Below are 68,497 nucleotides of genomic sequence, written 5' to 3' on the forward strand. Positions count from 1 at the left end.
TTCATGTCTTTCTTCTTAGCTTAGATTCCTTAAGCTTGGTACCCATCTTGTAGTTGTCCTTTGTACTTTTCCAATCTTATCAATGTGTTTTTTGAGATGAGGATTCCAGACTATGAATGCATACTCCAAGATTGGTCTGATGAATGATGTTAACTTTCTCAGCATGTCTTCATTTATATATGTGAATGCTGGTGTATACATGTTGCTTACCTACTCACTACTATGGTCAGCCGGAGGTAGTCAGTTATTGATAAATCACTCTTAGGTCCTTCTCGCTTTATGATACGTGTAGGGTTGATCTTCCCAACTTATAATCCCAATCTGGTCTTTTTTCACCTTTACCAAACCAAATTACATGACATTTGTCTACATTAAATTCCATTTGCCATTTATTGCTCCAGTCATGAAGTTTAAGTCTTCTTGTAGCTTTGTGCAAGAATTTGTGGTAGTAATTTTATTTTTTATTTTTGCATCATCCGGACACATATTTAGATAGCTTACATTTCCAGTGTTACTGTGTGTGTGTGTGTGTGTGTGTGTGTGTGTGTGTGTGTGTGTGTGTGTGTGTGTGTGTGTTTAACAAAGTAATTCAGAGTTGACCCGATTTTAACCAAACTATGTTGAAGGTCCGCCAAGTGCTTGACGTATTGATTTGCTAACATTAGTTACATGGCAGGCACATTTTATCCGATTTAGATCATACTTTGTGGAAATAATATGGGTTAGCTTAGTATGACGGGATTCGATTTTGAAAACAATCAAAGGTCAGAGTCACAGGGTGAGGTCAAAGGTTGATCTCTGTGTCGTGTACTAGTATTTACTTTATATTGGTCAGCATCTGTTGTGGTTTCCTGCAAATAATTTTGACCGTAAGAGGATTACAACATATCATGGGGAATTTTATCCACGGGGATATTACTGTGTTTGGGGCTCGGTGGTTGCCCTTTCGGATTTTGTCCAAGAGAATATTATCGGGAGAGGAAGGGGTTTCCTTTGGGGATTTTGTTTTATAATCATATGAAATGCCTATCTCCCTTTTCCTCCCCTTCGAAAGGAGGATGGTGGACTACAGGAGATGGACAGCTTACCTAGGGCCACAGTAGCAGCTACGTTTGCTTCACATTTCACAGAAAATTCTTTAGTCGAGAACATTATGATATCGACGCAGCACATTTACTACAGTATTGTTGATCAGAATACAGTTAATGGATATTTGATGACAAATGATATTCAAATTTCCCGCTGTTGTTGTTCTCCCGGGAGTTTGCAATCCTCTGCGCAGTTTGTGGAAGATGCCTTTCAATACATAATTTTCGGATTTTTTAAAATGAGTAAACAGAAGTAAAATAACTTAATATCTAATCTGTTATGAACAATGTTAATATAATTATATTAAAAGCAATGTTGAATGCTTGTGCGATCAGCTGATTCAAAGGTTAGTGATGTGTAGGCTGTTTTAGGTAATGGATTACATGTTTCTGACATAAGCAGCTTAGTATTAAAGGTTGAGGCGTAAGTTGTTTAAGCTGTTTGTATGTGCTTAGAAACCACGATTAGATAAAGCTTGGCTAGATCTGAAAGAAATCAGTGGTGTAGATGATAAAGATAGTGCTTATCGCGTAGGTAGTGAAGCACAGATTAGTTGTCAGCTCACTGCCTTATGTTGTACTCGCAGGCTTTTCAAGGCCAAGTGGAAATTAGGTAAAAAGCTCTTCACATTGTAAAAAAAAGGAAAAAAATCAAGGTAAGTTGAAAGGTTAGATATGCCTCTTTAAGTTTTGCGTCATTTCAGACATGATCATCCGAAATTATAATCAGTATTAGGCCAGTTTGGTAGCATATATATATGCAATGACTGATGCTGTGTACAGTTACAGGTCGTAAGTAATAGTCCAGATGGGGTCTCAGTTTTTATATTTGGTACAGCTGTATTTCATTATTTTAATCATATTTTGTTAACAGCACTTCTGTTTCAGATTCATCATAAGGGAATTTATGTGGGAAGCCACAGCCTGTGACTTTAAGATAATTTCAGAAATATGTATTTAAGCTACCTATGAAATGGCAGCATAGGTTTTATAGCACAGTTGGAGTTATAACTACAGAGTTTAGTTTTCCTAGTAAGGTTAGGTCCCGTTAGTGTTGAAGGTACTGAGCCACCGAAACACTACCGCACCATATTTTCCACCTATTTGCATGGTGTGTTGGGTGACTAAATTAAGCTCGAGAAAAATGATTGCCCGAGTTGAAAATTGAAAAGTTGACAAATTAATGCCGGTAAGCAACGTTGGGTCTGGTTAGTACTTGGATGGGTGACCGCCTGGGAACACCAGATGCTGTTGGCATCCCTACGTGTCATGTGGGGTTGGTGTAGGATTAGTGCCCCTCCCTGTAAAACAATTAACTCTAAGCCCTTGGCCACCCTGTCTGGGATACATGGCATCTGGCAATGAATGAATGAAAAAAAAAAAAAAATTCCCTAGGACTGGGATACACAAATGAACCTATGATCAATTCCCGACCATTTATACATATATATATATATATATATATATATATATATATATATATATATATATTTTTTTTTTCAGGTTGGACAAGTATATAAGCTGTTGAATCATCCACTTTGTTGTGTTCAAACTTCTTCAATTAGTCTTAAGTTATGACATGAAAACTACAGCAAGACATAACTGTTTTCAGCTGGAAGATCAAGGAAAGGAGTGCAGAATCTTCCCATATCTAGTTTTTTGTGTAAAACCATATCTGAGATACAACAGGGAATTGATTGTAAATATATCTGAGAATCCCACCCAGGTTTAACCACCCATGCACGTATTTTCTTCCCTCAGGCAAGATGTCATCGATACCTCCAGAGCCAACTAAAAGTGAAATTGATCAGCTCCGAAGTAGTGCAGTGCAGAAGATTGAGACAGAAGGTGGTACTTATGATCCCATAGATGTGAAGAGGATAAAGACAGACGACAAATACATCCGTCGGTTTTTGATGCATCATGATAATGACCAGAAATTGGCTTTAGAGATGGTGATGGACACACTGAAATGGAGACATGAAAACCAGTGCAATCGTAGGTAGCTTCTCGTACAGGTAGCTATGCATTTTTAACTTTTTTCAGGAGATCTATAATTAATTATTTGTCGTGGATTAACTCAACTCCTAATGCTTCTTGTGATTGCAACTTATTTTAGTGAAATACCCTTGCAGAACATGGTGCATTTTTTACATGTCATTTTCTTGTCAGTCCACTATTTTTCTTGCAGCACTTCATTCTCTTGAATAAATATTTTTCTCTTCAGACATCACCAAGGAAAGCGTGCCACAGGAGTTCTTTGATAAGGGAGCAATGCTGAGCCACAACCGAGACAAGGATGGCTGCAAGATCTTGCTGTTTTCCGTCCGTTTTCACCAGAAAGGAGTTAATGATATGGATTTGATGAGAAAGTTTTTCATATACTGGCTAGAAAGACTAGAAAGGTATGAACTTTTCATCTTGCAAAAGCAGCGAAATTAGTTGCATACATATATAATACTGCAACTGTACGGGTATATGTAATTTTTATTCTGATAAGATAGTTATGTTCATTCTCTGTGTGCTTTCAGAGAGGAGAAAGGGGAATGGATCACTGTGTTCTTTGACATGTGTGACACAGGCATGAAGAACATGGACATGGAGTTTATTCAGTATATGATTAACCTCTTCAAGTGTTATTACCCATGGATCCTGAACTACATCATAGTTTTTGAGATGCCATGGCTGCTGAATGGTGAGATATTTATAAAAAATTGCAATTAAAAAATAAACATTTATGTTAAGCTAAGAAATACATGCTACCTGATTCAGTTAGTTCTGTTCTACATAGTTACCAGGTACTGTAATTTGGATACTGCTGGAGTGTCCTGGATAGAACTCTCCACAACTGTCAGTTATAACGTTCTTATTCACAGCAAGAGGCATTTTGGCTGGTACAGTGTATCCATTATGGTGGAGTTTGAACCAGATGTTTGTCCCATTTAACAAGGCACTTTGTTGATAACTAATATATATTTTATTCCTTTTTCGTGTTTCTGGATCTACCCTCCTCATTTATGTTATGGGAATGGATTAGAATAGTGATAATGGTACTGAAATTCCAGTTTATTGCATGTGGCAGAAATTTTCAAATGTGATAATCATGTGTCTCTCCTTTTAAGCTATGTGGAAGATCATCAAGACATGGTTACCTCCTAAATCAGTTGAGAAGATTAAGTTTGTTGACAAGAAGTCCCTGAAGGAGTACGTGGCCCCTGATCAGGCCCTTGTTGCATGGGGTGGCACTGATCATTTTGACTACGTGTTTGAGCCTGAGACAACTGTTGCCAGTCAGCACATTCCTAATGGAGATATTGAACTTCGCAAGGTGATTCCAGTTTTACCTGTTGAGTTTTTGGCTCTTGAAGTAAGACGTAAAAACTCGTATTTGTTTGCCATGGGACTGAAATTTAAGTTTTAATTTTTCCTGTGTACTTCACTAGAGACAGCTGTAGGAGGACGCTTGCATTGTTCTAAGATACTGTAATTTCAGTGGGAAGGAAGCTTTGTGCATCTTTCCTGTATAAAAAGTTATAAAAGTTCCACTCTGATGTCATTTTGTATTGGTATGACTTCATGGTGTCCCTCTCCAGCATCTGCCGATGATTAGGTCCTTGAGGAAAGGCTGGGAGTCTGGGGGCTTGAATAGTGTGTGTATAAATGTCAGGCTCATTTCACTGGACATGCTTTTGATAGTTTCCCTGCTTTCTGGGTTCCATCTCGTGCCATCCTCAGATGGGAAGAAAGAGTTCTGGGTGGTGGTGATAAAGATTTTCTGAAAGTATATTAATAGTTATCATATGAACTGTATATCAGTAATGAAGTCTGAATTTTTGTCTTACTGATTTGATTTGTAAGGTATTATTTTCTATTATTTTCATAGACAGACTGGACTTCGGTTTGTAATCTTGACCATTATTAAAATCTCAGTGTTGTGGTTTTAAGATAGATTAAGTACAGTATGTAGTTAATGTCTGTGCACAGCCAACACATTATACTGTGTAAGTATTTAATGACACAGGTTCACTTTGCGGAGGGCAGTGGTCATCCAGCCTCACCATTGCGTACCCGACCTCAGGTGCGGCGGGCAACATCTGCCAGTGGAGGTATGAACCAATGCTTATCTCTTCTTGTACCATAACCCCTTCTATCCATGTGATTGTTCTCAGCTTAGGAAAGACTTCTTGTAACATACTGAAGGTGTTGATGAAGGCTTTATCTTACCCATCTACTGTGAAAATGTTCCATGAATTGCCTCCTTGTTTTACTTTAGTACCTCCCAGGATAGATGAAAAGGATAAATATTAGTTTATTAGGCATTGTAGCTTGAACAAATGTAAGAAAGATATTACAAACTCAGTACACCAGGCTTGGTTGTATATTGAGTGATCTTTCAGGTATACTTAACTTAATTTTACTTACAGATGTAATTGTAGAAATTGAACCTAGTGAAGAACTGGTGTTTAGAAACTGCAGCATTGGAGCTACTGCCTGCATCACTCTCACCAACCCTACAAACATTGCCATTGCTTTCAAGGTATAATTATCTTTCTTGATGATAATCAGCATGTACAAGACTTTGTATATCATCAAATGACATTCTTGACCGTACTGCCCCTAGTAGACAGAATATGTCACCCTGTATCAGAGTAAAGCATGTAGCAGTATATATATATATACATACTGTATATATATATATATATATATATATATATATATATAATATTTTTTTGGTAAGATCAAGACCACATCACCGGAGAAGTACCGAGTGCGGCCATCAGTGGGTGTGATGGAGCCAGGTGGAGGACTAGATGTTGGGGTGAGCGTCAGTGAGCAGCTGGCTCCAGCAACTCTGGTCAGGGACAAATTTCTGGTGATGGTTGCACCAGCATCATCCACAGACCTCAATTCGCAAGAAATATCACAACTCTTTAAGGTGTGTGCTTCCGGACTGTGGTAAGGGCATCATCATGATCTCTATTGGTTTGCATCCTCCTTGGAACCCCATGACAGGACTGCCTCCAGGCTGCTTCTTTGTCACACACATTGCATCCATTTTGTGTATACATTTGCAGTGTTTTGTACAGCCCGTGGGGAGTCGATAGTTTATGTCTGACCTTGGGTACACAATATCTCAATAAAACACTTTCTGATGGTCAGAAGTGGGTCAAACCCAGGATTTTTGCTGAGTAAAAGGTTCTCCCTTGTACAGCATGGATCTCATGGTGGGCACTTCTGTGAACTTTTTAAATGGTACCTACAGTATATATACGGTGTATATTATCATCATCCGGACCTTCTTTCCCACCTTAGGGCACGGTGAGGAGTAGCAATGTCCAGACAGCCCAAATTTGCCCAATCCAATGGGCTACGCTTCCATTTGCTCACCATTCAAGCCCCCAGAATCCTGGCTCTATCTGATACACCAAAAACATTCACCAAGTTCTGTAGCTTCACATAAACATATCCAATAGAGTCAGTCTGGATGCTGTCACATTACAAAGGGGTGCCAGATCCCTAATTATGTGGTCCTTCTCACAGTATTCATCCAACCAGCTCGATCTCTTGTCAGTCCCCTAGCCTCACCGACTTCCAAACCTCTTTTCCTCACACACTCATCCACCATATCCCTCCACCTTCTCCTTGGCCTACCTCACCTCGTCACTCCTTCAGATTCACTCAGATATACCTTTTTCACCACTGTTATCCGTTCTCTTCACATAACCATACCATCTCAGTACACTCTCTTCGATTCTTGTGTTCACAGACTTTCTCACTCCACATCTTTCATGAATCACATTATTTCATATCCTATCCACTCTCTGTACTCCACATACATTCCTCAGCAGTCCTATCCCCACTGCTGTCACTCTTGGCTTTTCATTTTCATGCCACACCATACCATACCATATGGTGTGTGTGTGTGTGTGTGTGTGTGTGTGTGTATGTATATATATATATATATATATATATATATATATATCATCATCATCATCATCATCTAATCCTGTGTTGCCCGGGGAGCTTAGGAGCCCGGGGCTAGGCATGTTAGTCCTGACATTTAAGATGAGAGTGACCGGCTGCACTCATCCCTGAGTGGCATTACATGAGCAATAAACCCCAACCACCCCTTGGATACAAACCTTCACAGGCTTAGTCTGATTGGAGCGCCTGATTTATCCACTAAACCACCAGTCGCCTTTTGGTTATACGGTTACCACCCAGCATCGTAAATGGTTCCCTGGTATACAGGAAACCATTTGGCTTGTCACTTGGTGTAGTGTCACCCATAAGCAGAAGGAAGAGGAAAGAATGAAGGAAAGAAAGACAGAAGAGGGAGTGTAAAGCCATCACCTGTAGGCAGAAGGAAGAGGAAAGAATGAAGAAAAAAAAGACAGAGAGAAAGGAAAGGGCAGACACCCAAAGCAGCACTACATCGAGTTAGTGGATGGTGAGCGCTCCCACCTACCTTGGCCTTCTGGGGGCAATTCTGATACATATATTAGTAATAGGGTTAGTGGCATCAAAGAACCTTGCCAGTGCTTCATCTTGCAGTGAATGTGTTACAAAAGAAAAAAAACACAAGGCAAAGGGAGTGAAAGTGTTAAGAAGAGAAAGATAACAAGTCAGAGTTAGAATCTTTTTCTGTAAGACCCACTCCTCCAACTAATAATGACTGTAATGGCCGATATGCCTTTGGATATTTTGTCTTGGTGATATCAGTCTGAATATTCAGAGTAAGTTGTCTGTTTAAATTAACATTAATATATTAATGTTGAGTGGTAGGTGGGGGCATTCACCAGCCACTCACTCAATGTAGTGATGCTCTTGTGTGACTGGCTTTTCCTCTCTTCCTTCCTTCTTTCCCTCCATCCTCTTCTGTCTTTCTTTCCTTCATACTCTCCTCTTCCTTCTGCCTATGGGTAACTCTGCACTCCCTGTTCTGTCTTTTTTTTCCTTCATTCTTTCCTCTTCCTTCTGCCTATGGGTGACTCTACACTGAGTGCCAAGCCAAATGGTTTCCTGTACACTGGGAAACCATTTACTATGCTGGGTGGTAACCATATAAACAAATTATGGCTCCTGGTGGTTTAGTGGGTAATTAAGGCACTCCAATTGGATTGAGCTTGTGCAGGTTTCCATATTGAAGGGGTGGTTGTTTGGGGTTTATTGCTCACATATTGCCACCCAGGGATTAGTGAGGCTGGTCACCCTCATCTTAAATGTCAGAACCAACTTGCCTAGCCCCAGACTCCTACACTCCTCATGGGGCAGCACAGGATTAGATGATGATGATGGTGATGATGATATGAATGTTACTATGTACTTTACCGCACTGTGTTCTCTTTGCTAGGTTGTTAGCAAAGATGAGTTGTTTGAGGCACGACTGAGAGTTGGAGTGTCAGCAGCAGACAACACCCCTGAAGGTAGCACTTCCTCAGCTGTACAAGCTTCTCTCACCCCACAACTCCTTTCCAAGGTAAGCGTTTGCATCATAGTCATTGGTAGAAACTGTATATATCCCATGTACAGCTGTATTCCCCTCAGCTGCATCACCAGTTGACTCATGCTTTTGCATTCTGAACCTCTGTAGTCTGTTTTTTTTCCCTGCTGCTGCTGCTACCAGCCAGTTTTGTCTAGCTTCAGGAAAAAAATTAAAGTTGTGAAGTTAGAACTGTTTCTAACACCATCACAGTGAATTATTTCTCCATATTTAACAAAGATGTCAGGGAGTACCAAGAATAAACTAAGAAAATACAGGTACATCTTCCAATTTAAGAGTTACATTCACTCTTAGGCCTTCTACTTTCACTTTATCCATCCATGCTATGAATTTACCCTTTACCCAGTACCTCATCCATATTATCTGCTATAAGCACAAGATCCATTGCATACAGGAACTCCCAGGATAAACTTCGTTTGAAATCGTATAAAGGCCTCTGATATAGTAATAAAAAGTAGACACAGAACTGGCTGCCATTGTCCCCAGAACTTTTACATAGGATTAAAACTACGTCTTTAACCCTCTCATTTATTTTCATGCATGAACCTGATACTAGATATTTTTCAGTTATGAGAATTCCCTCGGTCTCAAAAGGTTTTAGAGTCATAACTTTGTTTTTATTTACTCCTGTATATTATTGAGAGTGATAATCTTCTACAAGTTCTCAAATTTTTGTATAACACCTACAGATTGACCAGCTGCTGTTGCGTCAAGCTGGTGTGGAGGAGCAGCTGAGATCAGCCAAAAAACTTGTGTTTGTGATGCTGATGGTAATGGTAGTAGTGCTGGTGTTTTTAGTGGTAGCTACGAACAACATGACCTCCAGCCTCATCATGCACTCAGCCACGACCATGCAAGCTGCCAGTGCACGGGCTGGAGCAGGACTCCCAGCAGGCACCAACTACCAAGAATTATAGCTCCTTCAGTCACTGAATTCATACCCTTCTGATGACTGTGACTTCACCTATAGTCCTTGTAAGTATAATACCGGACTTTTTTTCCCCCCACAAAGAAACACTATATTTGATGTAAGGTGTTGGTAATATTGCACTCCTGATTGCTTAACATTTCTCAAATTTAACAGAATATTCTTTAGTTATTTGAAGAAAGTAAACAAGAATGCTGGAGTGTACAAGCATATACAGTAGTAACTGCTTATGAATGGTTACCGGTATGTTATGTTCAAAATTTGTAGTAAAACATCAGCACAGGTTTGCAACACAGTTATCTCAGGTTGGACAACACTGTTTATATTTTCAGTATTAATGAACAAATCACTGCTTGTTTTGTTTCAGCGTAGGTCTATTTTATTTAGGGTTCACCAAGGTTACTATTAACTTACTAGTCATGTCTGAATTATGGATGGAGCTGTCCTGTTTGTATGTTATAGTATATGTAGAGGACATATATATTATGTACTTATGATTTTCCTTTGTGATTCATTTGGGTGCAGTTATATCACTGATACAATACTACATAACATTTATATAGGAAGAGATTGAGTTTTGAAATGTGTACTCATAGACTATTATCTGTGTCTTAGTGTGAGCTTCTTTCAGGGTGAAATTATATTTCTTGTTTATAGTTTTCAAATATTGTGATAAAAAATACCATACAGGTAACTTTTTCACAAGGTTAACATTCATGAAAGAGCCATATCTTAATTTAGTGGTCACTGCATTTCATATTATGCCGCACTTATTTTAATACTGCATGAGTAAGCATTACTTATATATTTAGAAGTTAATCACTGCCAAAGTAGCATGAACTCAGCTAGTTTCTATCTACTTATCCTTTCTGTGCGTGGTGCCATATTTCCACTGTTATCCTCTGCACAGCAACAAAAGATTTCCATTTAAGTTTAGCCAAGCTTAATTGCCATTTTGTATTCCATCCTAGACCACCACCTTGCATATACTACTTACCCAGTCCATTCATGGTATTCATGGTCTAACTCTCATCATCGTATCTGGTTCATTACACCACTGTACTGTACTGACATGTTCTTCTCTTTTGGTGTTTTGATGTTCCCCATATGCTCAGCTTGACCAAACCACCATACTGTATATCACATGATAGTTCCTGTACCTTTTCATTCATTCAAATTTCCATCATCCCCCAAATGACTTTCACGGACACGATAGTACAGTACGTTTGTTTTTCATAACCTTTACTTGCAGCCATCAAGTACCATAGTACAGGAATGCAATAGCTTTATAAACAGTGTTGATTTATTTACACTGTAAAGGGCATTAAAGCGAAACTAGAACCATTACAGTAAGTTCTTTACCTTTTTAAAACACTCAGTTTTTTGTGACGTACAAAGTCATCACTTCTCATCATGTCCTTTTTTTGCTTTGGCATGCTCTAAACCCCTTCACTCCAGTGATATAATGCTTTATCTGTTTAAATTTTGCAGTCTCTTAATAATTTTATTCACCGTAGGAGAGACTTGTCACGCTGGACAGATTTCATATAGCCTTCATTAACCTGCTCACTACTAGGGGGCTCTCCCAGGTTGATGAAATTGTCTGATATATATAATACATCATAATACATCATAGGTGTCAAGGGGTTGAAGTCAGATACTCTGCTGGATAAACATAACTGGATCATGTAAAATATACAATACTTGTATACTGTACATAGTCTGATTTATCCAGTGATAGAATGTTCTTTATTTACCTTAACCTCTTCAGGCAAGATGGGTTCTGTATTCCTTAACCCCTCAGGTGGATTGTGGCATTTTTAAATTTTTATTATTGTTTTTATGACAGTATACACTCAATATACAGAACCCTCTTTTAATGAATTTCAGTTTTAATGGCCACCTTGAACTGGCTGAACATAATGTTCATTTAACGAATTTTATTTGGTAAAAGAATGGATGCGTGGGAAACACTGACCAGCGTGGCATGACAAACAAACATAGATTTATCCAAGGCTTACTTGCAGTCTTTATTTGCAGTGCAATTACTTCCTGAAAGGTAAGGAAAATAAGGTAATATTAATAAGAGCATTTATTGAGAAAAATAGCCATGTAGACCCAGCTGTATATTTTTGTACATGAGTTTATGGCCAAACAATGCTGTGTAAAAATCTTTGTTCAGTAAAAGCCAGGACGTCTGAGAAATTACTGAACTGCATGGTGTTCAGCTGTAACAAGCTATCGGCTTTAACATCACGTCTGATACTATTTACTGTAGTTTGTTATATCGAGTGTACTGTTGTTATTATTATTATTATTATTATTATTATACTATAATCATATAAAGCAACGTTGGGTCCGGTTAGTACTTGGATGGGTGACCGCCTGGGAACACCAGATGCAGTTGGCATCCCTACGTGTGAAGTGGGGATGGTGGAGGATTAGTGCCCCTCCTTGTAAAACAATTAACTCTAAGCCCTTGGCCACCCCGTTTGGGATACATGGCGTCTGGCAATGAATGAATGAATGAATAATGATAATACTGTATATACATACATCACCTAATCCTGTGGTGCCCCATGAGGAGTGTAGGAGCCTGGGGCTAGGCAAGTTGGTCCTGACATTTAAGATGAGAGTGACCAGCCTCACTCATCCCTGAGTGGCATTACCTGAACAATAAACCCTAACCACCCCTTGGATAAGAACCGACACATGCTAAATCTGGTTGGAGCGCTTTAATTACCCACTGAACCTCCGGGTGCCATAGTTTGGTTATATGGTTACTACCCAGTAGTAAATGGTTTCCTGGTGTATAGGAAACCATTTGGCTTGTCACTCAGTGTATAGTCACTCGTTGACAGAAGGAAGAGGGAAGAAAGAATGGAAAGGACACAAGAAGAAGGAAGGAAAGAAGAGAGGAAAGGCTAGCCTCCTGAGAGCAGCATTGCATTGAGTGAGTGGATGGTGAGTGCCCCCACCCTCCACCAGGTATTATCATTATTATTAATTATTATTATTGTAATTATTATTATTAATATTATTGTTTTTATTATTTTAGGTATTATTGTCAAATGACATATAGAAAATGGAAAAGTATATAAAGAGGAAAAATTTTGGAGGCTGGGATTTCCTTTTGTCAACAAAATACTCTGCTCAACCAGAATGAAATACAGTACTGTATATAAAGGATATTTAGGCATCTGTAGAGAGAGTTGGCTACTAAGATATATTTTGCCCTTTGATTTAGAAGGCCATGTTTTCAGCTCAACAAGTAAAGTGTTTTCAGCCTTGCTACTTTTTAAAATTACTCTGTTTAATTAAATCTCTAATTTGTAATATTAGGTATGAAACTTGTGATAGCAGTCTTCACTTATGACAGTTTTAATGGTTGCCAGGAAGGGTTTATACAGATTGACACTCTGAGACAGTATTTTTAATATTGGCAGATTGTTGAGACAGTTTATACTTTTAATATTGACACATTGAGACAGCTAAGCACTTTTAATATACAGGCATACCTTGATATCCGGTGATGTGTACCAGTGGGAGTGTTCAGACAGTGAGCTGCCAGATATTGAAGCAGTTTTCCCATAAGATACTGAAAAAAAGCCAGATATGCATTCCAGGCCCAGGCCCAAACTCTCATATACCTTACTCAGTCAATAGAGACTGACACAGAAACACCATAGGTAGTCTTATTATCCGCATGAACAGTACTATTGCTAAAAAATGGGACATCAAACAGATATGCAGGAAGGTAAGGTGGTGGGAGATGCAGTGCTGAGATGTGTTGAGGGCATCAGACACAGTGAGAGGATGAGCACAGGCCAAGCAGCCAGCGCACTAGCGGGAATGGGGGAGGGTGGGGGGATGAGGAGGGAGACCTGCACGGCAGCGCTGACTCCGTTTCTACCGGCTGGCCTGGCAGCTTTGACCATTCAGTAGGGAGGTGGACGGCCATTTTTGCTCAGCTAGTGGGTTAGGTTCTATCACCAGCTCGTGGCTCGTGAGGCCGTCTGGGTAATTTTGACCATTCGGTTGGGAGGTGGACAGCCATTTTGTTGGGAGGTGGACAGCCATTTTTGCTCAGCTTGTGGGGGGGTTGGGAACTGTGGGAGTAGTAAGGGGGGGAGGGAGGACAGGGAGAGCTGCGTGCACCTCCATATCCATGTCTGGACACGCGATTTCAAACCTAGGGAGCAGCAGAGTGTTTGGACTAGCAAATCAACAGCCATTTGGATTGTGGGAGTGTTCCCCAATTTCTTTTGTTCAATGTAGCGAGTGTTATTTGTTTGGGCACCGGATATCAGAGTATTCCTGCAGAGTAAGAACTTATTGTACAGTCTGTTACCCACGTTGGTTTGCTTTGGACGGACATATACAGTATAGATAAAATTCATTAAGGCCAGCTTCTAGATTGTTAAACATGACTGTTAGCACAAAACATATTTAGAAGGGACCTGTTGCCCCTCAAACTGGTGCTTCTGTATTTATTCCATTTTTACCTTCATAGCAAGCAGTTAAAATACAAACACAGAAGGAAGAGCCAAAAGTGGCAGACCAATGATGGAAAGACCGTAAGTTTATGTTATAGAATATACTGTAGGTATATTTTTTTATGGGATGATTATACTTATATAGTAAATGATTTTTTTTGTGTGTGTGTATGCATGATGTATATTTCTAATGTGTAAATATATACTGCAATTATTGCTGCTGCCTCTACAGTGGTAAACAGTACAGTACAGGACAGCCATGACTGTAGATACTAAGATTGTACAGTAATATTATCGCTGAAGCTGTGATACAGAGGGAAAAAGGGAGTTATGTTTTGCTCATGCCTTATAGCTAAATGTATATAATGGTACAACTAAAATGTGAAATTAAAATATGAAGATGTTATTGAGAAATGTACAACATTTTAAATAAAATAACAGTACAGTGGAGCACTACAAGTTTCCTTGAGTTAGAATATTGGTGTTACTGAAAGCTTACTATGTCTGAAGTTTCACTATTGTACTCTCCTTGATCTTTTAGGTGTTCTTTTCTACTTTTATTATCTTAGGAATAATAATGAAAATGCTTGTGTGATCTATTGCTTTAACACCTGTAGCAGTGGGATGCATGGCTAAAGTTGAATCAGTTCATATATCATTGCCCAGAATAAGATTAAAAAGGTGTCCCTGGGCAGAAAAGGGACCCAGGGAGCTAATAAAGCTTATCTTTTTATTGTCTTGCACACAACACTGTACTGAGATAGCTGGAGATTGAGATGCAAGGTTTTGTATCTGTATTCATGTGTCACTTGTCTGTAACAGTATCACACAATTTGCAAAGTAGTACAGTTTTGTAATTTACCTTACCTTGCATGTAGTCACCTTACAGGTACTTGCACTGGTATATATCATAACTCCATCCATCCACTGAGTACAAATGGCTCTGATTAATACTGTCACACTACTAAAACTAAACTCAGTCCTCATTCTGTAAAATAGCAGAAAGGAAAAAGAGAACTTGTGGTGCTCTACTGTATTTTTGTGGATTTAGATACAAAATTGTTTTTCATTTTTATGTTCTGTTTTGATTATCAACAAGCATTGTACTGTAGGATTTAAACTTTGTTCATTATGTGCTTTATACCTAATGAAGCTTTATGACAGAGATTGTTGGATGTACTCATTTTCTGCAGGCATGAATGGAGTCTCAAAGTTAAAGAAATTTTGAGCATGTATAAATTATTATTATAGTACTGGAACTAATTTAGATGTGCAATAATGTTTAGGAAAATGCATAATTTGATATCTATTTATATAAAATCATTGTGGCCATAGTAGGCAGAGATGATGGTTAGCCAGTAGACAATATTCAATCTGGACTGAGAAAACAGCCTATCCACTGTATAAAATATATATGTAGGTAAATGAAACTTCATGCCAGTTTGTCTGTTCCAGATATGCATTTTGCTGTTCAAGTAAGTTTTTATCAGCAGCGTGTACACAGTTTATAAATGGGCATTATGAAAGTGTAATATTGCTAGCAGTCTGCCTACCCATGGTATACTAGGTAGATGTTATTTGACGTAGCTAAAGAACATATCACAAGTTACTATTGCACAGAAATTACCTCCACATTGGTTTTTGACATTCTGTATACATAATATTCTTTCAGGTCTTCATGTATCTCCTGTTACTTCAGAACAAGAGCCTCACTTATGCACACTCATTGTTATCTACAGTGAATGTTGTATATTATACTTGTATACCATATATTAACTTGTATTTTAAGATGGTTTTACTTTTTGTATATTGAAACTTAAATGTATGAGGTGAGTGTCTGTTTAGGAATGTACACTTATTGATGGTTTCCAATTATCATTATTATCATGTGCTCAGAGCACTATATTACCCTAGTCAACTGTACAGTACACTTACCACTAGCAGTTAGGCAGTTCTGTGTGGAATTGTTACCTGTAACTTAAACAGTTATCTTTTGCCAAGATTCTGTATGAATCTTAACATATAAAGTAAAAAAAAGAGTTGGCATGTGTATGTTGGAAGAAATAGCATACTGTATGTTGGGATTAAGTTACTTTTATGTAGTTTTGATACACTTCATGTTATAGTAAATGTGACAGCCAGTAATGAGTTTGATTTTTCTTTAGGGAAGGTAAGGCAACTACTGTCAGGTAGGTAATCTTTTGCTGCCACAGTGACCTGGTAAACTTTTCATTCATGCTCTGGCACATGCCATTAGTGGGTGATCTAGGGAAATTTTTCAGGTGCTTCCTGCCACTTTGGCTTCATCTGCATCCCATTTGCCCTTCTGTATTGACTTGTTCTAAATCCATAGTCTCCTCGCTTATTATCCACTCATAATTTTATGATCATCTGTCTGAACACACATTTGCTGTCCCCATGCACACAGATGGGGCCAAAACCTTGGATGATACTGGGTTTGTTGTTTCATTTCCTGACTCCTCTATTCCATAATGACTTTCCTTGTGTGCTAGTATTTTAGCGGTGGAGCTGTATGTCATTTACTTTGCATTGTGGCATATCAGTCTCATCTTCTTTGTTTGTGGCATTTTCTGACTCTTGGTGCTGTATTTCACCTCCAATCACCTTCCAGCCCTCATCCTCTAGTTCTGTACATCCTGGAATGGCTGTTTTGTATATCTATTTGCCATTAATTAGTACAGCTTGGTTTGTTACTCAGTCATGTTGGTATCCAGGTAATGAACAAGTCAATCTTCTAGCTTGCTCTGCTGTTACACTGAATGTCTCTGCTTCTCATTTGTCTTCCAGCCTCTGATTTCTTTTCTGCTTTGTTTTCTTTTCTTATGTGCAGATAACAGTTTCATTAGTCTTCCATTGCAGCCAATAAACTTTGTAAAATTAAACCTTTTCTTCCGGGGTGGCTTCTTGTCACCGCAGTAGGAGGCGGGGGACTGCCCTGACTAATCTTTGGATTTGTTGCTTCAGACTTACCCACTCCTATATGATGTCAAGAGGGCCACAGCCTGACTGTTCCCAACCCTGATAGGCATTAAAAGTGGATGCTTTTGTATGTCCTTTTTATATTTTTGCATATCTCTGCATCATCTTGGTCATCATCATCATCCAGACCTCCTTTCCCACCCTTGGGCGGGGTGAGGAATAACAGGGTCCAGACAACCAAATTTTGCCCAGTTCAATGGGCCACGCTTCCATTCACTCATCATTCGAGCCCACGGAATCCTGGCTCCATCTGATAGGCCAAAAGGTCTCACCACGTACTATAGTTTCACATATACAGTACCTAATCTGATAGGGTCAGTCTGAATGCTGTTGCATTAAAAAGGGGTGCCAAATCCCTGGTCATTTGCTTATCCGCACAAAATTCATCCAGCCAGCTCGATCTCTTGTCAGTCCCTTAGCCTCACTAACTTCATTACCTCTCCTCCTCACGCAGTCATCTACCATATCTCTCCGCCTTTTTGGTCTACCTCACCTCCTCCCTCCTGCAGATTTGCTCAGATATACCGTATATACCTTTTTCACCACTCTGTTGTCATCCATTCTCACCACATGACCATATTATCTCAATACACTCTCCTCATTTCTGGTGTCCACAGGCTTCCTCATTCCACATCTTTCACGAATCTCATTATTCCGTATCCTATCCACTCTCTGTACTCCAAATACATTCGTCAACAGTCCCATCTCCACTGCCGTCACTCTTGACTTCATTTTCATGCCACACCATAGTGGAGAGGATGGAGGGTGAAAGACTGACGAAGAGAGTGTATGAGAGTGAGGTGGAGGGGGGAAGAGGGAGGGGGAGGCCGAGGATGAGATGGAGGGATGGGGTGGAGAGGTATATGAGAGAGGGGTGTGTGAGTTGGGAGCAGGGCAGTGAAATGGCGGGGGACAGGGCGACGTGGAGGCGATTTGTTTGTGGCCACCCCAAACGGGATTGAGGCGTCTGGCAATAGATAGATAGATAGACCATAGTCTCACACCTATATATTAAAGTTGGCACTATGACTCCATCATGTAAGCCTCCAATAATATACTGTATACAGACTCTGATGCACACATGTATAGCCATTATAACATCTTGACTTCCTCATGCATCACTCACCAACAGACAGCCCTTCCCCATTTGAACTTTTCCATTATGGAAAAGATTAAAGTCTGGCAACCACTCTTCCTCTGCTGAGTAGGTTCAGTGCCCTGCAGTGGACCATATAGGAACTAATAGTATCGGACTAATATGATATCTTGAATAAGCATAGTTTTCATTGCCTAGGTAGTACAGTTCCAAGTGTGTCAGAAGTAGGATATTTTTCATGCAAAGATCTAGGTTTCTGATTGGGTAACCTTGCTACCCTGCACCAGTTACAGTACTTTATTTTCCTGACCGTGATCAGTTATATTTCACCCTTCATTTGTCCATGCAGAAACCTTTTAAGTTATTGTTGTTGAGTAACTGCAGCCCCTCTGGCTGAGCAGACCTGTCAACCATGGGCATGCAACTGCCCTGTACAGTGAATAGAGATTCCCTTGCAGCAGACAGCACCATGCCACAGCAGGACACGGGGATGAGAATGGAAGTTTAGTTCCTGGATGGATGCCACATTCTTTTGTGTCCACCCATTTAATGGGGACACCATAGTAGGCTTCACATCAGCCTGTTATTTGGTTATGTGGTTACCACCTAATGCTGCAAATTGTTTCCTGGGTTACAGGAAACGATTATAGGCTTGTCACCCAAAATAGAATCTCTTTAAATGAAAAGCATGATAAAAAGTGACAGGAAGTACGGGAGATTCCCTTGCAGCAGACAGCATCATGCCACAGCAGGACACAAGGATGAGAATGGTAGTTCCTGGATGCATGCCACATTTGTGTGTGCCCTCCCATTTAATGGGGACACCATAGTAGGTTTCACATCAGTCAGTTATTTGGCTGTATGGTTACCACCCAGTGCTGCAAATTGTTTCCTGGGTTATAGGAAACCATTATAGGTTTGTCTCGCATAGCAGAACCTCACGAAATGGAAAGCATGATAAAAAGCGACAGGACGTACGGGAGGAATGGAACGTAAGGAGAGCAGACACAAACAGACTAAAAAAGGCAAAGGAAGAAATAATCAGAATTTGTACATCAAGCGAGTTGATGATGATTGCCAGCATCTACCACTCATCTTTTATTAAGTAGGCTAATGTAATACTTAAAAGATATTTACCTCAAACTAACTTTAACAACAAACGGTTTAATATACTGTTTTGTTTTTTCATGTGCTGCATACTCTGGGAGTGGCAAGACCTCGGGAATGTTAGTTAGTCCCTTACGTAATTTGTATCAAGCGCTTTAAAGCTTAGTTGGGCCGCGTTCAGGTCCATCACATTCAAGGTCGGCCAATCAGGAAACACTTGTGTTTGTTTACTTCGGAAATCGGATGTAAATGTGACAGATGCAACAGAAATTCAGTGATATTATGCTTTTACATCATTCTTAGCTTTGATTAAATGTAATGTAACAAATATGCCGATAATACTCCGGCTAAGAATTGTGCGGATGTAATCTTTTGGAACTTCGAACTTTCAATAGAGCCTTTGCATACTTCTAAAAGCCAGCTTCATTTAGTTGTGTTTTCTTGGCGTGCATATTAATTACGTAAGTGTTTTATATGAAAAAATATATATATCAACAAAACAACTGGATATCATAAAGAGAAGTCAGCCACACCCTATCCATAAGTCAAGAATAAAAGGATAACAAAAATCGAGCCAATCATCAGAAGGGAATACAGTTGGTGGAGTAAACGCGGCCAGACGGGATATGACAACAAAAGCCGATGCCTATGATAACCTAACGCCAAACTTATTCCTGTTTTGTTGACAATGAAGCTTGTAGACCACGTCGTTAGGTCTTTCCGAGTGGCAAAACTTTTCCGTGACAACACAGAGCGTATTAATAACATTGATTTCTCTTCTGGTGGCGATCTTCTGGTATCTTCTAGTGATGATGACCAGATCGTAATATATGACTGTGAGAAGGGCACGTAAGTATGGACAGCATAAGTGTAGTATTCAGCATTTGACTTGCCTGATCGTGAATTGCTTGATGAGTCTCTTCTCCAGTCATTATAACCAAAATAAAACGATGGTTCCTTTGTAATCTAACTAGGGTGGTTTGGATCCGCTTCAAGGCAAAGTTAGAGTTTGGCATATTCTCTAGACATGAATACTGTAGTAGGTATTTGTGAATACTCATTTCGATCACACTTTTTTATGTTATACAGAAGTAAGGTGTAATTAAGGTGGTATGTGAGCAGGAAAGGTATACCAAGGAAAGATCAGTTCAGGTTTCAGTTGAAATTTTATTTCCTGTTGGTAAATGGGGGCAGGGTGGCACAGTGGTAGAATGTCGGACTCGGGACCAGGGTGTTGTGAGTTCGAGCCGTGCCCAGTAGCTGCTATGCCAGGAGGGATAGCACCCTCCTGTCAACTAGCAGGGCTATATGATCTAATAAGGTTTAGCTCTGGGGAACATTTCCCTTTTCCTGTTGGTAATGTTTTTAGTTTGCCCATAGGCCTACTTGTTTTTGGTATTTTTTTTTTTTTTTTTTATGCGAGGAAGAAGGAACCAAAGGCCATGAGCCCGCAGTAACAGTTCCCTCCAAGAGAAAAACAAAATACAATAGAGAGCCAAATTCAAGATCCGATCATTTTGAGATGCCTGGACACACTGCGTTTGAAAGACTGGAGATCATAGGCAGGAGGAAATACAGACAGAGGGAGACAGTTCCAGAGCTGACCTGTTGCATGAATGAAAGACTGGGAGTAACGGTTAACTCTTGCATTAGAGAGTCGGACAGAAAAGGGATGAGAGTTTGCTGCCAGACGGGTGCTACGCGCCCGTCGTAGAGGTGGAGGAATGCAAGCAGACAGTTCAGAGGAGCAGTGACCATTAAAGTAGCGATAGAAAAGAGATAAAGATGCAACAGTGCGGTGAAGAGACAGAGGTTGAAGGGAGTCAGTAAGAGGAGGAGAGTTAATGAGACGAAAAGCCTTTGACTCCACCCTATTGAGAAGAGCTGTATGTGGGGAGCCTCCCCACACATGAGAGTTGTACTCCACACAGGGGCGGATAAAACCCCTGTATAGAGTCAACAATTGTGCAGGGGTAAAGAAAGAGCGGAGTCGGCTTAGCACACCCAATCTCTTGGAAGCAGATTTTACAAGAGATGCAATATGATCTTTCCAAGATAAGTCCCGAGTAAATGAAACCCCAAGCATGTTCAAGGATGATGCAGGATTAATCTGAATATTATTAAACAGTGGGTATACCTGTGGAAGATTTTGTCGGGTTGATAGGTGTAAGAACTGAGTCTTAGAAGCATTAAAGACAACCATATTATTTTTACCCCAGTCAGAGATATGAGCCAAGTCAGACATTAGGTGTGCCATAGCCTCATCCCTTGTTTCTTGAAGTAAGAAACCTAAGTATTCCTAATTTTTTAAAGTGGTTATGTGCACCGTTCCAACTTTCATATTTAACAGAAATGACCATTTTATTTAATATATCCCTTCCCATTCCAACTGAAACTGCTGAGGATAAAGCGTACTATATGAGTTAGACAATTGGGAAAAACCTATATTTTTTTGTGAAACCTGATCAAGCCTACACTAGCCTAACTTAACTGTACATGAGCCAACCAAACCAAACCTAACCAGGCTACCCCGGGTTTATATATAGGTTATTTTGTCATTGCACAGTGGTACCACATGATTATTTATTTATTTTTTTTTTTTTCCTCAGTCAAACCAATATTCACACAGTTCTGAGATTGAACTCCACCAGAAAATCAAGGCTGGCATTGTGAAAGTGACCCAGAACATGGCTAATGTTAGGAGGCTAGTTCCCAGTGTCTACTGGTACTGGTAGTTCTTTTACACTAACAGCCCAGATTTTCATAGTTTTGCAGCCTATCTGTCATAGCTCGATGGCAAAATGAAACTACTGGTATACCATGAGTTTGCACTTTTTGCATGACACCACTTCATGACTGGCATCACTTTCAAATGTTAATTTGTTGTTATAAGTCTCTATTCAAGATGCACAGATCGCAGTTATGAAGGTTCCAATGTGCTTGCATGTGTCGGCGATTGTCACCTAATGGCAGCTGTCTTTGCTCTTTGAACTCTAGCACCCTTTCTGTTCGGTCCCACATCCCTGAGGTCACACTCTATGACCTCGTCTCAGGTCTTTTTCAGTCTGCTTCTTGCAAGCCCCTTGCAACCCTACCTTCAATATTCACACCTCTCACCCTCCCTGTCTGTTAAGGATGGTCTGTTGCCTCCACCGTGCCCAATCCTCAGCCATTTGGTTGACCTCATTCCAGCACACACTTGTCTTATAGATACACTATATATTGCCACTCCATCCTTCCATATTATCCTTGATCTTCCCTTCCTCCTCTGTTTCCCACTGTTCTGAATTGAACCTGCAGCCATGCAATCCCCTGACTACTACCATTGACCACTGTTACTTGTTCTGTATTTGTCATATTTAATTAAGAGATTTGTCATGTACTTGGCTGTTTTTTTCTTTCAGATCAAAGAGAACATTGAACAGCAAGAAATATGGAGTTGACCTCATACATTTCACACATGCAAAAAACTCTGCAATTTATAGTTCAACCAAAATTGATGGTATGTGTAGTGAATGTTGTTTTCTAGTTGTGACCATACAATTCATATACTTTGGCTGTGAACAGATGTGTACCATACCTTTATGTTCATTCTCCAAATTATGGTTATCAGATCATTGTTATTGAGTTTTGTGAATTAAGCAGCAACCGTACCATAATTTTATGAATGTGTATATTTTTTTTCCAGATACCATCAGGTACTTATCTTTACATGATAATAAGTACATCAGATACTTCCCAGGGCACACAAAAAAGTAAGTGATTTTTTTTTTTTTTTCTAGATCTTTTGATCAGGCTTGGAAACCTTGTTTGGTCGTGAATATCCTAGTAACCCGACAATATAGCATGGGCTTTTATTGAAATTGATGAGTTCCCATGCAGAACATGTCTAGAATGTTCCTTTAAAGTGTAAGTATAAACTGTTATTACCTTGACATGAGTCAGCCAACTGCTGATTCATAAAATTGAATTTTGATGTCAGAATGCCATGTTGGTAGCCTACTGAATTTTTAAGTACAGTTAACTCTCAATTATCTGGCATCATTCAGCCAAGCCCTACGCAGGTTAAAGTAAAATGCCGGATATTGTGTAGTAATCCCCATCGTCTCATTATTTGACATCAAGCCATATATTGTGTTACTATCAGTCTTGAACCTCTATCCTGAAAACTTTCCCATGAGTAAAAGATGAAAATTAAGCATAAAATACAATAAAGTAATAATACAATACAGTATTACAGGGCTGGTTGGCTACCGCTTTTGAGCGGTTGATACACCCCAATGCTGGATATTGCATAGAACCACTGGTTATGTCCCGTTTTGGCACTGGTTAATGCTTTAATACTGTATATCCAAGCCAGCAGCAGCAGATATTTTGTTGGGCTGGATATTGCGATGATGGATAATTGAGAGTTTACTGTAATCTGTAAGTTTTCAATTTTGTTGTTGGTTAGTCTAGTATATGCTCGACCGGAAAGACGGGTTGCTCGACAACAACTTATATGAAGAGATTTGTTGGATCATAGCATTCATTACAGCTGAAGTTCAGTAAAAGAAGATTCATTTTAATGAAGGTTTATCTTGTGTAAAAGACAGGGATGTGTCATGTCCCCATGGTTGTTCAAGCAGTACATTATGGATGGGGTAATAAAAGTGATACCGTACGAGGTAGGGCAGTGGATGTTGGAGCAACCCTAATGAGAGAGGGCAGTGTTTGGAAACTGCCTGTACTGTTGTTTACAGATGATACAGTGTTGTTAAGTAATGACAAATGGGAACAGCAAGGCTTGATGAACGAGTTTAGGAGTGTGTCTAAGAAACGGAATCTAAAGGTGAATGTAGGGAAGAGTAAATTTATGGTCTTTGAGAGAAATGAGATCACTGGATGTACAGTGAGGCTGGATGAGGAGGATGTGGAAAATATGGGTGTGTTTCAGTTCTTGGGTAGTGTGATGAGTGAGGGTGAAGTATGAAAGGGTACAACAAGGAGGAAAGGTTGTTGGGTCTTTGAAAGCAGTGATAAGGAACTGGGAAGTGAGCATGGAAGTAAAAAAGTCGATGCATGACAGCATTTTGATTCCTCCTGTAATTTATTGACATGCAGCTTGGACCTTGTTGGAAGGACATCAGTCTAAATTGAGAGTAGTGAAAATGAGTTATTTGAGAAGAGCATGAGGAGTCACATGGAGAGACAGACTGACAAATGAGGAAGTGAAGGAGTGCAGAGGTGTGGGTGTGGATGTGATAGAAAGCATTAGGAGAAATACATTGAGGTGGTTTGGCCATGTGGAGAGGATGGAGAGTGAGAGACTAACGAGGAAAGCGTATGTGAGTGAGGAGGAAGGGGGGAGAGGGAGGGGGAAGCCGAGGATGAGATTGAGGGATGGAGTGGAGAGGTATATGAGTGAGGGGAGTGTGAGCTGGGAGCAAGGCAGTGAAGTGGCATTGGACAGGATGACATGGAGGTGATTTGTTTGTGGCCACCTCTTATGGGATTGAGGCGTCTGGCAATAGATAGATAGATAGATAGATGGAGATTTTTGCAGCATATTGAACAATTTTGTTGGTATTGTAAGACATGAATTTATTTGTTGCAGAGTGGTAACACTGAGTATGAGTCCCATTGATGACACATTCATCTCTGGTTCATTGGACAAGACTCTAAGACTATGGGACCTTCGCTCACCAAACTGCCAGGGGATGATGCATGTTGGGGGGCGTCCAGTTGCTGCATTTGATCCTGAAGGTCTCATCTTTGCTGCTGGAATAAGCTCAGAGCAAATTAAGTTGTATGATTTAAGGTAAGATGAAAGTGAGAAGTAGTGTTACTCACCCATCCACTAATATTATGATAATGACAGCATTAAATGTCAGTCAATGAAAACATTAAAATGGGTGATTCAGACTAATTCACATAGCTTCTAGGGTTTTTCATTTGTCATAAGTCAGGTCAGGTCAGGTCAGGCATGGATCTGCTATGGTACTGGTACCATGTAGCCTAGCCTAATCCAGTACTACCTGTTTCATGGTTGGGTTGTCAGCAACTAAATTGACATCCCCATTGGTCTTGACCAGTGAGGAGGGTTACAGTACTAGACACCTAGCAGGATGAACAATAAGATTTTTCAGAGACAAATCAGCTTCACAAGCTGATGTTCATCTAGTAGGGTAGGGTAGGTGGAACTTGTTAGTCATGGTTGACAATGCACCTGGATAGCCAGACTCAGTGCCCACAGAACTCACACCCCAATCTGTAAACTAGCAGTTAGTTCTCCTTTTACTAGGGAGGTTGGGGGAATGGGTTGCAACTTATCCCCATTAAAATTTCTGCTGTCAAAAAATTTAAGATGAGGGAGAGGGATCAGGGTCAGCCAGTCTTGTTTGACCGTGATCCAGGATTTTTGCTGGGGGTCCTTCCTTATGCTGTATGTTGCTAAGTCATGGCCCTTGTCCCAGCCCAGTCAGAGATCCTGTTAGGCTGACATGAATCATGAAGGTTGCTGGGTACAGCTCAAGGAACCCCCCAAGCTGGTTGTAGGTGATTTAGTTCCTACCCCCATCCTGTTTGTAATAGGTTCCAGAGGAATTACAGAGGACAGATGAACCTGAAGTGTTACTTGTGAGTATAGCCTTTGGAAAGTATTTTGTGTGGGGATTTAGAACATCCTAGGCCTCTTAGGGGATGACCAGCTGCCTTTGTTATCACAAGAGGTGGGATAACGGGTTGGCATAGCTGCATTTGCTCAGGTGTGATGGCCAGGTCATGGGGAGATCTGCAGTGAAGGTTGAAGATGCTGCTGGTGTGGCTGTGACAATGGTGCCCTTTTTATGGGTGATGCTTTGGCAATTTCTACTTGCTTTTCTTTCTTTGTTGACAGCGTTATTTCAATTGATGACTATATAATGCCAGTGGGGTTGAAACATATTTTGGGTTTCCTGTCTCTTACCGCAGAGAATGTTCCTACGATGGTGAGTGACCTTGAAGCAAAGGAGCATTTCTTCGTCAAATTTGACTGTGTTGTGGAACAGTGCACCTCACAGGATACTCTGTTGGTCATGTGTGGCCAGTGCAGTTGCCTGCAATACCTTCATGTGTCATTGTAGTCTTCTTTCATGCATGACTGGTCATTATTAATATATAATACATGATGAACTGAGTCACTGCATTCTTGAATGTTAGATGGAATACTGTACAATATTTGATTGCTGGAAAAGTATGACCGAATTATTTGTTTGCCAGCTGTATTTATTGTCACTTAAATATCTGCTAGTATTTTCATCCATATAGGCTGTTTATTCATTACAGATCTTTTGACAAGGGCCCATTCAGCACTTTTCAATTGTCGATGGAAAAGGAGTGTGACTGGACTGGTATTAAGTTTAGCCCGGATGGCAAGACTATCCTCACCTCTACCAATGGCTCAGTCATCAGATTAGTTGATGCCTTTCAGGGAACACCTCTGAAGACATTTGCTGTGAGTCTTTGTTATGCTTTTGTAAGAGAATGCAAATTCTGTAGATAGTATACATTATCTGTAATAATTAGCTGATTATCTACTCTGTACTTACAAAAAATAAAAAAAAAGCATCTTTACACTTTACTGTTTTTACGTTTCAAACCCATGGACAAGCCATTTGAAAATGTTCTCCATTCGCCTTTTATTTATATGTATACCTCTTATTACTTTCAATGCTAAGCAAAGTATGGAATGCATACAATGTATATTAAAAGCTGCAATCAGAACTGTTTGCCTTAGGAAGAAAACGCCAACAGGAACAATGTTAATTGTGAAACCATCAATCACCGGAGTAGATACTTTGTATTTACCTATTTGTAGTATACAGGAATTGAGCAATGCTCGTGTTGTCCTGTCTCCATATCCACATTTATCAAATCTACCTTTACACGCATGAATGTTTTTCTCATGCACCACCTCTTTGTCTAAGTCGTTCCAAATATTTAAGTATTTATCTAATATACCTAATTGTGATATACACGGAATGTACTATGCTCGTGGGCTTCCCTCGCTGTTTCTCAATAAGTCAAATTTAGCTTTAAACTCGTTTAAGTTTTTAGACTGGACGATCTCTTTGTCCAGGCTATTCCATAAGTCTATACTTCTGTAAGGAAAGCTATATTTCTTGATATCCTTCAAGCAGCTTGACTTTTTCAATTTCATTCCATGTCCTCTTGTTGCTCTCTTATCCCATACAAACAGATCTTCTTTGTCAATTTTATCTACTCCCACCATGGTCCTGAACACCGCAATCATGTCTCCCCTCTTTCTCCTTTCCTCTAACGAAGGCAAATCCAGTTTTTCCAGCCTCTCTCTGTATGACAGGTCTGTCAGACTGGGGACCATCTTGGTTGCTGTTCTTTGTATTCTCTCAATCTTGTTTATATCTTTCTTTTTGTGTGGGGACCACACTACCGCTGCATATTCTAACCTGGGGCGGATCATGGCCACTATCAATTTTTTCATCATTTCCTCATCCATATAATGAAATGCTACTCTTATGTTAGTCAAGAGTTTATAAGTCTCTCCAACTATCTTGTTAATGTGCTTTTCTGGTGACAAACTATCTTGGACCAGCACTCCCAAATCTTTCTCTTCTCTCCTTTTTGTGATTAATTCATTACCCAAAAAATAATTCAGTGATGGTCTCCTGGTACTTTTACCCATTTCCAATATTTTACATTTCTTTACATTAAATTTCATTTCCCACGTCCGGCTCCAATTGTGTATCCTATCCAAATCCTCCTGCAGTATTTTACAATCCTCCTCAACCTCTATCATCCTCAAGATCTTTACATCATCAGCAAACAGACTTGCATAACTGTTCTCTCCATCTACCATATCATTTACGTAAATCAGGAACATTACTGGCACCAACACTGAGCCTTGAGGGACTCCACTTGTTACTTCCCTCCATCCAGACATCTTTTCCTTTATTACTGTTTTCATTTGTCTGTCTCTCAAAAAGTCTCTCATCCATTCCAGAAGTTTCCCCTTTAGTCCTCCTATATATTCTAGTTTCCACATTAGTCTCTTATGAGGTACCTTGTCAAAGGCCTTCTCTAAGTCTAAGTACACACAATCCACCCAACCATCTCCCTCCTGTACCACATCAATCGCTCTTGAGTAAAAGCTCAACAAGTTTGAAACACATGACCTTCCACTTCTGAATCCAAACTGACATTCAGCCAAAATATTCATCTCTTCCAGATATTTTATCCATCTGTCTTTCAGGATTCTCTCACACAATTTTGCGACCATGCTGGTTAGAGACACTGGTCTATAATTCAGGGGTTCTTCCCTGTTTCCTCCCTTGTAAATTGGTACCACATTTGCCCTCTTCCATTCTTTTGGCACTTTCCCCTCTTCCAGTGAGCATACAATTAAGCTGTGAATTTTATCCGCCAGTTGTTCTCTGCATTCCTTCAGTACCCAATTAGAAATTCCTTCAGGTCCTGGGGCTTTCCTTACATCTTGAGTTTCCAGTAATTTATACACTTCCTGTACCTCCACTTTTATATCTTTCATCACCGGAACATTTCTAATCACTCCCTCCCCTTCCACAAGCTCCTTTTCTTTAGTGAAAACTGATTGGAAACGTTTGTTCATTATTTCTGCTTGCATTGCCGCATCCTTAAAGACCTCTCCTTCTACTCTCAGCTTGGTGATTCCTTCCTTTTGTTTCAGTTTGCCATTAACAAATCTATAAAACAGTTTGAGTTCATCCTTGCATTTGTCAATTATACCTTTTTCAAAATTCCTTTCTCCTTCTCTACGTATTCTTGTGTACAGTAATCACTCTAATATCCGGACGCCCAATATCCGAACATCCCCACTATCCGGACATAAGAATGTTTCATACTGTACTTTTTTCCATACTATACTTACCTCATTTCACTCTTTAATGTCCTTTATTGGTGTGAATAGGGTGTTAGGAGCTATGCATGTGCAGTAGGAAGGTGTTTTTCTGAGTTAGGCTAGGTTAGGGTCCATAAGTACCAGTCCAGGAGCCAGTCACCAGAATGTTTATTACTGTATGAACCTACTTCTAAACCCTCATTTTATGTTTCTTTTGCATTTATTTCAGTCATTTATGTGCCTTATTGGTGTGATTTGGGTCTTAAATAGGTGCTATGCATGTCCAGAGGGAGTTGTATAGGTGTTTCTCTGAGTTAGGGTCCATAAGTACAAGTCCATAAGCTGGGGCCCAATATCTGGACAGAACCAATATCCGGACCTACCTATGGCTCTATTAATCCGGATATTGGAGTGATTACTGTATTCATTTCTTGTTCTTTTATATTCTTCCTTTGTTCTGTCGTTACCTCTCTTTCTCCAATTGTTCCACGCCTTATCTCTCTCTTTTTTTGCTATCATACACCTTCTATTAAACCACTCCTTTTTCCTGTTTTCTTTCCCTCTTACTCTTGGTACAAATTTTTCCACTCCCAAATTATAGAGGTCTAGAAAGATATCCCACTTCCTCTGTATCTCTCTTGTTTCTCTGAATTTTCTCCAATCCGCATTTTCAAAAAAGTTTCTCAATCCTGTAAAATTTGCTTTCCCAAAGTTTTATCTTCCCTGTCTATGAAGCTCGTCTCTTGGCTCGACGTTTCCTATTAACATCTGGAACTCAATGACCACGTGATCACTTTTTCCCAAAGGACAGAGATATTCCAATGATTCTATTACATCAGGTTCTTTGGTGAACAGTAAATCTAACCTTGCTGGTGTGTCCTCACCTCGAAACCGTGTCTCTTCTTTGACCCATTGCATCATCACATTATTCATTATTATATTTAATAACATAGTGCCCCACGAATCCTCGCCACCTCCCGAGTACCATTCCTCCCAGTTCACCTCTTTACAATTAAAGTCACCCACCAAAATTATATTATTGCTTTTCTCAATTATTTTTTGCAAGTAGCTAGCCATATCTGACAGCATCTCATGGTATTCGTCATCCTTCCATGCTTTCGTCTTTGGGGGAACATACACTACCGCCATATCTCTCTTAACATTCTCTCCAGTTTCTAATTTCATATATATCACTTCAGCCCTGCCTTCTCCCATTTCCACAGTGTGTGTGTGTGTGTGTGTGTGTGTGTGTGTGTGTAAGTCAGTAAATGGTGGTTAAGTTGTCTTCAGACTTAAATGTCTTTAAGGATTTAATTTGATACCAGTAATATGTATGTGTTATTACAGGGTCACCTTAATAACAAGGGCATCCCACTTGAAGCATCTTTCAGTCCAGACTCCCAGTTTATCTTCAGTGGCTCAACAGATGGTAGAGTACATGTTTGGAATGCAGAGACAGGCTATAAGGTATGTGTAGCAACATTGCCTTGGGAAAACTAGTCATCCAGACAGCTGTTGATATTTGTGGTAATGCTGTCCATAACTTTCAAATGACAGATGTAATGTTTTATTGCTGTTTCAGGTTTGGTCAAAAGAGATGAAAGTAATTCTAAGTGTAAATGCCCATATGCTAATATTTAGTACTGTACAGTGGGACTTTGGACTTATTTGATTAGAGAGTATGATTCTTTTGTTGTTGTCTCTGACAACCAGCATTTGAGCCTGCGGAGGTTGGTGTCGTTCACCTGGGTAGGAGGGTTTTAAAAACCTCCAAGGACAACTAATGTTTTACCCTGGCTGCTGCCAAACAGTTTTACTTACCGTACCAAGGAGAAACTTCCCAAGGTCTGAGGGTCAGTAGTATGTGCATTTCTGTTTTTCTTCAGAATCTAGCATTCTCAGTGGCAAAGAACACTGAACGTTTACATCATAATATTGGTGTCTGCTGTTTAACATTTGTGTATCAGCTTTTTATTAACCAGTGTCCTTATTGATGTGGTGTTGCAGGTGTGTGTGCTGAATGCAGACCACACGGGTCCTGTGCAGTGTGTCCAGTTCAACCCTAAGTACATGATGTTGGCATCTGGCTGCACCAATATGGTAAGGCCCAATTCCTTCCCCCTCCCCTTTATATATACTATATATATATATATATATACTGTACAGTATATATATATATATATTAGTTTAGGGTGAGGTGTTCTTGCTGGTAAGTTATATTAACAGTGTCTGTAATCAGAGAGTATATTGTACATTGTTTGATCATCAAGTAGTTCCATGTCAGAAAATTTCAAATAACTGGAGGATCTTCATGCAGTTTTTTTTTTTTTTTTTTTTTTCCCCATCAACCAGTTACATCCCATGGTCTTTCCATTTTAAGCCGTAAAGCTTGATGATCATCTTGCTGTATCCAGATTATTATGTTTAAGTGAGATTTTTGCAACCAAACAGGTTAGATACAGCCACCATTAGCCCTCTGTGGTAAGATGGACTTGTAATGAGTCACAGTAAATGTACATTGTAGCATCATCTAATCCCTTTTTGCCCTATATAAGCAAGGTAGGGGCTAAGGACTACACGGCTCAGTTAAAACATTTAAGTTATGTCCAGCCAGACTTGCCCCTGAGTGGCATTTTATGAGCAGTTAACCCCAACCATCCCTCAGTAGAAAACCCTACAGGCTCCATCCTGTCAGAGCACTTTAATCCACCAGACCACACGGTTTCATTTGGTTTATAGTCATGCTGTCGTGTATCTGGCTCAGGGCAGTGGACACCCCTGCCCTGTACAGTATAATCCCTCGGGTCACCCTTGGTCGAGGTGTAGCACTTGTTATCCCACCAAAAGGTAGACGGTGGTTGATTACTATCATCGTGGGAGGTACTGCCATAGGTGACATGGGACCTAGGCCAAATAGCTGGCCCAGCATAACACTCCCAGGTGAGGAATTCAACCACATCAAGCAATTAAAATCTGGGCTGAGACTATGATTCATATATACCTTCTATACAGAGCTCATCCTCTTGGAGCCATGCCTTCTTTTTTCTTGCACCTTGCCATGTGGAAAGGTCCTGTTCCACCTGGCAAGGTGCCGTGTGCCACAAGAAGGCAGCTGCTTGCTTGTGGTTGATGGGTTTTCTCAGCTAGGCAGACCCAAGTAGAGCAACAGTAATCCTTAGTTTTCATTAGTGTCCCTGTTTAATCATTGATACGTAGTGAGGTGTTCAGTGTATTGAATTTTAGTTATATATTGTGCAGGTTTATATCCAAGGGGTGGTTGGGTTCATTGCTCACATAATGCCACTCAGGGATGAGTGAGGCTTGTCACTCTCATCCTAAATATCAGGACCAACTTGCCTAGCCTTGGGCTCCTACACTCCTCATAGGGCAACACAGGATTAGATGATGATGATTGGATATGCATTAAGCAGCCACTGTTTATCAACAGGCATTTTGGTTACCAGCACTAGAAGACATGTGAGGAAAGAAGAACCATTATCGTGATCCCTGAAGATGTGCAACTTCATTTGTCACTATAGCAGTAAGCTTCTTAAAGATGCTTTTTTGTATTACTAATTCCAGCATACCAAGTTCATTATATTAGAGATCTGACACAAAGTTTTTTTGTGAACCAGCTCTTCATCCATGCAAGTTATTACTTTATCATAGCAGATGTAATTATGTGTTATTATTTAAGACTGGATTTTCTGTATCTGAGACATTAGTAAGTTGTTGATAGAAAGAGAGTCCTTACTTGAACAAAAATAGAAGGAGACCTTGAAGTGATTAAACTTTAGTGTGATTATTTTTTTATATCTCATTTGGACAAGTTGAATATTGATAGATATGGTTTATAATAATATATTTTGAGCTACAATGAACACCCAGCACTCAGCTATGATATAGCAGTCAGGTACTGCATTGCTGCAATACAGAGTATGATTATAACCATGTAAGGTGTGTGAAGTTAAAGTACCTAATGTTCAGGGGTTCTCAGGAAAGAGCAAGACGTCAGAGATGATGATGACCTTGAACTACAGTATCCATTTTCTGTTCACAGTACCTAGTTTTGTTTAAGTGGTTAATATAAGGGTACGGTTTGGCATTTTCCTCTTTAAAAAAAAAAAAAAAAAAAAAAAGTTTTGATGGAGAAATGCGAAAATTGATACTTGGTGAGGTTGATGTAGCAGTTGCTTTAGCAAGGTAGATACTGTATTGCTAAGTAACTTGAATGGTTGGTGTGTCATGTAGTAACAGGAGAGGTAAAGAATAGTATGGGACTATTTTTATTTGTCTTGGAAATATTAACAAGTCTCTCACACGGAACGAGTATAAGTCCCGGGTAGCTACCTCCCTGTCTCGCTATCTGTCTCTCTCTCTCAAATCGCTAAGCCCTTCTCCCGTGACCTGTCTCTAGGATCGCTTGTCCCCTTCTCAACTCTCTTTCCTAAAATCTGGTGTAGCAGGGGTGTGTCACGTGTGTTCCTCGTGGATGGAAAGCTTAAGGAGCCTGTGTGTGAGTATGTGTGTATATGTGTGTGTATGGTTACTAGGTCTTTGTTCATGAGAGGACTGCTGACAGCTAACTGCATCATCTCCTTACTGGCCGCTGTCGTCAGCTTTCCTCAGTGTTAAGAGTGTGTAAGCATGTTTAGCACTGCTCGATTCTCGCAGACACAACACCTTCTCATCATCTGACTCCCTGCTTCTATCTATCTATTTATCTATCTATCTATTATGATTTGTAAATATAATATGGGGTCCTACCCAGTTCATGAGCTACGTCAGATAGTTAGTCAAGGCATACATAAACATAAATTGAAGCCACTGTTCCGTAGTAGGGAATTTATGCAATATTACCCGTACTTAGAAGCAACACTAACACCAACATCAGTGATAGTTCATGTACCATTCATCACTGAAGACCTGTTCACAGTATACCAAATACACCCTTTTCCCTATAAAAATAACAACACTTTGGTCATCATCAACATCAACACAGACACCGAACTCATCATGGTCTCCAAGAGACGAGACACTGTCACTTTCGCAAGTGAGTCAACGATTGAGCGAAAGTGCCGCACATCCTTACATGCTGTTCATCTTTGTCCTGCGTACATTTTCACGTTTCAGCCTACTGATACGGTCCCTTGTGAAATGGCTATCATCAGCAATAACAATATTCATCATCATTGCAACTTCACTTTTGCTCCAGATAAACTTGTACACCATCAACGCATTGGACACTCACAGTTTTTTTATTTCCCTCATAACACATCAGTTTACATAGTCTGTCCAGATATACCACCATCTCATACATCAGCCTCAGGATTATACATAGCACCAGACTACTGTGCGGTATTTACACCATCCATATCTACTTTATCCACCATCAGTCACTACGCCATTATCAACCATACTCACAAACATTTCCACCCACTGCCTAATATGAACTTAAACATGAGCACAAGTATTAAGCTGACTTCACCTAAGGTTGAAACTATGCAGCTGATCAATGAAACAATGAAGCCCTGGGAAGATTTGAGTTTGAGTATGTTCAACCCATATTATGTGTATAGCCCAGCACCTACTGTCTTTATAATCGTCTGCATTGTAGTTGCAGTACTGCTGTTCGCAATGCACAGAATGCATGCAAGAATTGCTAATTTGGAGTCATTATTTAGTGGGGGGAGAGTTAACATCACAGTTAACCACCCTGAATGAAGTGTATATATTTTGTATATAGTATTAATTATATATATAAAAAAAAAAAGATAAAAAAAAAATAATAATAATACAAAGAAGAATGAACCTTATATGGCAGACCAGTACCATTATCTTTAAATGAAATATTAATAACTCTTACAATAATCTTAATTTTAAACTATTTTTATTCTTGCATGTATGCATTTCACTATAATAACCCAAGTACATACTGTATTACAGTTAAATAATTTACTTTAATGCATTTCTTCAAATATGTATACAACTTATTTAAAATGTAATATTACTGAATAATCACTATTTACTATGAATAATATATGTATACAATATTCATACAATTATGTTACTTTACAATATTATGTATTTCACTTAATTAGCTTATAAGTTCATTATAATGTGTATGTAGTATGTATTAATATATTATAACTATTAAATGTCGATGGTACGCCATTTTTGCGCGGCCGAGCAGTGTGGTAGGACCCCATATTATATTTACAAATCATAATAGATAGATAGATAAATAGATAGATAGAAGCAGGGAGTCAGATGATGAGAAGGTGTTGTGTCTGCGAGAATCAAGCAGTGCTAAACATGCTTACACACTCTTAACACTGAGGAAAGCTGACGACAGCGGCCAGTAAGGAGATGATGCAGTTAGCTGTCAGCAGTCCTCTCGTGAACAAAGACCTAGTAACCATACACACACATATACACACATACTCACACACAGGCTCCTTAAGCTTTCCATCCACGAGGAACACACGTGACACACCCCTGCTACACCAGATTTTAGGAAAGAGAGTTGAGAAGGGGACAAGCGATCCTAGAGACAGGTCACGGGAGAAGGGCTTAGCGATTTGAGAGAGAGAGACAGATAGCGAGACAGGGAGGTAGCTACCCGGGACTTATACTCGTTCCGTGTGAGAGACTTGTTAATATTTCCAAGACAAATAAAAATAGTCCCATACTATTCTTTACCTCTCCTGTTACTACATGACAGGTGTCTCAAATGTATTGCCATGTGATAGATTGTTGTTTGTTGGGTGTTTACTGTAGTTGTGAAGGGTAACAAAATATTAGTGAAAACACAGTGTCTTGCTGTTCAACATATTCAGGTTAACATAGCATCAGGAAAAGTAAAAAGTGAAGTACGATAATTGCCATGAAGCTAATTTCAGGTGATACAAATTAAGATGTAGCTTTAAGTGCACACAATATTATTTTACATTATGTTTATTAATAAATTAACAAAGCTTAATTTTATCTCTTTTTATTTTGTCATACTTGGGATTGCCAGTGACGTATGTAATGTTACTTCAAGTATTTTTTACCATACTGTGACCTGCAAGTGTTCAATAAGTATTTTCAGGCTTTATTCATTTGTTGTTCATTGTTATAGTAATGCTGGTTATGTGCATTATAAGGACAGTATTTAGAGACTCAGTTCTGTTGAATTCAGCATTTCAGGTTGTTGATGTGATTGTAGTGCATCCATTGGAATAGGTTATGCTATTTTTGGCGGAGTTTACTTTTCCGTTGTAGTGAAATTTAGTTTGCACTGATTAACTTATCCTATTTACAGGTATCAGATCTCTTACCCAGCATCCAGAAAACTGACATGCCCAAAGACCATCGAATTTATTTTTGGTCAACTTCTATTATTTCCCTTGCGTAAACTCAAGGGTCTGCATTTTATTGTGCTTTGGAAACTTTTTAGTGCCTTTTCCTCAGCAATATGTTTTATTTGTATTGCCTGTATATTGTCTTTGACATTACAGTTTTTGTATTTCCCAATGGTTACGTATTTTACTTAAATAGCTTAAAAGAGAGTTTTAGTGGTTTTCCTCGTCAGTGTACAGTATTTTGTTTATGACGACAATATTTCTTTCATATTTTTTTTTTTTTCCCCTCTAGTGCTGACATTTTGCTTACATAGCATAAAAGAGAGTATTGATACTTTGTATGCAGAGATAAACTGGTAAGGAAGAGGTTCTAGAAAGGTTCCCAAGTGTCAACAATATGACCATAGGTGATACTCGCATTGTTTCAGTGTAGATCATGTCGAGCTTGTGTACACATATTTATTAGTGGAGTGTATGTTTATTTAGCTCTGATTTTATTGTGAAACTGTAGCATATTGTCCATTGTTTAGAAAGAAAGCACCATACAGGCTCTTTTCCATATAATTGGAGTATGTTTCCCAAAATATCATTCCCTTTTTTCTTACAGTTGTTATTGTAAGTTGGGGGAATTGACCAGTCACCTTTAGAGGTAGCAGTGAAACTTTATTACAGGCAGTTTTTCTCTAATTTTCTCTGGGTTTCTGTAGAGATGACAGTGAAACTTTATTTTAAAAATTCTCAAAATTTCTATTTACTGTATTTCTTTAGCAGTAGTAGTGAAACTTTACAACAGGGAATTTTTCCCATATTTTATGTAGTCTGCTTTAGAGATAACAGTGAAACTTTTTAATAGACAAGCTTTTCTCTAATTTTGTGTGGATATCTTTAGAGATAGCAGTGAATTTTTACGACAGACAGTTTCCTCAAATTTTCTGCGGATTTAGCAGAAAGTAGGGAGAGAACACTGGTAAGCAAATGCTTGAACCTTCCCTAAAGTTTACTTCCTGTATATAAATGCATGTATATGCTTGTATTTGTAACTTGTTTGAAAAACGTCAAAGAACAAACAGGCCAGAGGGCACATTCAAATTGAACTTGCCCTGTACCATAGCCACATTTGACTCTGAATGGAACATTTGTCGTTATTGGGAGTGTTATTTTGGTGTCTGGTATTTCTTGTCTGTCATTTTACACTTTTTGAACTACAAAATAATAGGAAAATGCCTTGAGAAACATGGCCTAGGTACGTGTGTAGTAATTTTCAGATCAATTAGCCTGAAATAAAGCTGAGACCATGGTATTGATTATTGATAAGAAGAATGAGAACACCCAAAAGAAACAAAGAAAACACACAAAAATGTTCCTTTAGGGAAATTTACAAAAACAGATTTAAAAAAAAATAAAGCTTATAATGAGGGCATAATATAAGGGCAGTGACATCCAGAAAAGAAATTAAAATACCACATTGTGTCCAGTGACAGATCAATTCCATGTGGGTGTTTTTTTGTTGAATTCTTATCAAAATTCTGTCTGTCTGTCTGTCTGTCTCTCTCTCTCTCTCTCTCTCTCTCTCTCTCTCTCTCTCTCTCTCTCTCTCTCTCTCTCTCTCTCTCTTTGAACTACCACATTGATTTATGTTAATTCTGAGTAGTTATGCAAGAAGTAAGTACAGAGGTGATATTTAATGAAGGATAGTAAGAATGCAAGGTAATCTTTTCAGGGGTATAAGAGCCTTTTTTAATAGTGGAAGTGACAGATAAGGTATATAATCTTTTCAGGGGTATAAGAGTTGGGAGCAGGGGAGTGAAATGGCGGGGGACAGGGCAACTTGGAAGCGATTTGTTTGTGGCCACCCCAAACGGGATTGAGGCGTCTGGCAATAGATAGATAGATAGAAGAGACCTTTTTAATGATGAAAGTGAGAAATACAGTGGAAGATATTAAGTAATTACTGAAATTAGTGAAAATGTAAATTAATAGTGGCAGGGTTGGAGAATACATTTTTGAGTAGGGGAAGACATAAGAAGAATAAATCACTTTATTTGCCTTAATGTATGCAGTGTTCGAAGAGACCTTTTTGAATAAGGGACGATGGAAGAAAAATAAATCACCTTGACCTGTAGAAATTGGTAAGGACAGGTCACAGCCATTTTCTAATAGACATTGGGTGGTCAGAGAGGAGACTCTATGATGAAAAGGCGACAGAGACAGAAATTAAATTAAGTAAAAATGACGGTCAGAGCACAAGAGTAGCGTATCAGGCCATAAAGGAGTTAACTGGGACTGAAAGGAGAAGGAAGGAAATACCTGTACGAGATAGAAATGGTAATTTGATGACTAAAGATTTGGATATAAAAGGAAGATGGAAAGAGCACTTTGAATCTGTTCTAAATAGACCAGTCCCAGCTGAAGAGGACATTTTGCCAGCCGAGAGAGATTTGCAGATAGAAACAGGGGATATAACTTTGGAAGAGGTAGCAAAATCTATAAAGGAGTTAAAGAATTTTAAGGCTCCAGGTGAGGATGGAATATTCCCTGAAATGCTTAAGGTGGAAAATGACGAGTTGATGAATGCGCTTTTGAAACTTTTTAATGTGGCTTGGGATAATGGTGGAATTCCAGAAGAGTGGAAAAATGGAGTGATTATAAAAATACCAAAAAAGGGAGATTTAAGTGTGTGTGGCAATTGGAGGGGGATAACTTTGACACCTGTAGTTGCAAAAGTCTTTTCCAAAATCTTGTTGAACAGAATAGAGCCAGTAATTGATAAAATTTTCAGAGAAGAACAAGCGGGATTTAGAAAGGGTCGAGGTTGTAATGATCAGATTTTTATTGTAAGGCATCTAATGCAACAAGCTAATGAGATGACAATGCCACTTAACGTGTTTTGTGGATTTTGAAAAGGCATGTGATAGTGTTTCACGTGGAGCTATGTTGAAAATTATGAGATTCTATGGTATACCAGAAAAGTTTGTAAATATTATTAGAAGCCTGCATGAAGGTACTTTTTGTAAGGTAATGGTGGGTGGTTCTTTGAGTGATCCATTTCAAGTTAGGTCAGGAGTGATTCAAGGAGGAGTTCTTTCGCCATTGTTGTTTGTTTTGGTTATGGATTATGTTATGAAAAAGGTTGTAAGGAGAACAGGTGCAGGAATTAACTGGACAGAAAATAAGAAGCTGATGGATTTGGACTATGCTGATGATATTGTACTGATTTGCGGAAGTATTTACGAGATGCAGAGGGTGCTCGATTGTCTGGTGGAGGAAGGAGAAAAAGTGGGATTGGTAATAAATTGTGGAAAGACTGAAATTATTAATATGAACGTGGAGAACCAAATCGATTGTGTAATTGGGAATAATGTGGTGAAGAATGTAGAAAACTTTAAATATCTGGGAATGATTGTATCATCTAATGGATCATTAAACAATTAAATTGAGGAGAGGATTAGACAGGCTTGGCGAGCTGTTGGAATGTTGAAATCTGTTTGGAATAATAATATGCTTTCGGTACATACTAAAGTGAAAATTTACAAGTCCATGGTTAGACCAATTTTAATTTACGGGCATGAGTCATGGTACAGTACAATTGCAACAGATCAGAAAGTATTAGGATTTGAGAATAAAATACTGAGAAGGATTCTTGGGGTAAAGTAGCAAGACAGAGTTACAAATGAAAGAGTAAGGGATATTACGAGAGTGGAAATAGTTAATGAATATGTGAGACTGTCTTGCTGGAAGTGGCTGGGGCACATATATAGAGAAGAAGATTGTTTAATACAGGATGTGCCAGAGTGGATTGCTAGAGGAAGAAGGGGTAGAGGTAGGCCGAGGGAAACCTGGTTGAGGACAATGAAAAAAGAAGCAGGAGAGGAGTGTTGGTGGGACCTGAAGGAGATGGCAAGAGACAAATATTGGTGGAGAGAGTTCATTGAGGCCCTATGCATCCCGTGGGGTGCCACAGGAAATGATTGATTGATTGATTGATTGGTCAGTGATGGTAACCAAATGTGGATACAGGAAAGCTACGAATTTGGAAGGAGTGATGAAATAGGTTAGCCTTTTCATTCCAGTGACATATTTTTCACTTTATCCTTGCATCCTTTATATGATTTGATTCAGATTGAGTGAGCACCCTAGTTCAGAAAGTTCTCTTGAGGGCGAATGTAATTGTATGAGGATAGCAAAAATACAGTATGAGTATGTAATTGGATTGAAGGAGAGGCCTCTGAATCGCACGTGAAGATCACAGAGTGGTTGTGATGGTGGTGGTGGTGATGATGATGATGATAACAGCTTGCAATGTCATAAAGATCAGATAATGAAACTTCTTGATCAAAAGTTCTTATAAAAAATATGAATAATGATGAAATCCCACATATCCTTTATTATAATGTATGTAGTTTTGTATGAAATGGTGAAATAGCAGAACTCTCTCACTTGCGTTCTTCTTGATCTGCTGGAAAGTGTATACAGCTCCTTTTGGAGTGTATCCAGCATGGTGTTGTTATTTACTTTCACGAATTTCATCTTTGTCATTGTCTTTGTATTCACCATCATCATCATTATCACCATCATCTTCATTGTCATCATCATCATGACCCCATTTTCCACCAAAAGATGTGGTCATGTACAACATAAAACCAAGGAAAGGGAAAATACAGAAGTGGGAGAACTATCAACAACATTCCAAGTCAAATGGGCTATGTAGTCATTCAGGCAGATGACTTACAAGTACAATATTACTTACGTGTAGACACCAGTCGGTAGGATTCCAGGTGTAAACAAGATCACAGACATCTTTGTGCTAATTTAAGAAGCCCACTCAACTTACATAATATGCATAAGGCTGATCAGTCATGTGTCCCAGCAAGTACATGCCATAATGAGGTCCAACCCCCACCTGCCGTAAGATTAGTCTGAAGATGTACTGTAACCTGATAGTAACAAAGTATCACCAGCTGCACCGGCGCATTTAGCCAGTTATTTATAAATCTTCACAAAAAGCATTTTGTTACCCTGACTCTTTCTCTTTGCTAACCTTTTTCAGTGTGTCAGTTGCATGGAGAGTAGGCCAGTATACTCTCCCAGACTCTTGTTCTCTAACTTTCTGTTATGCACCACACTACATGCACTTTTCACACTACACACGGTACCCCAATATGTCACAGGGACTGGTGCCGGCAAGATCATGCAGCCAGGAAACTTGCCTCTGTTGCCTAGTGGGGGACATGAAGGTCTGGGGTGCGCTCTGTCAGCATGACTTTAGGGCAGGATGAGGCTGGGGCTCTGATCTGTGCCAGAGGATACAGGGCATTGCAGTTTTCAAACTCTTGCATTCACCTAATAGCGTGCGGCCCAAACCTGGGAGTAGTGCCCCAGAGGGGTGCCCTATCATTGAGTGCATGATGATTGGGCAATCACAGTGCTGAGGTATGCTTGGAGGGTGTCCCTGTGGCTGCCCCAGTGTGGTGCTCTGGGGTCACTGCTGCAGCCATTGGTCATGGCTGGTGGTCGATGGGTCCTCCCCCTGCCTGGGCTTGGGGCTTTGCAAGTGGGTGGGGCCTGTGGTCCATCTCCACCTTTTATTAACCCAACCATGACCAAAACATACATTAATGGCTGGTTCATAAACATCTGTGCATGTGGTTGCGGCCTAATAATGCCCTGTTTCTGTTTTGTCAATTACCGTACTACAGTCTCTGTAGTCATCATGCCAGACTAGTTTTCCAGAGATTTCAGAATCCTTAAAAGACCTCAAAACCAATTCAAATTGGCTGTAAGTTTGCTGGGAAATAGATCAGTTACCTGTAGTTACTACTGTAATTAGTGTTTTTCCCATTTTTAAAAAGTGTGGTAGATGAGGGCACTCACCACCTGCTCAGTCGATGTAGTGCTGCTTTGAGTGTCTGCCCTTTCCTCTCCTCCTTCCTTCCTATTCTGTCTTTCTTTCCTTCATTCTTTCCTCTTGCTTTTGCCTACAGGTGACTTTACACTCCCTTCTGTCTTTCTTTCCTTCATTCTTTCCTCTTCCTTCTGCCTATGGGTGACTCTACACTGAGTGACAAGCCAAATGGTCTCTTTTACACTAGGTAACCATTTGCTATGCTGGGTGGTAGCCATATAACCAAATTATGGCACCTGGTGGTTTAGTGGGTAATAAAGGCACTCCAATCGGATTGAGCCTGTGTAGGTTTATATCCAAGGTATGGTTGGGGTTTATTGCTCATGTTATGCCACTCAGGGATGAGTGAGGTTGGTCACTCTCATCTTAAATGTCAGGACCAACTTGCCTAGCCCTGGGCTCCTATGCTTCTCATGGGGCAACATAGGATTGGATGATGGATGGATGTATATGCAGAAAAAAAAAAAAAATGAAATGTATCTGATTTCCTGAACAAACTCCATAATTGAGAAGGATATTTTGGTAGTTACCACATTGCATTTTTAGACATGTTATTTCAGATATTTCTATAATGCGAATGTTTGTTAAATAGAAGATTTAGCTGAATTAAACTTCAAGGCTTAAAGCAGTTTTTGGAGTAGAGAATTGCTTTGTTTCAGATAAATCCCCCATTAAGTATGCATACACAAACTGTGTATTGCATGTCCCATGAATGCTAAATGACAGTTCAGTCCTTGTTTGTTTGCAAATGCTTTGTCATTCGTTTATGATGGATGTAAGTAAAAGAAAAGATGAAAGAGGAGATAAGGTAGTTGATATGCACCAAGTATTTGGAAATAATTCATTTTTCTGTTGATTATTTAGAGATTTTCCTGTAGATTAGCAAACACAGATTTCCCCATTCAACTTATGATTTAGATGTACAGTATTCTTTAAAGCGATTCCATCTGATGCACTAGTTTACCAAAGTAAACTATTGTACTTATAAGTGCATGTAAAATATGTTCATTGAATCTTCATCTTGTGAAAAGTAGAGGTCGTATAGAACAGAACAAGAAATAATGTTTGTTTTCAAATGTCGTGAGCACACTTTGAAAATATATTGTAAGAAAGTTTGTTGTGGGTGTGGCATATCCATTGCAACCAGGAATAATTGTTACTGAAGTATGTGCAGTGAGCCAGTAAAGTAGCACTTTTTTTTTTTTTTTAAGTAAAGGCAGTCATATTTTTCAGTATACTTATTATAAGCCTTAAGTAACTTCAGGCTTAATAAAAGATTAACTCACTATTTTGGTAATACAGGTTCAGTATTGTTCATTATACAGTATACTGTGTATATATATATATATATATATATATATATATATATATATATATATATTTATATTTATATAGTATACTGTATATATATATATATTCATGTAGTATTAGAATATCGATGTTAGGTCTTAATTACCAGGTAGTATTTCCCTCAACCAATCAGTCATTATTGTGGTGCATAATCTTGAGGCTTTTGCATTTTTTATGCTTTAGAAATTCTTATTGTTCATGTGGGAACAACTCTTACAAGCATATTTTCTAGGGCACTCATACATTGCAAAATGAGAACACTACAAGAACATCAGATCTGCAACCTCCCCAACATACAGTCACCACTGTCATATTCGGTAAATGATTATAAGGTGTTTAAGCAAAATTTGATTCAGTATGTATTTAGTAATAGAAAATATATACTTTACCACAAACCTCACAAGTTACCGTACTGTTCATTTCCTTTGGTTTTGTACAAATAGAATTTTAAGTGATGTGTTGTACATTATCAGGAGCTGATAATGTAGACTGTAATACATAAGTGTGATTGTGAAATGTTTGGAAATATTTCAGTAATTGTTTTCAAGCCGCTAGTGTCAGTGTTGTAACGTGTATTGGTGAATAGGGCAGACTGAGTAACCAGAAGCATATTTTGGATACTGAGTTTTTCTTTAGTCTACACTTCAGTCTCTCGGTGGCTTGGTGATACTCAAATAAAATTTCTGTGTAATGTGTGAGAAAACTTCAGACCCACCGATTCATTATTGAAATAAGGAAGTAATAGTGTTTAGAAATGGTAGAACATGTGCAGATATGTAATTCTCCATTTAGAACAATTTCAAAATAAAGGATAGCTTAATATTGATGAAAACATGTCAGATACTTCAGTCAGCCTTCATGCACAGTAAACTCTCAATTATCTGGTGTAATTCAGCCAAACCCTGTGCCGGATATTGCAAAACGCCGGACATTACGTAGTACCCCTCCATCAGCTCAGTATTCACTGTTGAGCTGGATATTGCATTATTATCCCCCTTAACTATCTTAAAAGCTTTCCCTTGAGTAAAACATGAGAATTAAGCTTAAAATACATTAAAGTAATGACAAAATACTGTAATTCTGTACAATAATACAGCGCCGATTAGCTACCATTTATGAGCTGGTTGATACACCTCAATACCAAATATTGCATAGAACCACCGGTTACATCCCATTTTGGCACCGGATATTGCTGTAACCCTCTCGCATGTGGTGACGCAAAACGCGTTAAAATGATGTTAGGTTGAAGAGTAACCAATGACTCACTTTGACACACCATCAGTGTTGGTCTGAAGGGATGCCAATTAGGCAATTTTGGATAAAAATATTCACCAAAAATTAAGTTTTAGCATTAAGTGCATGAATCTTGGGTGCGTCATGGGGAAGAGTGTCTATTTCAAGGCTAACACTGTCAAATAGTCAGCTTTCTCTTCGGCTTTCGGTGTGAGTGGGGGGTGCATGTGTGATTTTTTGCGATTTACTCAGAAACTATTGGTTGTATCGGAATTCTGAAAACACCTCATGAAAGCTCGTGAAATTCTGCATTTAGACATATGTTTAGCTCTTGCATGATGCAGACACAATTTTGTGCAAGGTTGTTAGGAATTTATTTTCACTGTTGAACAACATTATTCTCACTGCATTTTGATACTTTTATGCATCAGTTTCATGTGATTTTATTAGCTTATCCTATCAGCGAAGATGATGGTATACAATACCAATATAGCCATTTTCTTGGGCAAGTAAAATCCATGGAAACATTTTCCTTTATGCAGAAGTCCAGGCTGCCCTCGCAGCATTTTCTCTCATCATGTGCCACAAACTTACAGAAAACTTACTGTGCATGAGGGGATTAATAGAGCTGAGCCAGCAGCACTGGTTGTTGCTTTGGGCCAGATATTGTGATGACAGATAATTGAGAGTTTACCATAATTGAAAGATGCTGCCGTGTAGCTATAGCCTGGATATTGTAAGTAGCTTTACCAACAGTCAGTACATTTATTATAAATACTGTATCTGTGTGTCAGCAAATACTGTATATCCATGTAGCAGTCCAGTGTATTAAGCAGCTTTCATTGTTGAGTTCATTATACTTTCATTCCATTAAAAAAGTTACATATTTATTGTGAAATCTGTTAACTTTGATAATTAGTGTGATAAAGGATGTTGGTAAAGCAACTTATGCTCTTCCTTGCAGATATAAAAGCTGGTCAATGATTATGTCCGTACTAGAAGAATATTGTGCAGCAACAGACTCACCCATCCCAGCTAAAGCAATAGCTAGTGTAATAGAATGCTGATACATAATCTCAGGTATTGGTAGTATATTTTGACATGATTTATAGTGTTGTCTAGTAATGAGTAACTAGTTATAGGTGAAAAATTATTTGATGCTCTGCTACAGAGGTAGTACATGATCCTCAGATGAATAAGATATTAGTTCAAGCTGCATACTTCTTTTGTAGGCTACAGCTGCACCTGTGCAGAGTTGTATATCCCGGTGTGGTTGTGTTAGGTCTTGTAAATATGTCATCTCTCCCATATTCTGTAATTTCCCTGTATTCTTTTAGAGTTGTAATGCTGATGATTGGAAAATGAAGATGAAAATGTAACTTAAAAAAAGAAATTGAATTCTTACTTGACCTTCCCAAGAAGTATGATGTAATTAGTAAACCAAAATATAGTATCAGAACTGAATCGCACGACAAAAATGACGTACTAGGGAAACTTAGATTTCTTTCCCTCCTTGGAGTGTTTGCATTGGATAAAGGGACAGAAAAAATCAGAACTAACTACCACAATTTAAATGTGGAACAGTAATAAAAATGGGCAGGTCATGTTTTTCGTACAGTAGATAGCAGATCGATGACTAGGGTAACATCTATGACAAGGTTAAGAGAGAGAGGAGGGGGGGGGGAAGCTGACAGAGAACAATATGAAAGACAATTCTTCATCATCTAATCCTGTGTTTCCCCATTAGGAGCGAAGGATCCCTTGGCTAGGCTAGTTGGTCCTGACATGTAAGATGAGAGTGACCACCTTCATTCATCCCTGAGTGGCATTAATTGAGCAGTAAACCCCAACCACCCCTTGGATATAGAACTGCACCGGCTTAGTCCGATTGGAGCGCCTTAAGTACCCACTAAACCACCAGGAGCCTAATTTGGTTATATGGTTACCACCCAACGTAGTAAATAGTTTCCTGGTCTACAGGAAACCATATGGCGTATCACTAAGTGTAGTCACCATAAACAGAAGGAAGAGGAAAGAAGGAAAAGGCAGTCACCTGAGAGCAGTACTTCATCAGGTAAGTGGATGGTGAATGCCCCCACCTACCACTAATTGAGAGACTAAGCTTGTAAATATTGGTATGGTAGGCTAGGAGAATGGAATTTTTTTTTTTTTTTTTTTTTTTTTTTTTTTTTTTTTTAAATAGTGAACAGACATAAAGTAGATGGCTTCTGCTGCTGCCATTGATGAAAAGTGTTGAGATCCAGAGAGAAACTGGGGCAGGGAAGCAACATGGCGTTACCAACTCGAGGTGAATGAATAGGAGTCAGGCCCATTCAGTTGGGCAAATTGTAGTTAGTATCTCGTCATCATCATCCGGACCTCGGCAGGGTGACGAATAGCAATGTCCAGACAGCCCAAATTTGCCCAGTCCAATGGGCCATGCTTCCATTCACTCATCATTCAAGCCCCCGGAATCCTGGCTTTATCGGATACGCCAAAAACATTCACCACGTTCTGTAGCTTCACATAAACGTATCCGATTGAGTCAGTCCGGAAGCTGCCATGTTAAAAAGGGGTGCCAAATCCCTGATCATGCACTTCTCACAACATTCATCCAGCCAGCTCGATCTCTTGTCAGTCCCTAGCATCACCCACTTCCAAACCTCTCTTCCTCACACACTCGTCCACCGTATCTCCACCTTCTCCTTGGCCTACCTCGCCTCCTCCCTCCTTCAAATTCGCTCAGGTATTTTTTTTTTTTTTCACCACTCTATTGTTATCCATTTTCTCCATATGATCATACCATCTCAGTACGCTTTCTTTTATTCTGGTGTCCACCGACTTCCTCACTCCACATCTTTCATGAATTACATTATTTTGTATCGTATCCACCCTCTGTACTCAACGTACAGTACATTCCGGCTGAAGAGTCACACTATCGTGACAATGAAATAGGATACAAAAACCCACACTGGCAGACGAAAAAAGATGTATTCCAAACAGTTTCGGCGACAGCTGTCGCCCTCTTCAGTGGATCTACAGACCAAGAGTGGTACATACAAATGCCGAGAAGCTGCTTATATGCAGGGTGAGGACACGTTTTCCCAACCAAAACGTGTCCTCACCCTGCATATAAGCAGCTTCTCGGCATTTGTATGTACCACTCTTGGTCTGTAGATCCACTGAAGAGGGCGACAGCTGTCGCCGAAACTGTTTGGAATACATCTTTTTTCGTCTGCCAGTGTGGGTTTTTGTATCCTAGTACAGTACATTCCTCAGTAGTCCCATCTCCACTGCTCTTACTCTTGACTTTTCATTTTCATGCCACACCATAGTCTCACATCCATTATGTTAAAGTTGGCACTAACACTCCTTCATGAGCCTCGTGCAGCCACAACACTCAAGCCTCTGTTTCTTATCAAGGCCTTCATTGCACCAGCTTTCTTCCTTGTGTCACTCTACTTTCAACATTTTTTTTTGCACATTTTCTTCTCTTTTCTATCACTGTACCCAGGTACTTGAACTCCTCACCAATTCCAGTCTCTCTCCATTCATTGTAACATCGCACTGGAAGCCACCTTCTCTCTCAATAACCATGCATCACTTTACTCTTCTATATTTACTCTCAAGGCACGACGCTCACAGACATCAGCAAAACTCTGCAATACTGTAGCCTACCAAGTTCTTGTCCGGTAATTGCAAGCAGTACTGCATCATCAGCATACAACAAATTTGAGATATTCCATCCATCACCATTCATTACCAACGCCATCCCTCTCTCCATTGCTCGTGTCTTTACTTCTGTCATAACCCCATCCATATATATATATATATATATATATATATATATATATATATATATATATATATATTGAACAACCACGGGGACATCACACAACCTTGTCGCACGCCCACACCGATCGTGAACCATTCACTTAGATGCCCATTAACCCTTACTCATGAACCCTTACCCATGCCTCACTACCATCATAAAAACTCTTGACGGTACCTAACAGCTTACCATCTACACCGTACATGCGCAAAACTTTCCATAGTCCCTCTCTGTCCACTTTGTCGTATGCTTTTTGCAGATCCATGAATGCCATAAACACCTTAGGGTCCTTCTCACAAGCCTTTTCTGTTATCTGTCACACTGCAAATATTTGATCCACACATCCTTAGCCACTCCAAAAGCCACCCTGTTCATCACTCACTACCTGATATCTCTCTTACTTTCTCTATAATAATTCTTCCATATACCTTCCCTACCACACTCAGTAAACTTGTGCCACGATCATTCTTGCACTCACTTCGCTCACCTTTGTTTTTGTACAGGGATATAATCACAGCCTTTTTCCACTCTGCAGGCACAGTTTCACTCATCCATGCCTTCTTACATATCTCCAACAAGCACTTCATTCCACTCTTTCCACAACACTTAAGCATCTCTGCATACACCTCATCAACCCCAGCTGCTTTCCCATTTTTCAGCCGCTTCACAGCACTCTTCACTTGTGCGAGTGTCACGTCTCCTGGCACTGCATTCCTTCTCTGCACACCCCCAAAACCAATCATTTTTACAGCCGCTCTGCTGTCTCTATTCCCATTCATCAGGCTTTCAAAATATTCTTTCCATCTGGTCCTTACTTTATCCCCATGGGTTAATAACCTACCACCTACATCCTTCACACCATCACATTTCTTTACGCTTTCACTTCTACATTTCCGCACCTCTTTCCAGAATAACTTCCCATTTTCAGAGTAGTTCGCATCCACTCTTCTTTCTAGATCATCATTTACCCCCTTCTTTTTCCTCTTCACTAGTCTCTTTACTTGCTTCTTGCTCTCAGTATATTCAGTTCTTATTTCAACTGAGCCCCTGTCCTGTAACCACTTTAGCCACTTCTTCCTCTTTTCCTCCATCGCTCTCTTAACCTCCTCATCCCACCATGCCGTACCTTTCTTCTTTGTTGTTACTCTTGCCACACCACAAGCTGCTTTAACATTCCTAACTAAGCAATCCCCCTATGCATTCCACAGGCTGCCCGGATCCATTTCGTTCCAATTCACTGATTCTAACTCCTTCTCTACTTTGGTCCTGTAATCATCTGCCATTTCTTTGATCCTCAGCTTCTCAAATTTCAGTCTTTCTCCTTAACTGCTCCTCTCTCTCCTGATCCACCTCACTCCTCTCAGCTAGATCTTGCATATATAGTTAGTATCTCATTTTTTTTTTTTTCCGATCCGATCTCATCCCACATTAGGATGAGGAAGGATGTCTGGATGATGATGATGATTATTATGATGATGACGATTATGATTATATATATGCTGCACACACACACACACACACACACACACACACACACACACACACACACACATATATATATATATATATATATATATATATATATATATATATATATATAGTATATTTACACACACACACACACACACACACACACACACACACACACACACACACAAAGTGAAATCAGTAGAAGACTAATCAAACCAATTCAGGCATATTTCAGTTAGGTTTGCCCATTTTTAAAAATTGTCCATGACAGGTGTCTAAATGCGTGAGTAAATGGGTGAAAATGGAGAATGAAAAAAGTGAATGAGTGAGTAAGCAAATGAGTGACTGAATAGGGAGTAAAAAAAAGTGAATATGGGAGTGGGTGAGTGAGTAAGCGAGTGAGTGCATGAGGAGTGAGTTAGTGAGAAGCGTTGAGTGGGAAGTGAGTGACTGAGGGAGGAAGTAATTGAGTGAGGACGTTAGGTGTGGGCAAATGAGTGAATGAGGATGTTAGAAGCGAGAAAGTGAGTGAGTGAGTAAGGAAGTGTATGAATGAATAAGGACTGGCTGAGTGAGTGACAGGGAGTGGGGAGTGAATGAGTAAGTGGGAAGCGAGTGAGAGAGTGAGTAACGTAGCAGACTGCTTGGAGAGATTCCTGTGGATCTCACTGTGGATTCCATTGCTAGCGATAGGTCAAGTTAGGTTAGTTTTACTTCATTATTTTTTTTTTCTCCCAGACTGAACTGAACCTGTCCCATACCTTGAATACAGTGTCGTATTTGCATGAAATTTGATGAAACCTAATTATGAGGTAGGAATGAGTTTCCTTGGTTACTAGCTAAGTTAACCCTTTAATATGACTGCATTAGGCCATCAGACGAACTGAAAGGTGTACGGTACGGGATCTTTAGCAGCTTAGAACATACTGTAGCTTCCAAATGTTCTCAAGACTGAAGGTTTGAGAGAAACTGTCACTGAAAAAATAACAACAGTGATGATAATATTAGTAATAATAATAATCTTTAAGTGACAATACCCATTGTGCTTGGATATAGAGTTGTAATAAGAGACTAACGCCTGGATTGACTTTAAGTCATGAAGAAGTGCGGTTGAAAGGATGCAGGACTACAGTGTTGTCTTGTTCTGCCACTGAGCTACGTTAAATGAGGTGCAAAAGGACAAAAACCTGGACCAAATTAAAGTAAAACGACTAAAATACTGTGTACTGTACGCATTTACTGAGTGTTATTTCTCATCGTGATCGGGAGCTAGCTGCAACCAGAAGGAATTAATATGTTCATTTAATCAAATCATACTGACGGAGAAGGAAGGAGGCCAGATGCAACAGACCACAGGTGAATGATTGTGAGTGAATGTGAATGTGTATCTTGGATCTGATCAAAACATGTTTACGGACAAGGGAGGGGAGACTAGATGCAATAAAATATGTGAGTGACTATGTGAGTGAAAGAGGTGAATGTTCATGTATGGATCGTGAATAATGAACACATAGTGATATACACATTAAAAAAAGTAATGTGGAAAATATATCATATATAGCCTAGAATACATCATATCTGGAATGAGTGAGTGAATGAGTGGGGAATAAGTGGGTGGGAAGAAAGAGATAAATGGGTAGGGGTAGAATTAGTGGAGATAAAATGAGAGGGAGTAAGAAAACAAAGTAATGTGCACATTGGCTAGGGAGCAGATAAGCGGCGGTGGTTAATGTGGTGAGTATGAGTGCATAGCCAGAGTGAAGAGGGATGGAGAAAAATAAGGGGAAGGGAGTAGGGGAGGGAAGTAAGGTCGTATGTAGAGTTTTTAGTGGAGGAGGAAGAAAAGTGATTGAGAGGGAAAAATGTAAGTGGGGAGGAAGTAGGAAGTAAAGTAGAGTTTGTCGTGAGCTGAATATGGAGGGGGGGGGGGAAGGAGCGTGGTGGTATTGTGAGCTATGGATTGGCAAGAAGTGGGGGAGAAGACGTAGTGAGGAGGAGGGAAGAAGGGAGAACGGAACGAAGTGTGAGTGTGAGCGTAGGAAAAGAGTGCAAGAAGAGCGGAGGAAAAAGAGGGAGAAGGGAAGAAACTCAGGGGATGAAGGGCGAAATGAGGAAGATGGAGAAATGTCAGAAGGAAGATAGGTGTAGGACATGAATGAGATGAAGGGAGCGGAAAGGGCAAGTGATGGGTTGAATACAAGACTGGGGGAATGTAGTGGGGGATAGGACGATGGTGGAGAGCAGAAATGAGGTGAGGAAGGGGTAGGAGAGACAGAGGGGAGAAAGATACATCATGCAGCTTATATGAATTGTACTGGCTGCCAATAACTATCCTTACGAGTCCCTGGAAAGGTTGCCCCCAGAAATGGCTTTTACTCAATGATCTTACGAGTTGTTTAGAAACTGGCTTAATTGTGTCTGTTCCGAAGAAAGGTGATAATTCTCAACCTGAAAATTATCGCTCCATTACCATAATATGTAATTTTAACAAAATCGTGCTTCATCAACAGTCAGGTCAGACATAGTTCTGCTACTGGTACCATGTAATCCAGTACTACCTGTTTCATTGTCGGGATGTCGGCAACTAAACTGGCAGCCCTAATGGTCTTGTCCAGTGAGAAGGTTGACTATAGACACCCAGTAGAGAGCTGATGCGTTTCTTAAGTCGTCGGCCATTTAGTAGGTTAGGTGGAGCTTGTAAACTTTGGCATTCGGAAATAATTTTTGCACATGAGCTGCGTTTTAAACACATGCAATTCACCTTACTAGAGGAGTGTATGTGAGTGAGGAAGAGAGTGAGATCAAGGTTAAGATGGGAGGATGGAGTGGAGAGATTTAGGGAGGGAAGTGTGAGTTGGAGGGAGGGCCGCCAAATGGCAGAGGACTGAGCGACGTGGAATCGATTTCTTCTTAGCTACCCGTTTTACGGAATGGAGGAGTCTGGCAGTAGATAGGTAGAGAGATAGACTTCCACAAAACTGAAGGATGAGATAATCCCCGCACCCTTATTTTAGGTAGCACAAGTCTTTCTGTCATCTCTTCTTTCAGTCTTTTATTATTTATATTACTTTTTGATATTATCTTGTTTTTGCAGCGTTTGATTAATTATCGACGTAGTTTGTAACGGTAACATAAAGAGGATATTGAAGCTCAGTGTGTATCGGTAAAATGAAAAGGACATTGAGGTTTAATGTGCAGAATAAATCGATGAGAATGATCTGTTACAAAATCTCAAAACCATTTAGAATACGACCCTCCGGACTTCCGCACTTCTCTGTTGTCCGGAAGGAGATAAAATGTTTTGCTCATGTCCCTCACCTCATAGGAAACAGAACCGAAATAATGACATACTTGTACATTTTTTTTTTTTTAGTACTAAATTTGAGCTTGTAGTGCTTAGGATGCTCTTATTTACTCCAGTTGGGAATCCCTGCTGGAATGCAAGAGTTAATCGGTATTCACAGTTTCTCATATCCATCCATAAGTCTGCATCAGTCTCTCCTTGCCCACTGCCTCCTCTCTTAAAGGCAATAATGTTGGTCTTTAACTAAACGGATCCTGATTTTGGCATTTTGCTGGAATTTCTTGGGGATTCAGTGCCTTTAGGGTCAGCCTTTTTTCTTAAACATTCACAGGGGCGGACCCAGGGCGGGGGCCCTGGGCCCGGGCCTCCCCCCTTAGCTCTCTGGGTCCTTTAAAAATTTATATATATTTATTTCGACAACAGCAAAACATGAAAAACTGGCAAGTACAAACAAAGAGTAACACATGAGCCAGCAGCTCCCTGACTCTAAACCTGCATATGACCTCCAAATAATTATCGGATTACATGACCTCACATCACTACGGCCCCCCCCCCCTAGAAAATTCCTGGGTGCGCCCCTGAACATTCACCGGCCAGCCCTAGAGTCACCCTGGCTCTCTACAACCATGATCACAAATCGTCGACAGTATTCTAGCAGTATTGAGTCTACCTTTCATATTTCTCATCCCCCCCACCCTATCGAGAGTATCCTTCTCAAATTACTGTATTTTGTTGTCTGCTCATATTCCTATCACACGAAAACAGATAACACCTTACAATACATCAGCCGGTAAAGAAGTATCAGCCAAATTTTGCATACTGTATGGGTGTACTGTACTGGGGAATCGGATCATCGCTTCTTTGGGCGATTGTACATTTGGAGCTTTTACGTAGCTTGACATTTCACGCTTCCCATTAGCCTTTCAACCCGACGACGTGTATTATATCGAATTCATGCCATCTATGGACGATGTTACGCGTCTTAGGAGGGATTTATCGAAGTGAGAGGTTAGGTGTAGCGTTCTCTAACCTCTTTCAGCATGAGAGGGCATTCTCAAGCTGAATACAGTCGTTTGGTGGTAGTGTGAATAAAATGTTAAAATGCCATTTTATAATTCTAGTGAAGGAGTTAATGATTCTCTCTCTCTCTCTCTCTCTCTCTCTCTCTCTCTCTCTCTCTCTCTCTTTGTTTAGTCATCCCTGTCTGTGGCCCCTTCATGTACCCTGACTCTTCCAGAAGTTTCCTAGTCTTATATAAATATATATATATATATATATATATATATATATATATATATATATATATATAAATATATATATATATATATATATAATTACATGACTGCACAAAAGTAAATTTAAAGGGATGTTTCCATCACATTAACCTGCCTGGGAATTAACCTCATTTGGGGATTAACAGCATATTATCATGATGATAGAGATGGAGAAAAATATACAGTACAGTGCACCTTGTAAATATTGGGTGTGCACTGCAGTCGAGCTGAAAGCCTATGTATTTGTGGACTTAAAAACATGAAAGCTTTATGAATGGGGAAATAAAAAGCCAACATGATGAATACGAACGGCAAGACTACCTCCCACTGCAGAAGTTCCCAGGTTAGCCCCCACTCCCCGACAGTCTCTGGCTGTCTGGAGGAAAAGGCAATGCTAGTCAGTGAGTTCACTCGCAGTAACATACCTTTCTCACCTTCATATTGCATTACTAATGACAGTTCTGTATCAAATAATGTGTTGTATTGCTTAGAATATTGTTATTGATATTATTTTCATTGGCAGCCCTTGCACTGCCTTGCGGTAATGATCATTGAGGGAGGAGTCTAGGTCCATAGAAAATGGTCCACGAACAGGAATGTCGGCAGTGTTTACGAAAGGGCGGGAGGGTGGGGTTACGCTCTCCTCGACTCTTGGGTTCTCACATGAACCGCACCAGCGATTCGTTTATCTTAACTTCGTACCAATTTAATTTTGCATAAAAGTGACTATGGCTAACTGGTGCTTAAATCTAGTATATATTATGGGAACAGTGAATTTAGGCAGCACTTAGGAGTCTTTTCCCTGCAAAACAAGACACACAAGGTAAGACATACAGTACATTCGTGGATTACAGCAGTAGGATCAGAAAGAACAGTTTATTATGTAATTTAACTTTCATCTCAAGAAGACTGTGTCTTCTCTGGTGATGCTTGACGAAAAAATTATTAGTCCAGTAATTGATCCATAGTGTATGAATAGTTAATGAGGTGTGGGTGTATAGATTGGATGGAATAGGAGGTAAGAGTAAGTTGTTTAGCAAATTTAACATACTGAAACATTCAGTCAAAATGATAGAAGAGGACCGACTTTTACAGCGGATACGGATAACGTGTACGATGTACCGGTACCTTGTAAAAGATTACGTAAGAGAGGAAAAGAAGGAGGAGCACCTGAATTTGTTATGTTTTGCAGGGGATACCGTATTGTGTCAGTATTCAGTTATTATACTGAACGTGAGGAAAAGTCTTGGAGAAGCAGCTGTGTGTGTGTGTGTGTGTGTGTGTGAGAGAGAGAGAGAGAGAGAGACCACCAGCCACGGGTCTTAGGAACTTGGAAGATCATTAATCACACTTCAAAATAACGCTTATTTAATTAAAAGATTAGCGTACAACGATATGCTGGTAATTTAGGTAATGACAGGTTTTTCTTGGCGATATTCGCGTCGTTGTAAATTCGTAACATCTTTACATCAGCTATTTTTGTTTATTAAGCGTTTCTATGCTTTATTGATGTGAACGATATCGATCAGATTTTCGTCCTTTTGCAGCGTATTTCACGTACCTCTGTGGCAGAAAAGACAGTGCTTCGACTACACATAATTTCCTTGGCGCTTTTTCGTGACTAGCATCATACTGAAGTGGTTAATCTGCTGTTATAACGTAGCATTCAAGATGGGGAGATGGTAATTTTAGGTCTAGTTAGAAAAAAAAAAAAAAGTATGACGTACAAGGGTGTAATGTGCAAAATACATGGCTTAGGAAGAGGGGAGGTGAAGTGTTCTACGACCGTCAAACCTCAAGATACGACCTATAGAAAAGATGAGGAGGACGAGGAGGAGGAGGAGGAGGAGGAGGAGGAGGCAGAGGAGGACGAGAAGGAGGAGAAGCAGGTGGAGAGTAAAAGATGTTACCTACAAAAAAGGGAGGAGATGGAGGAAAGATGATGACCTACAAAAAAGGAAAGGAGGAGGAAGAGGATCAGAGATACAACCAAAAAAAAAAGGGGGGGGGGAGAGGAGGAGGAGGAAGAAGAGCAGGAGGAGGAGAAGCAGGGGAAAGAGGAGGAGGAGGATAAGAGATCCCTACAAAAGGGGAGGAGGATAAGAAAGAAGGAGCGCATGAGTTATCTGGAAAAACAAATCAATCCACCCATAGCAACGCACTTCTCTCAGCTGGGAGGCTAAATACGGTGCCCAAGTGGGTCAAACGTGGTGAAGGGGTTGCTTTATGTCACATGAGAGAGAGAGAGAGAGAGAGAGAGATGGGGGATCAATCCTGCGCATCTTCCATAAGTAGAGTAATAGAAGTTAAATTCAAATTCCATGTATTAGAGCGAGAGAGGGAGAGGGAGAGGATTGTTTGCTCTACTCTCCAATATGGTTAACAGAAGCTGAAATCGAAATCCGCGTACTCTACTTCGAGATGCTTGGACGTGTACTGGAAAGACTGAAGGTCATAGGTAGGATGAAAATATACAGAAAAAGAAAATATTGCATAACATTATCAGTGGCTCATGAATCTGTGCCATAGGTAAATATACAGACAGAAAAACATAACGGAGAGGTTATACTGTAATGGAATGTAGGTGGGAAGACTGTGATATACTCGTACAGCTGTTTGTAGGGATGACATTAACCTCTTGTGCACCGGGTTCAGTTGTTTGCAGGGATGAGACCAAATTTTGTGCACCCGGGTATGTTTACAGGGATGAGACCAAACTCTCGTTCACCTGGGCCAATTATTTGCGGGGATGAGACCAAGCTTTTGTGCACCTGGGTTAATTGTTTGCAGAGATGAGACCAAATTTTTGTGCACCCGGGTCAGTTGTTTGTAGGGATGAGACCAAACTTTTGTTCCCCCAGGTCAATACGAACTGAAGGTCACATGCAGCATGCTACCCTAACACGTGAACCTGAGACATATATAGCTCTCAAGGTCATACATGCTAAGTCCATCCATCCATCGTGGGTTTAGAAGTCTGTTTTCAGTGTTCACCTTGGCATGTTTGAATCTGAATTATACATGCCAGTCTATCTGTCTGTTTGTCTATCTTTCTGTCTATATCTATCTATCTACGTATATCCATCTATCTTTCAATCTGTATATCTTTGCCTGTCTTTGTATATCTGTATCAACCTATCTGTCTATCCATCTGTCTGCTATATCTGTCTATAACCACCCATCTATCTATCTATCCATCTATCTATATCTGTCTGTAACCACCCGTCTATCTGTCTATCTAAACATATACATAGCATTGCATTGGCTTGACAGTCCATTCTCTGAAGGGGCTATTTTTTTTTTTTTTCTCAAGGAAGAAAAAACAAAAGGCTAGAAGCCCGCAAAATTGCTCAGTAACAAAAAATTAGTAGATAAATAAGAGAGAAATCCAAGATACCGGACGATTCTTTGGCTCGAATTCTCTCTGCAGTCCACCGTCCTCCTTTCAGGGGATAGAGAAGGGATTGAGGACCTTTGTTTACCCGGGTAGGTCCACCGCTCGGTTATATCAGTGCCACCACTTGAAGGCTTCCGTCTCCTGCACCACGACATTGGATTAAAGGAGTTAGATCGTTATACGTTTCTGATTACCTGTGATTACAATTAACCTTTACCTGTTCTCTGGGTAACTGAACCACTTTCATCCGATGATTTTTCCGATTATTCTTGCAATGTCCAGATGATTGTACTTAACTTAGGGGAGCTCCTTTGTAGTGAAGGCGCTGTTGTTGCTCCATTCCGGTCTGTCTGGCCGAGCAGACTCATCGACCACAGGTACGCCACTCCATCGGCGGGGTCGTCACACAGATATACAGTACACATACATTGTGTAGGGATCCGGCGCCTTCTTGCGATTGACAGCGCTTCGCCAGGGTCGGATTAGGGTCCTTCCCATGCCAGGTGCAGGGAAATGATTATGAGGGGTTTTGGCTCCCGGGTGGACACTGCAGCTGCCCCACCCAAGGTGCACGACGCCACCACGTGTGGGCTCCTTGTCATCGCCAGTGAAGGAATAAATTGAGGCAATAATACGAGTATTATGTAGCCCCCTCCGGTTGGAACAGCCGCCCTCATGTTGAATAACATTGTCTGGAAATAACAGTCATAAAATTTCATATGCTAGATTTGTCGCTGTATTGAGGGGGATGGACTCTTGTCGCCAAACTATTTCATTCAGCAGAGAAAGGCAAAAGAAATTAATGGATTTACATTAGATTACTAGCTTGTAAAACCAGTATTTTATGCATATATTTACATCTTTTTGTTGTATGTAGGGGCGCCCATCATTCACGCACTCGATGTAGTTCTGCTTTCAGATAGCAGTACGCTGAGCAACAGGCCAAATAATTTCCTGTAATCCAGGAAACGATTTAGCACGCAGGGTGATAACTACCGTATATAACCAAGTAACGCCTGGTTGCCTGGTGGGTTAAGGCGTTCCAACCGGTTCGAGCCTCTAATACTTCCATCTGAGGGGTGATTGGGGTTTATTTATTACTCACACAATGCCACTCACACTCAAGTAAAGCTGGTCACTCTTGCCTTAATTGTCAGCACTGAGTTGCCTTGCCCTGGGCCTCTGCGCTCGTGTTGAGGCAGTAAGGAGATGGATTTACACCTCTACCACTTCACTCTTCTTTGGTGTTTGCATTGACTTCATATGGTCTGTTCCATTACCTCGTCAGGTCTGAGAAGAAATGGTTTTCTTTACATAATTACAAGAGCTGTAGCATGGTACTCTTAAGGCTGTATGAACCTGCAGTAATGTCCCAATATTGATTTTTTTTTTTTTTTAATACGTCAAACTCTCTAAATTGTAAAAGTTTTATTCTATACATCAAACTCTTTTGAATAAACGAAATGATACTATACAAACTGTATGGCCCAATACTTGAGGCCACGCTTATAATCAGATTTATATTCAGCAGATACCAGAAAAGTTGGGCAAGTTCGTGCTCGAGTCCATTCCCATCCCTGCGAACCCAGTCGAACTCTCCACCTAATAAAAACCTTTCAGCAATAATTATAACTGTGTAGAATTACGAAGCACCTTGAGCTGAGATCATTAAGAGAATAACATGTATTTTGGCTTAACGATGGCATCTCGCACGACGTTACTGACAATACATCCAATCACAGGTGGTCATTTTTAAACATATAAGCGTTGATTAGCTGTTTTCGCCACAGTTTTTACGAAACACTTTCCAAATATCTGTCTGTCTATCTATCTGTATAGGTAGATTTACTTGCTAGCTAAAAGGTTGATCAGATTTTACATTTGTTGTTAAAATTACTCTCATCTGTGATACTGTGTATTGTTAACATTATGGTCAAGAACTTATTCGTTGTGCTTGCGTGCGTGTTAAAACTCATGTATCTGTCCAACATTCAATGTATCTTTCTTCATTATACAGTGGCCTATTCAACATTTTTGTACACTGGAATGTTTATGCTGCTGTGCTGTTATATAAAGTTATATGCACGAAGAGAGATTGGCTAGAAGAGTGTGTGAGAGTGGGATGGAGGGAGAGAGGAGGAGGGGTAGGCGAAGGATGAGAGGGATGGAGTGAAGAGACAGAGAGGGAGGTGTAAGATGGAGGGAGAGCAGCCAAATGGCAGAGGACAGGGCGACGTGGGGGAGATTTGTTTGTGGCCATCACATTCACATACGAGATTAAAGCATGTAGCAGTAGACTGATATAGAGATAAATAGATAGATAGATGGATTGACACATTCATGAAAACGAGTAAAACTTGATGAAATTCCACCTTCCTGTTTATTCAAATACAAATAATTCAGCAAGGCTGACCCAGGTCTGTCACCTCATTTTTTAACCAGTTTAGCCCAATTTTCTCCAAATCTTTCGTACAGAGGCCGAAAACCTTCATAAGCTGCATAATTTCTGGTAACTGCTATTTTATGGGTCGTTAGAGGACGGAGCGCTTCTCACTGCGTTCGTTGGGTTGATGTCTAAATAAAACAAGTAGAAATATTCTCGAGCTATATGGTAGTATTCCCTGTAAGATGGAGCAGAATTCTGTGGACTTGAATGGGGAGAGAATGAGTGTGGGACCCCATTTCATTGAGCATGGTGTTAATTAGTTCTCCCTCTGTCATGGTTTCCTTTCTCTCTCTCTCTCTCTCTGCCGTAGTGTTATCCCCCTCTCTTTTTATCATCATTATCACCATGCATGTGAACGTGTGTGCTTGATAATGTCTGTTGATAATGTGTGTGTTTATCAGGTCGTGGTAGCATGTTACAGCCCTTGATCTGCGAGTCTTACCTGTGACAGTCTTAATGCACTGAAATAATGGCACACTCTCAGCCTCCAGTTTCAGTTTATGTTTATTTTCACCCCATCATCTGTGTGTGTGTGTGTGTGTGTGTGTGTGTGTGTGTGTGTGTGTGTGTGTGTGTGTGTCGTGCAGAGGATTGCATGCCTTCTCGTACTAAAATGCTAATGCCTATCGTTGCTCAGGTGAAGGGCAATGGTTATATACAGATGGAGGGTTTTTTCTGTGTTCATGATAGATAAAAAAAGCAATAACTTTGTGCGATAATCATCTCATTCTTCTCTTATAATTTTCTATATATAGCAGGCCCTAGTTAGTATTTATGTATTTATTTACTTATACGGTAAATATAAACATTATGAAAGTAACTTTGGTTTGTGAACCTGACACTGAAGCATTTTTCACACATATTTACTAAGTACTTCGACAGATCCTCACATTGCTGAGACAACCAACAGTAAACAACTAAAAAAAAAAAAAAAGCTGGAAGGATATATCAAGCCCTCTGTCTGACCTTGCTCTTTGATCATTTGGGTCCAAGGTGACCTCAAGGCTTTCGTAAACAGTTATCAAGAGGCACGATTATGTTTTATGATATGAACGGATATTTAGTAAGTGCTTAGTTTCGCATTAACTATCAACAGGAACGATTTTATATTATGAACGGATATTAAGTGAGGTCTTAGGGTACTTCATTCTCAGTATTTTCACCTGTATCTGCTTCCTATGCACAGTTGAGTAATTAAACCGATGAAAAGGAAAAGCAGGATGCAGTTCGTAAGTGCAGCTGAGCAAGGACTGGTTTTTCATACTTGGTCAGTGTCACATACGTGGATAATCGGTCGACGAAATACATTAACATGAAGAAGACACCCTTGAACAACTACCGGTACGGTATATATGTATCGTCAGTATACTCATACAGGGTGGCCCATATGTGACGCTCCTCGTGCACTCTTCTGAACGATTTCATTTGTGTTGTGGCGATGGCTTAGTCAGTGTTGTCAGTATATACCCTGCATCATTTATTCATTTCCTACACACATTATCCACGCCCACACTAGCCGACTGAACACAGAAGATATTTAGCGGAGCTCTGTTTACGGATCACTTGTTATGTATGAGAAAATGAATCAGCGTCACAGTGTGGGTGAAATGAACTGCTAAAGGACGATAATCTAGGCTAAGTTAAGGTAAAAGAACTACAGAAACCTTTCGATCTCATAATTCAACCTAGGGAGTAGGGCTGGCCATCTAGCCTTAAATTTACGGTTCAGGATTAAGGTAGTCCCTACACCTCCAAGGGAACAGAATGGCATCACCTGTAGACCGGAATTTTTTGATGATATATTGATTATCAGTACTGCAGTAAACCGTAAATAATATCGGGGTATCGTCATCATCATCATCATCATCATCATCATTCCTATTAACTCCTCCAATTCAGTGGCCTGTTTTTTTATTACCGGAATATTTTTGCCGTCTCCTGACGGTTTTATTCAGCCTGGGATGGATTTCTTTACATGGAGAGGTTAGATATGGCATGAAAAAACCCTTTCAGTACGAGCTCTTCCCGAGTCGAGTGAAATCGTCTGATAACAGCAAGAATAAACAGAGAGAAAGAGAGAGAGAGAAACGGGGGATAGTCACACGTGTAACTGATAATAAAGGGGAGAGAGAGAGAGAGAGAGAGAGAGAGAGAGACGGGGGGGTGAGGGTGGAGGCAGATAGTCGCACGTGTGACTGATAAAAGATGCGAGTTCAGGAGAAGGGAGGGGCGGGGAAAGAGATAAGAGGGGATGGGGGAGAGACAGTGAGAAGGAAGGTGGCAGGGGCGATGGAGAGGGAAGCGAGGAGAGATGTAGACTGGAGTGCAAACGAGGGAAAAAAATCGATAATGGCTGATTAAACGGGACTGGGAGATTGGTAGATGGGAAAGGACAGACGGGGGAGAGGGACTGTGAAGGAAGGAGAGATAATGTGAAGGGCGTGTGGAGCGGGTGGTGGATAGGGGTGCAGGGAGAGATGAAAAGGGGGGAGTTAGAGTTAAAAAAAAATCAGTAATGACGCAAAATGGGATTTAGGAATAGTAAACTGGGAGGGATACATAGAGGAGAGGTACTGTGAAGTACTGTAGTAGTAGTAGTAGTAGTAGTAGTTGTTGTAATGTAGTAGTAGTAGCAGCAGCAGCAGAAGCGGCAGCAGTAGTAGTAGTAGTAGTAGTAGTAGTAGCAGCTGCATCACCTTGATAATCTGAACGTAAATCCAGTGGCTTGCAGGCCAAAGTTACCCTTTTTCCCCCCCCGCAGTCCACCATCCTCCTTTCTGGGGATAGGAAGGGAACTGAGGGACGTTTGCATAACTAAGCAGCTTCACCAGCTGGTTATATCGGTGCCACCACATGAAGGCGTCGATAACGACGGACGAAATGGGATGTATGACTGGTAGATGGAGAGAGAGAGAGAGAGCGGTGGAAGGGATGGGCAAAGGTTAGAAGAGGGAGAGAGGGAGGAGGGAGGGGAAAGGATGGAAGGGGAGGGAGACAGGGAAGAGGGAGGGGAAAGGTTGGAAGGGGAGGGAGAGAAGAACTCGAGGAAAGGATAGTGGTTATGTTTCGTCCAGCTTAACTTTTGCCTAGATGTTCGTCCTTTTCCAGTTTATATCCCGCAGCTCGGTGGCAGAATAAGTCAATACTGCGGCAATGTACCCTTTCCATTGGACATCTTCCTGACTAGCACCACATTCTAGTATTAATCAATTACAGTTCAGCATTCAAGATGGATAGACTGCGATTTTAGACCAAGTTAAATGAACAGAGTATAGTAATGGCAAAAATGGAGGATAGGGGACTAGGACGGTCAAGGTGGTGAGATGGCAATTTTGAGCCAAGTCAGAGTGGATGGTCGAGATGAGAAGAATTAGGCTAGATAACAATTTTAGGCCAAGTTAACTGGGAGAGAGTATAATAATGGTGAAGAATAGAGGATAGGTGACCGGGAAGCATAAGTGGATGGTGAAAATGGAAGGATGGCAATTTTAGGCCAAAGTACTGTGAGTATTGTGAAGTTTGGCAGATGAGGAACTGGTTACGATAGAGAGATGGCAGGTTTAGGCCAGGTTAAAGCAGACAAAGAATAGTGAAAGATGGTAGGTGAGGAACGGGGAGGAATGGTTGCATGGTGAGGGAGTTGTATGTGGTGTGAGATAAAGTGGAGGAAAATAAGAAGACTCAAGATTTAATAGCTGTGGCAACACGAGGATTATTAATGCATTCCGCAGATTAAAAAAAAAAAGAAAAAAAAAGAATACACGCTCTGCTTTCATTCAGGCTACCTGGCACATGTAAAAACTACCACAAAAAACAGAGAGAGAGAGAGAGAGAGAGATAATCATTTTAATATCGGCAAAGCCCATTAAAAACTACAATATTCCTTTTACATTTACATGACTCAGATTTTCAGCCATCTATCTGTCTGTCTATTGCCATACGCCATAATCCCATAAGGGGTGGCCATTTACCTTTGAGTTATTTGTTTTATGGGGAGGGGCACTAACTCTCCACCAACCCACTTGCTGACACGTAGGAAGCACGTATGGTTTGGTTATATGGTTACCACCCAGCGTTGTAAATGGTTTCTTGGCTTACAGGAAACCATTTGGCTTGTCACTCAATGTAAAGCCGCCTGTAAAGGAAAGAAAATCAGTAAGAAGTGACAGTCAAGATGGGAGAAATAGGAAGAGAGGAGGGCAGGCACAGAAAAAGAATGATAAAGGCTAAGAAAGAAGTAGGCAGCACTGTATCGAGTGGATGATGGTCGCCACCACCTATCTGCAGCTTATTTCACGTAGGTCAGTGAAGGAACAGGGCAATACTACGGCTCTATATACTTTCCTAAGGACTCCTTCGTGACTAGCATCCTATTTTAATATTAATATATTTTTTCAACTCAACATTCAAATGGAAAGTTGGCAATTTTAGGCCAGGCTAAAGTAAAGACTTTTATAGAGGATAATGAAACGTAATGTACCGACAAAATCGCCTAGGAAGAGGTGTTACGAAATCTCCACAGCCACTCAGTATGCGACCCTAAAAATCCTCAGCCGAAGCCTCAGTTACATAGATAATGAATAACTCCACCCAGCCGGACCAACCTTGAACTGGGGTTTGTCCTCAGTGAATGTCTGGTATCCTCCTCCACTCACCCCCTCGCCCCTCCCATCTTCCCTACCGAACATTTTCCCTCCCCCCCTCCCTCCTCCATTCCCTCTGAATATCCTCCCTACCCTTCCTCCCTCCCTTTCCCTTTATCCCTCCCCGTCCCCCTCCCTCTGAACCGGTCCAAACCAGCACGCAGCTTCTCCATCTCGACCCTTCGTCCACTTCTTCTCTATTGTCTTAAAATTCGCAGCGTTCATCACTCACTTTCCCTCATTCACTGTCTCACTTTCCGTCTCTCACTCTTTCTCATCCTTCTCTCATTTTCCTTTGCCTCTCGCTCACATTCCCCGCCTCAGCATTCTCTACCTCTCCCTGCCTCCCGTATACCCCCTACCCGTCACAACCCTCCCTCCCCTATCCTCCTCAGTAACACGTGTCCCTCCCTCACTATCCTTCATCCTTCACTCACATTCCCTCACCCCTCACTCACTCACACTCCCTCATCCTTCACTCACACTACCTTACCGCTCACTGACTCATTCCTTTCATCCCTCACTCACACTTCTTTCACTCACGCTCCACCTTTCACTTATACTCCGTCGCCCCCCACTCACACTTCCTCGCCCCTCACTCACACTCTCTCACCCTTCACTCATTCACACTCCTTTTCGCTCACTCCCTCTCACCCCTGACTCACACTGTCACCCCTCCTCACTCACATTCTCTCACCATTCACTCACACCCCTTACCTCTCACTCATGGTCCTCCACTTCTCACGTATGCATACACACACACTACCCTCCATTCCCTTCCTCTTCATCTCTTTTATCGCCTCTCTTATCTCTTACTGTTGTACTCCCCACACCAGTCTCTGTGGCGTCACCTCACCAGTGTCACAATCCCTTTTACCTCCCCTTAGCAGCCTCCCTTTTTACCTCACCTCACCGTCTTCTCAGTCCCCCTTACCTCACCTCACCATCCCTTTTGCATCATCTCACCGTCCTCACAGTCTCCCGTACCTCACCTCACCGTCCTCACAATCCCCCATACGTCATTGACCAGCCTCACAGAATAAATCGCTTGGATGCAAACAAGAATAAAATGCGTGATATTGCTACTACTACTACTGCTACTACTGCTACTACTACTACTACTACTACTATTTTTTAGTAGTAGTAATAGTAGTAGCAGTAACTTTACTCCATCTGGAATGGTATCGCACTGTAACAGACGGTATTCTAAACGTGTTAATTATGTAGATAGAAGTGATTAAGATTATAAATTGTTTAAATACCACCAGTTATACCAGTAACTCAAGATTCAAAAAAAAAAAAAAAAAAAAAAATAGCCCAATGGGCCTCAAAATATCGACTGTAAGTGGCCGTGGAGATTTCGTAACATTTCCTCCTCATCGATTTATTGTGGCTATCACTCCATGTTATCGATTTGCACAGTCATGAGCAGGAGTTCGCCGACACTCCTTTAGCGGCTGAGGCAATGGAAGATGTTATTTATTATTTTTTCAACGCAAGGAAGAAGGAACCAAAGGCCAGAAGCAAGCAAGATTATTCCTTCCACGAAGAAATAAGAACAAAATAACAGAGAGCAGTATGACGCACAACAAAATAGTGTAAGAAGGAAGGATACTCTCTGGGGTCTAGGAAGGAATGAGAAGTATGGAAGGCAGGACACAATGATGGCAAAGGGATGGCGGCGAAATTTTCCTCTTGGCTGTACGTTACTGAGGCAGACAGTGCTGATATTCGATATATATAAATAACAGAGAATGTCGAGGTGTATTGTGCTTATTAAGTCTCTTGGAAAAGGGTGTTACGAAAGTCCTATGTTACTTAGAATATCAAGACATCCTTCCATCATGGTCCTACTAGCCGTTAGAAAGGTTAACAAGGAAGGGAATGGGGATCAGATAACAAAACTTTCCCCTGTAATGTCCCGGGTCCATATTTATAAAAGATTTTCATCTTAAGCTGTGTTTAAGATTAACTATGTATACATCTTCCTCACTCATGCTGCTATCAAACACTTTAGCCTACATGCAAACTTGAGTGAATATTAAAGCAAGAAAATGCGAAAAGCAGTATAATCTGTAATAACTTTTAAATAAACTGGTTAAGTTCTTTTATAATAAGAGTAAATACGACAAAATACGAAAAGCAAAGTATCCTGTGATAAATGATAACTTACGAAAACTTATTGTCTTAAAAATAGGTTAGAATACTTTATGAATAGGAGCCTGGTGACAAAACTTTCCCGTGTAAGCTTATTGTCTTAAGAATAGGTTAGAATTCAATATAAATCCGAGCCCTGGTGACCAAACTTTCCCGTATAGAGCCTCAAGATAGACCTATTAAGGAGGTTGCCAGACTGACTAAAGACTCCTACCCGGCCCACTCGCTCCTCGTCTCGCCTGGCCTCACTAACCTCCAGCCTCAGGGGTCACTGTTGCCGGTTTGCTTACATCTGACGGTACTGAGCCACTCGCCCCTTGAATACTAAGTTGTGGTAGCGTCAAATTTGATGAACCTTTGTTATGAGGTAGGAATGAGTCGTCTTGGTTGCTAGTCAAAGTTATCCTCCAGTCTGACTACACTTGGCCACTGGCCTGAACCCCTGGCAAATGGCCAGGGGTATTTGTCAAGTGAAAATATGTATTTTAGGAGGTTTGGGAAATTTCGTAACAACTCTCCCGCACCGATTTTGTCTGGTAATTACACCTCAGTATCATCTTATATGTTAATGGTGGAAACACTGTCGATTATAAACGCAATGAATAACATAAAATCACAGGAAGGGGTGCTGCCAAGCCTCTTATGCCACCTAAAATACGGTCCATCTGTTATTTCCACCAAGAGTTAGTTATTTTCGCTTAACGAAAGTGGATCACATACACAGCTTGAACCGCATGAAATTCGATGAGCCTTAGTTACGAAGTAGGAATGAGTGCCCTCGGATACTATTGCCATTTTCTCTTCTGTTGACGGAATTGCACCACTGTTACATTTTGTATATTTATTGCTGTCGCCCTACCTTTGCCCGTCTGGCCGAGCATACTCATCGACCGTAAGTAAGCAGCCGCTTTCTTGTGGCAGACCGCTTCGTCAGGGTCGGAACCCTTCAGTATGGCGAGGTGCAGGGAAAATGGAGGAGGCATAGCCCTCAAAAGATGAAATGTGTATAGGAGATATGTATGAGTTGTATTCTCAGCCCGGATTTAGACA

At 40.2% G+C, this 68,497-nt stretch overlaps 2 protein-coding genes across 3 annotated transcripts; both read left to right on the forward strand.

The window, feature by feature from the left end:
* The first annotated feature begins 1,461 nt into the window (after window positions 1-1,461).
* Window positions 1,462-12,463, forward strand: LOC145407984 (motile sperm domain-containing protein 2-like). Its single transcript, XM_080278789.1, has 11 exons — window positions 1,462-1,512; window positions 2,850-3,086; window positions 3,316-3,493; window positions 3,620-3,783; window positions 4,211-4,416; window positions 5,110-5,194; window positions 5,513-5,625; window positions 5,827-6,024; window positions 8,443-8,568; window positions 9,282-9,567; window positions 12,382-12,463. The coding sequence occupies exons 2-10, from the start codon at window positions 2,855-2,857 to the stop codon at window positions 9,507-9,509; spliced, it is 1,530 nt and encodes a 509-aa protein (XP_080134915.1). The 5' UTR covers window positions 1,462-1,512; window positions 2,850-2,854; the 3' UTR covers window positions 9,510-9,567; window positions 12,382-12,463.
* A 7,394-nt stretch (window positions 12,464-19,857) lies between these two features.
* On the forward strand, window positions 19,858-46,268 carry Wdr82 (WD repeat domain 82). 2 transcript variants are annotated; one of them, XR_013898852.1, is made up of 9 exons: window positions 19,858-20,068; window positions 22,624-22,721; window positions 22,908-22,974; window positions 24,816-25,019; window positions 26,525-26,693; window positions 30,441-30,560; window positions 31,101-31,193; window positions 32,542-32,634; window positions 45,889-46,268. XR_013898852.1 is itself a non-coding variant. In XM_080278845.1 (8 exons), the coding sequence occupies exons 1-8, from the start codon at window positions 19,908-19,910 to the stop codon at window positions 32,572-32,574; spliced, it is 945 nt and encodes a 314-aa protein (XP_080134971.1). In that variant the 5' UTR covers window positions 19,858-19,907; the 3' UTR covers window positions 32,575-33,200. The 2 variants fall into 2 exon arrangements, 1 of the variants encoding a protein (XP_080134971.1); XM_080278845.1 differs by lacking the exon at window positions 45,889-46,268 and having other exon boundaries at window positions 32,542-33,200.
* The last annotated feature ends 22,229 nt before the right edge of the window (window positions 46,269-68,497 follow it).

The sequence above is a fragment of the Coenobita brevimanus genome, chromosome 75 (genome assembly GCF_032717465.1).
Source record: "Coenobita brevimanus isolate Jiangsu-jjx chromosome 75, ASM3271746v2, whole genome shotgun sequence".
In the NCBI taxonomy this organism is placed as follows: Eukaryota; Metazoa; Arthropoda; class Malacostraca; order Decapoda; family Coenobitidae; genus Coenobita; species Coenobita brevimanus.

Bases quoted from the DNA above. Each gene is read 5' to 3' on its own strand.
- LOC145407984 (XM_080278789.1), top strand. From the start codon at position 2,855: ATGTCATCGATACCTCCAGAGCCAACTAAAAGTGAAATTGATCAGCTC. The intron at 4,417-5,109 runs GTGATTCCAGTT...TTAATGACACAG, and splicing joins GAGATATTGAACTTCGCAAG to GTTCACTTTGCGGAGGGCAG. The intron at 6,025-8,442 runs GTGTGTGCTTCC...TCTCTTTGCTAG, and splicing joins AAATATCACAACTCTTTAAG to GTTGTTAGCAAAGATGAGTT.
- Wdr82 (XM_080278845.1), top strand. From the start codon at position 19,908: ATGAAGCTTGTAGACCACGTCGTTAGGTCTTTCCGAGTGGCAAAACTT. The intron at 22,722-22,907 runs GTATGTGTAGTG...TTTTTTTTCCAG, and splicing joins TAGTTCAACCAAAATTGATG to ATACCATCAGGTACTTATCT. The intron at 25,020-26,524 runs GTAAGATGAAAG...TATTCATTACAG, and splicing joins ATTAAGTTGTATGATTTAAG to ATCTTTTGACAAGGGCCCAT.